The following is a 60,948-nucleotide window of genomic DNA, read 5'->3' as shown; positions in this document are numbered from 1 at the left end:
GGGGAACAGGAATGCAGACACTACCTGATGCTTCCTGTCAGCTCGTGGCTACTCTGTTGTTACTCACCGTCACTGAACTCCACTTTCAACCCAAAACTCTATCTTTCTCTTTGTTCTTCGTGGTCAGTTTCCCAAGCTAAACTATAGCACTTCTTTCCTCCTTGGCTTTGGCAATTCATTTTGAGTTTATTTTGTGTGATTTCCAGGCACAGCTAGGAAAGGAAATTGCTAATTAGGACATGCATCTCTCTATATTTTGAGTCTCCATTCTCTTTCTCATGAAAGAAAATTTAGTATCACTTGAATTCAGCATGCATATCTTTCTACTGTAATACTTTTTCTCCATTTGACAGTCAGGATTGTCTTACAAGGAACAGCTGAGCACCTGACAGCTGATTATGTTGTATGCAACGTAGTGTTTTGCTCCTCAAAGAGCACTGGATGACAGGGATGGTGACCTATGAAAAGCAATTAAGGCTTCAGGCTCATTTCTGCTTGTTAGCTGAGAATAAGATGGCAGAGGGCACCAAGGGACTGTTTATAAAGGATAACAGGCTCTTTGTATGAGGCACAGGGTAAGACAGGAAGTATCTTAGGTTCGGTAGCAATGTGTTATTTTTTTCCTGCCAAAATAGGTAGACAAATGTAATAGAAATCTCTAATGCTGGTAGATCAACTTAGTCTCCACTTTTGTCAAACATTCCACAGAGAATGTAGCTATTTGCCTTTTTCAGGAATAGCTGAAAAAGATATATCATTGAGATATAGAGCTTTCAGAAAAGTACTTAATGTCTTGGAAGCATTGCAGTCCTGTGGACATTTCCATGGGAAACAAAAGCAGCTACTCCTTTTGAAGACAGGCTGGAGAACAACTTCACATCTAAGAATGGGATTGTAATGTTTAAAGATACCCCACAGGCAGTTTTGCCATCTGTGAGGCAGGTTGTTTTGGTCATGGAGCATGAGATTTCATATTGGAAGCATCTGAATGGTTAAGCAATGAAGTCTTGTTCTTTGAATTCCTGGAGGAAGTGGTGGGATGTTAGAATGCTGGGGAAACACTGGAACAATGTAAATATGGCTACCCCAGATGAAAGGGCGAGACAAAAACAACATGCAAAACAGCCCAGCCCGATGGCCTTCCTGCCCATGTCCAGCACCTCCCCCATCCTCTTCTCCAGTCATGCTGCCTAATGCCCACGCTTTCCGACCTCCCCCTTTCCTGCCACACGATGATGCTTAAAACCCCAGCCTGTGAGAAAAACGTGCTCTCCTCCCTCTCAGAGTGCTACTCTGATGGCCGAGGGTCCCTCTCAGGTCTTTCTTCCCAAATAAAGTCCTGCTGCTTGTAAGGGTCGCAGATTCTTCCTCCGAGGGTCTCTCCTTTTCTTTCCTTAAGTGTCCCAGTTTTCCTCTCAGGAAGGACCGTAACAGGTTATTTTTCCAACTATGTGAGTAGTAGAGAAAAGCTGTGTTAACGGAGCTGGTGCAGTCTGTGATCAGAAGATACTGGTTTGGGGGCTCTGAATGGAAAAATCCAAGCAGAGCATATGGATGGGGTGAGGTTGGATGGGGTGAGGTAGGATAGCTATATTGAGAAATGGGGAGTCACCCATTCTGCCATGTGAGGAAAGGGAAGAAGGAGGAGGAGGAGTCATGTTGGGTGCAGGTGGAGTCGGCCAGCAGAGAGAGAGTGCTTTTCTTTTTTAGGTGCCTTTAAAACCTACACCCCCATGGGAGGGCAGACCCAGGCCAATGAGTGATTGGGGAGGAACATGGATAGCTCCCAGCCAGGTGAGGGTGGTCTGGTCCATCCCCAGCAAACTACATGAGCCCCAAACTTTTCCTTCTTCTACCCTGGCTCGGCTTCAGTAAGAAATCGCTACATACTGCGATTCCAGAAAATTTTGGTCTACACTGTCTTCCTGAGCTGGTTGTTTTTGCTGAAAGCATTGATGTTTTGTTAGGGGTGTGGGCAGTAGGACTGGCATGTGTCAAGAGTAACAACATTGAGATCGGGCACTTATGGCGAAAACCTGTTTCACCCACTCCAAACTGGACAATTGCCAGCCATGCACAAATACTTAGCAGAGAAATGATGAATTTCTATAGCACCAAAGCAATATCTGCTTGAACCACATGTCTTCCAATCTAAATGCAGGGTTTTTTGGGGGGATCCTAAATGTTTCCTATCTGTCTTTATATCATTCTTGTTGATAAGAGACTTGAGGAAACAGCAGAACGTATTTAGAGCAGAGTCATTCTCAGAAATTAAGCAAGTCCTTTTGAAAAGGACATTCCAGAAGGAAAAACAAACTTCATAAACTCGTGGAACTTTTGACATTGAGAAGGTGTAATAGAAAGCATCCTGGACTGAAATAATCTCTGACTGACACTCTGCAGGCTCAAGGCGAGAAAGGGAGGAATGGTGGACGAGTGGAATGCTGTCCAGAGCCTTCCTTGTGGCTTACTGTACTATCTGCAGCAGTCTGAGATGCAGTACCCATGTGTTGATGGGCACAGTAATACTTGTGGCTGGCTGCATAACAGCTTTTGAAAATACTATCGTATGTATTGATTGTTTTCCTCATTTCAAGTCATTTTGTGTGAAAGTATGACACATAAACTGTATCAGAATTACTTGCTACTTAAAGTACAAACACATCACCTAGGCGTCCCCATTAGTCCCACCCCGCTAAGAAATAGATGAGAAAGGGATGTGTATACAAAAACATCAATATTCTGGCAAGTGTTATGGTGGAGGACTCTGGGTCTTCTGGGGTCCCAGGACCGGTGAGCCTGACACCCCATTCAGGTCTGAGCAGCATTAAGCAGTGTGAAGTGGCAATGTGGTGTTTCACTTTGTTCCGGTGTGTTTTATTCCTAGCTGCTTAGCATTTTAAGTGTACATCTCTGGCTCTTCTTGAGGTTCAGAAAACGTTCCTAAAATACTAATAAATTATATTTTGCTCAAAATGAAGGATTATTGTGCAATTTGCTCTGAGTCCTGACCAGAATAATGGAAATGAAAAGAGTAAGAGAGAGGTAGTTTAACCTTAGCTGTCATGGGCAGGAAAGGCTTAGAAATGGAAGGCTCTGGGAGGTTTTCAAATACTGAAGTTCTTTCACTTCAGTACAGAAAATTTCTCCTCATCTTTCCTCATAGATGTATAAGGGAAGACACTGAAGGCAAAAATCTTGAGAAGTTTAGCACAAAGAAAATAAACATATTCTGAATGATGATTTGAAGAATTATTTGCCTTTTGATGTTTTTTTCTCCTTTCCTCTCCTCTCCTCCCCTCCCCTCCCTTCCTCCCTACTCCTCTCCTCTTTTGTGATCCTCCTGTCTCCTCTTTTGTGATTTGTGTGTGTGTGTGTGTGTGTGTGTGAAAAACCCATCACAAAAAAGGACTAGTGGAGTGGTTCAAGGTGTAGGCCCTGAGTTCAAGTCCCAGTACTGCAAAAAAAAAAAAAAAGCTAGCCAGATTTAATTTCCCCCATGTAGGTTTCTTTGCCATTTGTTTGTTGTTTTCTTTTTTTAAACATGAGGGTGAGTTTGGGAAAAAACACTTAATGAACTCACTCTCTTCAGAGAAGATATCTTTCAAAGTCCCACTTTTGTATTAACTTACATGGCAGCATGAGAGAAATATTTAGAGCAGTAAAATGGAGTTGACAAGCTATATAAACTTTTGCCATTAAATTTCAATGAATTACCTGCAGCCTTGCTGTCAGAGATAGTTTCACTGTTACTGTCAGGCTGGAATCCTCAGCAGGAAGGATCACCCAGGAAGGCAGATCTGTAGACAAAGCTGAATTATCACTAAAAAACTGGAAAAGATTTTTAGGGATAAAAGAGCCACTACCACAGACACTATCCTAGAATCAGTTCCTTCCTATAAAGGGAATGGAAGTAACAGAGGAACCACAGTGAGGTAGAGTAAGTACCCTTGGTCAAATAGTAAAGTTGATCCTTTAAAACTGACCTTTTGTTTTAGATTGGGCAAAATGGGAAGTTCATATAAAAGCACTTTTTCGTGTGCCAAATTGTCATGGTTGTCTTGAGGACAAACATTTGTGCAATTATTTGAGTTGCAAACTGAGCTGGCTGCTTTTTTCATGACACACCAATTTTGCTTAAAAAAATCTAGTTACAGACAGAATGTGGTTATTCTGACCTGGGTATTTGCCAGGAATTTTCTTGAAAATGAATAAAATGAGCTTTTCATTTCAAGGAAAATAACTGAAAGTATTTTTTGCCAATGATTTAATTTGAGCTTTGAAGTAAAATAAAATTTTAGATAATTTGTTTCTATTATCATGAGCTTGAAAATCTTAATACTTAAAAAATTTTATCTTGAAATTGGTGACAATATTAACTAATAAAGTTTTTAAAAATATTGTATATTATTAAATTGTAAACATTTAGAATATCTGTATAACTCAATAAATCAATCTTATCCAAATTATAATGCACGATGTTATGAAATTGCACATGGTAAATACTCTATTCAAAGTTCAAGATAGTGCAATGGGTTTCAATTTAAGAGAGTAGAAAAAGATTATATGGGTTCAGAATTTATACTGTATTTTTTCAGAAACTACTTGAGTCCAATACCATTTTCCTTCCTTTTTCAGCCTTGTATATGCAATAGACTATATTTTCTTCATACAAGTCACCCAAAATATCATATGTGGCAGACTGTTAATTTAGATACCAAAATGAAGCCTTCTTCTATAAGACAGACTATAAGGAGATCTGAAAAATCAAGACAATATCATTCATCTCACTAACATTTTGTTTGGGAAATATAGTTATCTTTCATAAAAATATGTTATTTATGTTATGAAATGGACTTACAGTTTTAGAATCAGTTAATAGATACTCAACTTTTCAATTTTAATTTTAAATATAGAGTTTTAATAGATGTAACCCATATAAGCAAAAACTTTTTGAGATCCTTAATGATGTCGAGTATAAAGGAAATCTGATTCCAAAAATTTTAAGAACTACTACCCTAATAAGTAATTCTTGGGGGCAGGGTTAATGGCTGGAGGTATGGCTCCATAAGTATAGCCCCTGGCTAGCAAGCATAAGGCCCTGAGTTCAAACATGAGTACCACTAATGTTAGTAATAATAATAATAATCCTGGAAATTTTTGCTTGTGAATAATACGAGGGTATACCAAGTGAGTTAATGTATTTAGTAATGGGTTAGGATGATTGCCTGATTTGAAGATATAGTTGGGTATTATAATAAAAAGCAGTCACACAAATAATTGATTAAGAGAAGTCAAAAAGAAAAAAAAAAAAGCTTTAAAAAGCCTGTTGAATTCTTTACCCATCGACACTTGGATCTGGATTTGGTTGATGACGTGTAATGGGGAGTGTAGCCCTTGGTTTCCTAGGGAAGCTGTTTACTTTGCCATGTCACAAATGCTTTTTGATCTCAGATTTTAGTCTTCTATCTGACTTCCTTGTGTTTGATATGCATGACATATGGCTTGTTTCTTTACCTACCTTTTATTATGTTACTGCATCAGGCTACTTTGAAATTCATCTGAGGAAAAGTCACCAACAACAATTCAGTTTTAAGTACATTTGTTCATGAAAATACTGTGGCATTCTTATGATTCAGTGCTTCAACAGATGACATAATGTAGAGGTGAATAAAACTATAGAACCTGAAACAATTAAGCCTATACTACTTGACATAGAACATAAAAGTAGAAATGGGGAAAAGGTTGATGAGGTCTTCACAGATAACCAAGCAGCTGGCTGAAAAGTGCTAGAGAAACAAAGGTACTTCCCTGCTGCTTTTCTGATGCTGGTATTTCCCCTTCTGAGCTTTGAATTTCTCTTCTCATTTCCTCACTCCATGGAACTGTGGACTCTCAGCTAGAATTTGACAGAATTTAATGGTGCTGTCAGTATAGTGAAATTATCAGTAGACATTCATCTTTGCCACTTATTGGCTATGTGACTTTGACCAAGTCACTTCAGCTGTTTGTGTTACAGCTTCCCTGTCTGAAAAATGAGGGTAATATCAAGAGGATCTACATCATGAATGAAACTAAGTGAAACAATCCACATACTGGACTCAGAATTTTCCCACCATATTCAGAATCTTCTATGAATATCAGCTATTCTCCTTCTTTACTTTTATTCTTTGGTACGTTCATGTCCTCTGTATATTAAATCAGTAGTAAAATAAAGATCTAGATTCAACAAATATATATTTAACAAACATTATATATTCTGGGCATTTTGCTAGTGCTGGAGATACAAAGATGAATAGAAACTGTGCTAATGAGAAGTGAGGCCATGACCATGTAATACAATACTCTATTTCTGGCCTCTATCAGAGTGCTTGATACATAGCAGGTGTTTATTCTATGTAGTAAATAAGTAAATAATCAATATTATGAGGTAGGTATAATTATTCTTCCCATTTTACTGATGAAGAAGCTGAGATTTACAAAGGAAAAGTAATTCATTCAATATTACCTAGATACTAAGACATAGCATGAAAAACCACCTTAGTGTATCTCTGGAGTCTGTGCTCTACCTAGTAGCTATCCTCCAGAAGAGATGCTAACACTGATACTGCTTGAGGAGGATGGATTTAGCTTTCTATTTTGTATGTATAACTTTGCAGATGAACCAAGTGCTCAACAAAATACTCTGTAGTGGACAAAATACTGTTCTCATCTTTTGGAATATAGCAGTTGACATGAGAGATGATAGTGGAGCTTATATTCCTTCTATAGAGATGAGCATTAAACAGTTAATTGTGTTTGAGGTTGCCCTTGTGATAAATGCCAGATGGGAAGAACATATATCAGAGTTTCTGTCTTAATCTGGTACAGTGATATCAAAGGTTTCTCTGAGGAAGGGATTAGTAAACTAAACTCTGAAAGGAAGAACATTTCTGGAAGAGTAGTATTTCCCCAAGAATAACTTGGGTCATTAGAATAGCTAAACCCAAAGAGGGAGTGGGGCAGTGAGATGACATGAAGCTCTCTAGAGGCAAGTTAGAGCCAAATCCCCCAGAGGTTCAAACCCAAGTTAAGTATTTTAATTTTATCCCAAGTACAGTAGGTTTTCAAGAAAACCTACTCTTATTTCAAAGAAGAGTAATGTGATAAAATACACAATTTAGAAACATCACAGAATGGAAGGAGACCAGGGAGAACTCTGTTGCTGTGGCAATGTGGAAGAAGATGGCAGTGTGGATGCAGGATGGTGGCACTGCACTGAAAGATATTCAGGAGAAAGAGTTCATGGACTTCATGACTGAAATTAGGGAGGTAATCAGGAGGCAGATTCAGGTTTCATAGGACCTAAAGTTTATGGAATTGGGAAGTTCTTTCAGAAATGGATGTTGTATGCAAAAAGATCCCAGGCTGTCAAAGTCCCAGGTATTCCATACAGACACAATGAATTCTGGACAAAGAATAGGAAGTGACTTCTTTTAATGAAAGAGCAGAACTTTTCTTAGATCATCCCAGCATGGAAGTTAATGGTAGAAAAATAGATAATCCCTCCAAATTCTGAAAGTCAATGATTGTAGCATGCATAAAACATTTTAGGAAATATATTATCAGTAGTAAAACAAGCAGGCAATCCAAGCCCGTAGTCTGGAAGCAGGATATAATTATTGCTCAACAAGATACTCATGAAATGCTAATTATGCTAGGACAACAATGATAAACTGAGGCAGTCCTCAACAAATTTGTTCAATGGCCAATCTATTATGAACATAAGTGACTGGATAGGTTCATATTGCTCTGTCTGCTCTTGAAACACCACTATACTTAGGATAAAAACAAAATGCTTAACCTGGGTTGGGATCGCTGGAGATTTTGGCCCCAACCTGCCTCTAGACAGCATCATGTCATCTCACTGCCCCACATCCAAGTCCTTTTTCCTCAGAAAGATGAGCTCCAGCTCTCCTCTTGTACTGCCTCTGGTGGACTCTGACTCATGCTTCTTCCAGAACACAGTTGGCTCCTGTTCTCTGTCAGCTGACATATGCTGCAACATTTCTTACTGAGGCAAGGAGAAGGCATGACCTGTAAGATTCCAGAAATAATCAGACATGGTGATTGTAATCTTTACTCACCCTTCAAAACCTAGAATCAAGCTGGGAAATTATTAACTGGAGATAGCTGGCTGGAAGATAATGCCTCCCTAAATGAGTAGAGAGGACCCTGGTCCTGAAAGTTGCTCCAAAAAAACCCCAGATTCTGTCTGGAATGCTGAAAAATGCACCCTCATCCTAAGGAGTCATGCTGTACACCAGTATAGGACATTGACTTCTAAGACATCCTCAGTGAAGAAATGAGAAAAAAACAGACAATAACAAAAAACCTGTCATGTTTTTCTATCAATGCATGAGACCAGGGATTTCCTTTTAAACTTATAGATACTTCACACACTCATCACTGATCAATATGCTGAAGAATGTACTTTGAAATTAAAAAAAAACCATGATAGCCTCAAGACAGGAAGGCCAAGAAATGGGGTGAGAAATAAATTGTCCTCACATGGTAGAATACTCTAAGATTCAAAGCCCTAGTTGTCAACATATTTTGGTAGCCCTGGATCTGTACTATACATGAATTCATATGTGATTAAGTCTTCACCAAAGGGATGCTTGGACTTCTGGGTTGGTCCTTTATTCTCCTAAGAGCTTTGGTTCATTTCATGATAGGTCAAGGAGTAATGATTGACAAAGACATCTGCATCTCTCATTTTAAAATTTATTAACATTTATAAAAATTGAAATAAAGAAGCAATATAAAGTTTATTTGGGTGTTCCTCGAATCATGAGATTGCTTATAAAACAAAATTTGGAAGTAATTTAAAAAAGTGAATCAAAGTAAAATAGTGAAAGATGAAGTCTTATAGATCAGTGTTAAAATAGTGTGTGACCTTGGCATGACTTCATCTCTCTTAATTTCCACATTTGTAAAAACACTGTACTTGCAAGATAATGCAAGCAATACAAGCAATAGATCATATTTTCATGACTTATTATAACATCATTGTGAAAATATAAAATGTGTGCTCTCTCCAGCAGCACATATACGAAAATTGGAATGATACAGAGAAGATTAATGTGGCCCCTGTGCAAGAATGACTAGCAAACTTCTAAAGTGTTTTATATTTTTGCAGGGAAAAGGAACTCTTTTACAGTGTTGGTAGGGAGTATAAATTAGTACAGCCACTGTACTAATCAGTACAGAAATCAGTATAGAAGGTCCTAAAAAAATTAAAACTATAATTACCATGTGATCCAGAAATCCCACTTCTGAGTTTATATCCAAACGAATTAATGTGAGCTTACCATAGAGATACCTGCATACCCATATTTATCACTGCACTATTTACAATAACCAAGTAATGGGATCAGCATAGGTACCCCTCAACAGATGAATGGGTAAAAAAAAATGTGTTATATATAAACAATGGAGTTTTATTCAGCCATAAAGAAGAACAAAATTATATCCTTTGTAGGAATACAGATGGAACTAGAAATCATCATCTGGTGAAATAAGTCAGACTCAGAAAGAATCACATCTTTTCCCTGACATGTGGAGTTGAGAGGAAGGGGGAAGGATGTGAAAGTAAAAGGGAGACTACTTAAGGATATGGAAGAAGATAAGGAAATAAATGAGGGTAATAGGGTAACTATGTTCAAAGTATGGTACATGGATGTATGAAAATGTCACAATAAAACCTATTACTTTGTACAATTAATATATGCTAAAAAGTATATACAAAATATAAATGTGCTTAAATTAGTAAATATTCAATTAATAAAATCTATTATTATTTCAAATAGCAGAAAATAATTAATGGTATAAGACATGCCATTGCCATTTTATTCCTGTACTATAAATGTCTTCTAAAATGTTATATGATCTTTGTGTCTTGCTCAGGTTATGCTGGAATTACTGTCAGGTTAAAATCTGAACTACTTACTATCTGTGTAACCTTGAATCAACCAAATTACTTCTCAGTGCCTCAATTTTCTAGTCTACAAAATAGGGACAATAATGCTATTCATCTCATGATGATTTTTTTATAATTCTTGTGAGGATTCAGTTAAACAGTTCTCTGTGCTGTGAATGAGGTTAATGATACTGCTTTTCATTATTATTGCTGACATTTCTCAATGCTTTATAAAATTGTTATATTTGAAAATGGGTATTCCAATTCATTACACAAAAAATTAAACATAAGACAAAAATAAATTATTTCCTCCATTAAACCTCCCGTTTCTCCTCACTTGCTGTCTCTGACTGCCCTTAGTCTTGAGGAACTGAATTTTCAGTCTCAGCTGTCACGTGTGAGCACTTCTCGTTATTGCAGTCTAATTCACATTGTCTATAATTAAATAGTTTCAATTGTGGCCTTAGGTTCACATTAGAATGACAATTTCAAACATAAAATCTTAGTCAGAGATGTCTTACAGTATTTTCATCTTCATTAATTCTGGTATTTTCTCCTTCATTTAATATATATAGGTAAGAGCTACAAATTCAAATTTGACATTCTGAAGTCTATTTTCTTTTCACAACATTACACTAATAATAAAAAGCATTATTGAATGTTGACTACATACATGAATGATGTTGAATTGTTTCTCTGCATTAGTTTATTTAATCCTAACTGCAAACCTGAAAGAGGTTGTGATATAAGGTCCAGGAAGGTGAAGTAACCTGCCAAAGGGCTCACAGATGGGAAGTGATGGAGCCAGGACTCAGATTCACTTAGGGCTGACTCAAGACTCTATACCACTAGCCACTCTGTATTGCTGTTTCATTTGTAGACTGTTTTTGCCCTTTCATAATTAAAACAGTATAATTTCTACTATTTGATAAAATGTAAGGCTTGTGACTTTTTTATTTCTATAAGGAAAAATAGCATCCTAATAATATGGTGAAAGGTTCAGGGCCATTCTTTCATGTCATGGGAGATTAGCAAGTGCCAGTAAAGAACGAGCAGTGTCACTATCTAGAAGTTGAGACCAAATAATGACCATCCGTCTGGAGTGAATGTTTGGATAAGAAGGTGGGTTTGAAAGGCCAGATAGGATGGGTAGAATCTCATGAGTGAGCTTCCTTTATTCTCTGGAAAGAGAATTTGAAACAACTTATATATTTTCCTTATTATAAATCTCTCAACATTTTTGTTCAGAATCTGAACTACATAAGAAGAATTTCCTCATCCAAATGCACTGGCATCATGCATACTACAGTGTAACAGAGTAACACTCACTTGTGTAAAAGTGACTATAAACTGAAAACTATGCATGAGGTAGGGAAATCACGGACCTTCCCCCAAAATGAGTTTGGGGATGAGATTTTTGTGGGCCTGGATGATTTGAGAAGTAACTTTAATGTAACTTAGCGGGAACCAGCCAGGAGGCTACTTCACTCATATTAAAACATCTATGTTTATAAGTCACCTTTCACTGGCGCTACTAGAGACAGGATAAAGGAACTGAAGGAAACAATTGAAACAATTGTGACAGTCCCACAGGGACAAATCTGAGAATGTTTTCCCCATCCTCTTCTGAGAACAGGAATTCCTAGCTGTGGTCCTTTCTCCAGGTAAATATTCATGAAGATAACTACAGATGGGAGTGTGGAGGAGAATAAATGCTTTGTGGCATTCCAGGAAAATTGGCTGGAAGTTGCACAAATGGAAGAGAAAACAGGAAACTGGTCTCTGCCTCCTCAGCAAATGGCACAAGAATGATGGATGCTAATGATTATAGTCATCTCCTTGACTGAAATTATGTAGAATCATACAAGAGGTATGTACAAATTGCAAGCCAAAACCCCACGTGAGCAAAAATTACTTGATATTTTTATGTCAGAATCTTCTCCCTGTTAAGATGTGCCTTTCTAATAAATGATTGGTACTTAATCTCTGTCAATCATATTTTTTCACCTCTCCCTAAGATTGTATCAAAGTTCTGACAAAGCTAATGGAAAAGTCATGGCATTGGAAAGGGGTAGGGACAGGGAATAACGTGAATATGTCTTCTGATTGTCTTCTACCAATACCAGTGTCAGCTGACATACGCATTCCAGCCCTCTTGATGTTCTATGTGTCTACTGACACATGATCACTATTTCCACCTTATTCTGGCATTATGGTTGAGTCTTCTGCTCCTTGCTATTACCTCTTAAATAAACTAGCTGGGCACAGTCATTATCTGCAGCTCTGGTTTCAGGATTAACTTACCTAAGATAAGTCTTTAAAAATGAGAATTTCAAAGCTGGGGAAGAGCCTCTGTTTAGTTACAGGATGTGTGTATGGTTTAATACTGCTCTGTTTTCATATGCTGGTGAGTGGGTTCAGCTCGACGTGACTATAGCCATTTTGAGTTGTAACTGCCATGATTGCCCCTGAGTAACCATAGCCAGTTTTTCCTGCAGAGTTTCCTAAAAAACTATAAATAGACAAAACCACTAGAATCATCTGTATTACTTTATAACTGGACCCTGGCTCTAGGGATGCACCTTTCATATTAGCATAAGATAAACCAGGTACATTCCAGCTAGGAGAAAGTCACTTTTTTCTTAACCTTATATCCATCCCTCTTTCTGACCCAAATTGTGGGGATCCACAGCTGATCTTCTTGTTACCTAGAATCACACTTGTATCAGTAAATCCCTTAATAAATTGTACTCTGTACAATCCTGGATCTATCTGCCTCTCTTTCTTTGGTCTCACAGTACCTTGGGGCTGGTCCTCATACACCAGGAATGGGTTATTTCAAAATATCTGGACTCAAGAAGACACAATTTGGAAGGGGTAGAATGAACAAATTGAGTTTATATTATATTAGTCAGTTTTGTTACCACAAAAAGACTGTGTAACGAACTATTCCAAGACTCAATGGCTTACAGCAAGCATTTATTCTTATACTCCCAAATTAGCCAGGTGATGAGTTCAGATTATTTAGGTTGCACTAACCAGGATAGTTCTGCATCATGCAATTTGTTGACTGGGCTAGGATTGGTTCTAGGAATGAGGATTTGATTTAGATCTGTTCCATAAATGTTGCTTCTGAAAACCAGACTGAAGGGGCTCATTTCTCTGGGACATGTACTTCTCAGCATGGGGTCACCAAAAAGCCAGAGCCAAGCCATACTGTGCAAGTACATCCAAGGCCCTTGCTTGCATCACATCCACTAATAGTCTATAGGTTAAAGCAAGTCACAGGGGAGTTCAACATCAGTAGTCCCAGAAAGTATACTCTGTCCACAGGGCAGAGCGAGCAGAGCAAATGACTGTCATGTATTTTAATGCTTCAGCCTTGCAAATTATGAGGCAATTAGGGAAAGAGTTATCTCTAAGGATTAATGTTTGCCCTTAGGATTTGTGTTTATACTCAGCCTTCACATGATTAATCCAATAGTTACTAAAGTGCACATTTAAAAGAAAACAGAGCGTACCAATGAATGAAAGGATAAAAAAAATGAGACACTGTGGTATATATGTGTGTATGTATATGTATATATATAATCTTGTGGTACTTCTATATATTTTTGTGTATATATAGGTATATATAGTGAAATATTAATCAGCCTTAAAAATGAAGGAGAAGGAGATCCTGCCATTTGTAACAACATAGATGAAACTGAAGGACATGATGATAAGTGAAATAAGTCTGACGCAGAAAGAAAAGTACTGCATGACCTCACTTATATGCTGGATTTTTAAAAGGCCAACTAGATAGTAGAACAGTGGTTACAAGAGAAGGAATGAGCAAGGAAATGGGGAAATGTAGGTCAAAGTGTACACAGTTGTAGTTATATAGGATGAACAAGTCTAGAGATCTAATGTATAGCATGAGAACTATAGCCAATAACATTTGTTTATTATCTACTGCCCTTATCACAAAGAATGAGAAGGAGGAGATAAATAAGCAGCAGATAAGTTAACTTTCTTTACTTTAGTACTCATTTCTCTATATGTATGTCAAGACATCATGGTGTGCATAATAGAACAGCTAGCTAGCTAGATGATAGAAAGGTAGAAAACAGATGTATCTCCAACCCAGACTGAGGGGAAATCTTTGGAGATAACTATATATCTCCAAAAGCCCAGTTAGAATAGTATTTCTGAAAATCCTGAAAGATTATTCTAGTTCAACCAAATGACTATAATTTAGGAGAAGGCATAGGATTTGAAAACCAGTCCTCCCTGGTAGAAAGGTCAGATTCTGAAATGGTGGATGGAAATTTCAGGACTGGAGGTTTGAAGCAGGCAGGAAATCAAAGCTGGGAATTTGGGGTTCTGAAGAAGGGACCTCTGGGAAGGATTAATGCTTGGCTGCTTTACTTGGACTTATAAACCAAGTCATGTTTACTGAACTGTTGCCAACGGTTTCTCTTTAGGCAGTGAGTCCCTTTTATTTTGTGTTTTCTTTCCCTCAACACTTCAGTTCAAGTTCAGTTACACAACTTTTTTGTGTTGTCAAAAGGTCATGCCTTATTCATATAGTTTCCTAATTTTCCTCTTATAAATCTTATTATTCTAAATGGGAACTAAATAACTTTTTAATGTAAACCTTCAATCTTTTTTTTATAATCCATTTGGGAAGCACAGTAAGAAAGGGAGATCCTGTTTTTATTGGAATCATGAGCTTTTTCCTTTTTGATTTAGTGAGAAACCATTTATTCTTCTGATTTAAAGCATATTTTACATGTTCTGGTTAATACATCAAGTGTATAATGTGGGAATCCCTTAAGAATGCTAAGACTGCACATGGGAAGTTCAGTTATACATTGAATTAGGATATTAGACAAACATCACTTTTAGTGTCACAATGCATACATTATATGTACTTTTTTCATTGACAGAGGACATGCCTTTCAAAAAATATTTTATTGGGTGAAACTTTCTTATTCTCACGAAAACTTGTGGTTTTTTTTAAATATAATTTATTATGCCTTTTAAAATTGTTTGATAAAAGCATTGGTACATTATAAATACCTGTAAAGAAAATATAGCTTAAAAGTCTAAGGGAAATATTATATAAGCTTCCTCTTAAACATTTTCACAAAAACCCACACAGGCACTAAGAAAGACTGACAAAAATATTTATGTCTGAACAATATATATTTTCCAACATGATTTTATCTAAATCAGACATGATTTTATCTAAATATTAAAGCTTTTCTAGAATGAACCTTTGGCTAGAACCCAGTGAGTTGGTTGGGGTTTTAACCAGGAAAAGATATTATTAGGAAGGATTCAAAGAAGCTGCATATACTTTGCACTATGTTAGGAATTGAAAGAATGTGTTTTAACTCCAACTTTTTCATCTATTACCACTCATTGCCTTCTCTGGATCTAAGTTTTTGTTAGTTGAAATTTAGTCTAGTAACTCTCAGGTCCTTTTCAGTTTTAATACTTTTTGGTATATTGAAATATTCAAAACTCCTTCTAAAATCTTGTATCAAACAACACGTGGACTCTTCAAGGACAGAGTGATATGGCAATTCTTGTAGAATATCCTCAAGGCTTCATGGGCATGGCTCTGGAGGTAGCCTCATTCTACACAAATTCACATGATGGAGCAGGAGCTGAAAGATTACTGTATTGACTATACTTGAAGCCAAAACAAATCAACTGTCTTCCTGAATTAGTTCAAGGTTAGGAGTGGCCTTATGATGGTCAAAGTTCACAGAAGAATTGCAAATAGCAACTCAATGGGACCCTATGGCATTGCAGGTGACTGGAGCATTTGTTAGTATGCTGAAAGAGAGAAACTACGAGGTTGGTAATTAAGGAAGAGTAGAAATGAAGAGCCAAGTGAGATGAGATTAAATGAACAATTCAAAGTAGATTACGGAGATATTTTCAGCATCTGAAATACACTTTTTGCCTATAAGTGTAACTTAAATGAATCATAGCAGACCCATAATTATTAATGACAGTCTGTCTGAAGGAAGATTATGGTAGCCTTTTTCCTAATGTATTTACACTTTGCTCACATTCATTGAGTGCAGGAGGGGGGAAAATCAAATGTCTGTTGAATACTGACCAGTAATGACTGAGGTGGCCCTCATAAGTAGATAAGGAGAAGTGGACTCAAATCTCTCTGGGCAGCTGCTACTCAGTTCTAGACAACTACTGACATCAGGGAAGGTGGGCCTGAAAATCAGGATGTATGTGAAATCTCATACTTTCAATAATCTCTCACGTTTTTAAAACATTCTGCAAACCAAACAAAACCTATCAGAGGGAGAATGGGGTCTATAGCTGTCAGTCCATGCCTTCCAATTGGAAACATGGAAGCAATTTTGTGAGAGTTTGGAGGAGCTCTTTCAGTGTCCAGGGATGAACACTCAATTATAAAAATTTAAAACAACTTGTTCTAATGAACATAATTTAAATGAAACAAACAAAACCTGTCATTGTTTCTTGCTGTTATGAATATTTTCCTGTTATTACATTGGTTCTCCATGTTATGAGTGGTTTGGTTGCCTGTTGTTACTTTTAAACACATATGACTAGGAACTTGCCAAGCCCTGAGTGATGGTTCTGAAAAAAATGGTACAAATTATTTCTCTTAATATTGAGTTTGTGGCTAAGAAAAGAGTCAAACAAGGAAAAAGGGGATGTTATAGAAGAAGACCAGCGCACATAAGATGAGTCACAGCTATTTTTAGATCACAGAGGCCTCTAAGTGGTACACCAGGCAAAGAGGAATGTTCTAGAACCATGCTAACCAGATAACATAGATTTCAAGTTCTGTTTCAGGATCTGAATAATCCAAGTTTTTCTTAAAATGACCAGATTTTCACTCCCAGAATGAGCAGTACTTTGGAGCAGAAATACCTAGAGGCTAGCTGTGAACTTTTTCATAGATACTTTCCAAATGCTTCCTTGGCATCAAAATGCAAAGAGTTACATGGCAAAGACAGGGAACCAGTCATAGAAAGTTTTCTTCCTCTCTCCTCTTTGCAGGAAGGCTTTTGCCTTTCTTGTGAGAAATGAAAGATGCGGGCTCACGGAGGCTATTCTACTCTGACATGGGGGGCCATGGTATCAACAGTGACTCGAGAGAGAACAAACCACTTTCTTGCACAGGCAGGGAAGATGTGTTTCTAAAGAGCTACGATCAATTCTAGATTTCCTATTGAAGCCCATCCCCTTCAAATGTACAGCTTGGGGAGAAAAAAAAAAGTACCACAAAGGATAGTTATAAGCATAGGAATCAACAACAAAACAACCACTCTAGACACAGCCAAAATCTAAGGAAAGGGAGATGGGTGATCTTTTCCAACTCAAGACCACACACGTATTTTAATTTTCCTCATTCAGAATGTCCACTAGAGCCTGCAGCAGCCGGTCATCTCTGTGCTTATAAGGTTTTGTGTTATAGAAAACATCAACATAGTCACTATATAGACTGTCCTCAGAGTCTTTAAGCTGGGAAGGTTTGTTCAGCTTTTCCAGGGCTTCATAGAAATTTTCATAAGGGATGTTGAGCTTTGTGCTTGGAGACTTCTTTGGTGATTGCTTTGGAGATGAGTTTTTGCTAAAAGCACTTTGTAGGAGTCGTAGCATGGCCTCAGATGGGGCCGCCTCTGCCAGCTCATCCTTTCTGCCCCCCACACTGCTGCTGCTGGGACTTTTGGACACCAGCGGGTTCTCATTTGGGCCCTTTTGTAGGGGCTGCTCCTAAAACACAAAATGCCACCAACAAAGGAAAAAAAGATCATTATTTATAGCCAGGCAAGCTAGTTGTGGCTCTAGTGCAAACAATCCTTTGTACTACTGCACATCCCTTAAGAGGTAATTTGGAGAGCAGAAAGCAAAGCCTGGCATCATCCAGGCTTGGATTTCAACCCTTATTTTTCTACTTACTGATGTAACTTTGGCAACCTTTTTAATTTCCTTAGACTTCACCTATGAAATAGGAATAAGAATACCTCCATTTCTGGTGGTTTTGAAGACCGAATCAGACTATGGAGGTAAATGTTCAGTGTGCGTTGGTTTCCTTCACTTGCTAGCCTGCTATAGTGGAATGCATTTGGAGAAAATGTTATTAAATATTTAACAACTCATTTGTAATGCACCAACCATTTCTGTGTGTAGGAGCAGCTTCTTGGAGGGTGCTTGCTTTGTCAGAAGCTACTGAATTAGAAGAAGGGCCTAGGGGGGAGATTCAGGTGTGGGCCAGGTGGGAGGGAATGATAAGATCAGAGAAGTGACTCTTTGTCAACTATTATGGAAGTATAGTCATTTCCCAGAACTTCCACGGTTACCAAAATCTGTCAATGTCCTTTATATTGGTATTTAAGTACATCCTCCTGTATACATTAAGTCATCCTATAATTGTCAATATAATGTAAATGCTATATAAATAATTGTTATACTGTATTGTTTAGGGAATAATGATGGAATGAAAAAGTCTGAACATGTTCAGTACAGACATATTTTTTTCAAATATTTTTGATTTGCATTTGGTTGAATCCAAGATGCAGAACCCTTGGATTTGGAGGGCTGAATGTATTTCAGTACTTTAACAATGCAAGGGTCCTGTTCATTCCTTTTAGCAAATCTCACAGGGAGAAACATTCAAATGGTTAACCGATTTCAGGCACTGCAAAGCAGGTTTTGGAGGGAAGCTGCATAGCAGAATGTAAGTGGGGCCAGACTCCAGGCTGAAGCCTTCACACAGCTGGCTTACAAGTTTCTTAAGTAACCTTCCAAAACATCCAGTATAGAGCCCAATCTATCACGAGAGGTCATTCTAGAAATTCTGAAAACTGCTACTCCATATGAACACTGTGCTAGATGCTGGGGATTCAGAGAGAAAGATGTGGTTTCTGCCCACCAGATGACAAAGGAGAAGCCAGCAGCTCCTAAGCACAGGAACATGAATGGCTTGCTTTAAATATCCTCTGAGATTTTCTGAGTGAAACTGACTTCATCGCTTTTATTAGTGTTGCCAAGATGTCTCTGTTAAGCGGTAGTTACTAAACAGAAATTAGTGAAGGTGAAGCCTACATGATTTGGTTGCCTGAGCCTTGGTTTTCTTTCTGTAAAATGGGAATGCTAATGTTTATCCTTTCTAGGTTACAAGGATTATAGGTCAAAATGAGACAATGTGGAAAATGCTTGAAATCTAAATGCAATGCCAATGTTAGGTATATGTAATCATGCATAGACAGCTTTCTTTACAATTTTCTGTCATAAGTAGCTAATATTCATGTTAGGGGATTAATAATTTTTAATTTATCAACTTTAATAAATTCTAGATTAAAGAACAATAGAAAAAATAAGGTTTCATCCAGCAGGAAATAAATAATTTACCATCACTAATCCCTTTCTCCCTATGTGTGTTTGACTTCTTCTCTGCTTCTCTTGCTGCATTGCCCACTACAGTTCAAAGGAGAACATGCCAAGAACTGAGCCGCACAGACCTCTGCTACATCCACCATCTTCTCCACCCCTCTCCTGTCATTCTGAACGGTGTTGTAGGATGTGTATACACGAGGTTGCTTCATATGCTCCGGCTGAGAAGAGGTCCCATGCAAAATCAGCTTCCAGTTCACAATTCTCCCTTCATTTTGCATTCTTCCAGACTAGTGGATAAGCATAAATATTTCTTACTGTGTATTTTGAATATGAAACAAATTCATTCAAAATATTAAAAAATCTCACAGTTAAAACTAATTTTAAGATTTTGTACATTCTATGTTCAGAGCTATTTTTCAAAAGAAACAATTGGATTTACTCTTCCTATAAAAATTGACACTTTATAAGTTAAACAGTTTAAGGATATTAATGGCTTCATAATCAACCATTTGTTAAAAACACAGCTCTCTATATAAACCTTCTTTTCCTTATTAGTTGGGTTCTTAAAAAGTTGACTGTCTCTGAAATCTAAAATATCTAAAAATGAAAAATCTAAAGGTGCAGGGTCAGATTGTACAGACTTGTTGTAAAGTAGACCCACCTTGTAAACCGATTCTCTTGGTTTCCTGATGGTGAATAGAGGACAAGTTTAAGAACAGGACCACCAATTGGGAACAACAACTTTCATTTCTAAACCGTGACTTTAGCAATCCTAAAGATTGCTATTCTTACAGAAAAAAGGTGATTATGTAAATTACTATACATATCTCCTGATTTTAAGTGACATCTTTAGGAATTTAAAGTACATCCTTTTAAATAGTTATCTAGGCACTGAATCTACAGTTCTGATACTTATTATTCATCTCTCAGAAGAACTCAGTCATCCTTCACTTATATTCTCATCTGTGAAGAATATAAATGTTGGAGAAATGATGAAAAATAAATAATTCAGCTGTTTTAGGGAGTTTGTCTGACACTTTTGCCCTGCTCTTTTATTTTTGTGACAAAGTAATAAAATTTGTGAAGGCTGTCAAAGAACACTAGCCATAGGTTCACGTTCTGTTTTTGAAATGCTGGCATCAGAAGTGTTTCCGACTTCTAAGTTTTTCCAGTTTTGGAATATTTGTACAAGCTTTGCCAGTTGAGCATTCTTAATCAAAAAATCTAAAATCTAGAATACTCCAAAATCCAAAACTTTTGAGTATCATTCCAACTCAAAAAAAATGAAATGAAAAAACAAATAGGGTTTTTTTATGACTAAAACTAGAAAAAAGTCATATTAAGTAAGGAACCTTGTATAAATTAAGCTACATCTAAATAAGCAGTGCAGAATAATTGTAAGGGTACCTTCATTCTACTCAAATTGAGTATCATAGCAAAGCTGGCTGAGCATTTGGCTATAGTCATGAATATGGTTGATTCTAATGGCCATAGGTCATGTGGCTGGCTGTACTCAGACATGGGACCACCTGGACTTGTCCCATAGCCTGTCACATTGTTTAGCAGTATACTTTTTCTTCTTCCTTATATTGGGAATGGTGCTTAATCTTTTAAAACTGGTATATATATAACTTTTCTTTTTCTACTAAAGAGTGGTCAAATTCTTTAAGGACTTAATGATTGTATCAATCTTAAAAGTGCTTCAAAGTGTTTAGAAATGACCTTGTGTTTTTTCATCTTATTTATACTTACCATGTCTGTAATTCTTAAAGTCCAGGTGCCTACTGGATTCTCTCCCCATGTGTGAACAGACATGAAGTCCCAATTCTTAAAGCCATTAGGGGATGTGTCCCGCTCCCTTTCAGCCAACAGGACAGTGCTGGTTCCTATTTTTACACAACGAACTCAAGTTAATGAATGTCCTAACGGCTCTGATGGTAAGACTCTAGCATCTGCTAGCTGGAAATGGAAGCTGGGAGAGATTAGTCTTCCCATAATTTTTCCTTTTTTGTATTAATACCAAGACAAAAAAATTCACAAGAGAAATAATGATGTTTTTATCCACAGTATGTAGCACATTGTCTTGCATATGATAATTTTTTAAAGAAATATTATAGATAAATAAATAGTAAGTGAATATGCTGATGAAGGTTTATTTGAATAAAAACTGAGAACTATATTTATGAATTAGATTGAATAAGAGAGTCAAAGATATGAAATATATTTTAGTGGAATTATCATTTTGAAATGTAAAAGAAAATCTTGAAAATTAATCAGTGCTTGAGTATTGTAATGTAGATATAAAAACTAACTTACCACTTAATTATTAATTACCATTAATAATTTAATTTATTAAAAGATCTGTTAATTTCATAATCTCTTATAAAAACTAATAGTGAGAGTAACTTTAAATGTGCAAATCCAAGCTCTGTATAGATCAATAAATAATGTTACTTTCTAAGTAAAAGAATCAAATAAGCTATAGATCCATCAGTGCAAAAAAACCATCCTACCAGTATTTCAGGCCAATTTCAAGACATCTAGAGAGCAAAATTCTAAAATCAACAAAGCCCACTCCAAACCTCCAGGAATTTATATGCTAGAAAGGGATCACAGAGGTAGCTCATTTTTTCTCATCTATTACCTATAAAAATTGAATTTAGTCAGTTGAGTCCTATCAAAATATGAAACAGTACTGGGACAATGCCTCATTGGATTGTGGTTCAGCTCATCTTAATTAAAACACCCTTAGGGCAAATGTCCGTATGTCCTATCATATGACCTTATCAATATCATTGTGGGGATGTTATTAGTCTTTTCAATCTTTTAAGAATCAAGATTTTCAGTTTTTCAGTTGATTCCTTTGATATGTCAGATATATGTGCAAGTATTGTTAATTGATTAACTCTCACTAACATTTTCCCTAAGAGAAATAAATGGGAGATCAGTAACCTTGGAAACTGAGCATAGTTTGGAAATGGATGACTTCAGAAAGTATTATTAATTGGCATTTTTTGAACAGGCTACATTTTTAGGTTGTTTAAGAACCAGTGAATGAAAAAGAAAAAGAAAAAAAAAAAAAAACCAGTGAGAATGAGCAGGGCAGAGGAAACCTAACACCAAGGAAAATAAGCATGTTTTTAATACTTTAGAATGCATATTAGGAGACTTAGTTCTATGAATAAATAAAAACAATCATTGGTCTGAAATCATTTAATTTATACTTAAAATTTGAATGGTTAAGAAGAATTTTTAAAAAAAAATTTACCAGCAGCAGAAGTGAGTGTGACATGAAGGTCTCCTCTACGGGAATATTCAATTGTTGCTTCAAATTGCACATGTTCCAGGGACTTGATGGCATTTTCTTGTCCTTCACAAGCTCTGGTTGGGATGTCAATGATGACTTCTCCATTGGCTTTCAGGGCTCTAAGTACATTAAGGAATCAGCATTCAATAAAGTATATCTCTTCTTTCATCACATGTACACATCATTCTTGGTTAGTACTCAGCTAGACTGAGTAGAACTCAGTTTAGGATTAGTTATAAATGAATTTAATGCATAAGAAAAATAGGAAGGAACACAAATACTTAAATATGGTGTTACTTGTTGTAAAATCAAATTCAGGCAGGGTTGTCTTGGATCCATTAAAAAAAAAGATAGTAAAAAGACCCTCTTAGGAAAAAATGATTTCATCTGTAAGACCTTGCTAGGTTAAAGCATGCTCCCAAATCCTCCAAGGCTTGAATGACCTTTCAGAATCATTATGAATGCCTTGACAGAAACAAAACATTTATGGAAGATTCTGCTTCTATGGCCAGATATAATGGGCCAGACGTGATCTACGTAAAAGGAATATGGTAAAGGATCGTACAAGGAAGAAAAGCCATGAATCACATAGCCCTATAGCATGAAGTAAGGCTATTTTGGAAGTAGGTGTTAGGTAATCTTGGGTGGCAAGTACTAATTTTATCTGTCTTAAGATGCATTTTAAGAAATTAACATCTTTGAGTTGAGAATGAACTGACGGTTGGTTGGTCATAGTTTGACAATGTTTGTCTACATGGCACATAAAATGACAGTGCATCTTAGACTTAATGCTATGTGGTAGGTAGTCTGCAAGAAGAAAATGCAGATATGCTAACATGATTTATTGGTCTGCTGTGGAGAGCCACAAAGAACACTGACAAACTGCATCTCTACCTACTTCAGAAAGGTAGATATGCAAGAAAGAAAAAGAGTGACAGACACCTTAATCAAATTGTGACATAGGAACATGTTTTTTTAAAATTCTTGGAGATACTTACCTGGGCTCAAAGTCATTGTCTTTTACAACACATTCTTTCTTCTCAGGCACAGTGTTCCAGGTCTTGGGATCAGCTAAATCTACAAGAGCTTTGGCATTTAGCAAGCCAAATCCAAATCGACTATTCACCATCAAGCCTGCTCCATTCTTTTTCCAGCCAGGGTTATTGGCCAAAGGGTCATACTCAGAGGTCCAGACGACCAAGTGCTGCATATCTCGCCAGGTGAGACTTGGGCTGCAGGGGAAGTGACCCAAAATGTCTTTCAGGGACAAAATGAAGTTCCCTTCTAAAAGCAAGTGCTAAAAACAAACATCTCCATTCAGGGATTATTAAGTGCCTTTTGTAATTATACTTATTCTAGTGCCCGCTGGTGTGCTTTGTTATTTAGAACTCAAAATACAGTATATCCTATTGTAAACTGCCACCTATAACATGTCAGTAAGCTCTTACTATGAGTAAAATTCAATCCTTAGCATTGTTGAAGTATAAAACTGTCCCTGATTTCTAATTTACATTTTACTGGAGCAAAAAAGTTAAACGACACCACTCCTTTCTGTCTTCTAGTTTTATGCTGGCCAAGAAGACACTTAGCATGTTCAGTATTATGAACACATGGATGATGCCTTGACTTTTCTTAGAAAGAGTTAGATTTGAAAGGCAGGGGCTAGCAACCTACTCTTAACCACATTTTGCCTTTTTTGTTTTTATTGTCAACCCTCCACATCCATGGGTTCCACATCCTCAGAGCTAACCAACTATAGATAAAAAAATGTTTAGAAACACTGCATCTGTACTGAACACATAGAACTATTTTTCATATCATTATTTCCTAAACAATACAGTGTAACACAATATTCACATTGCATTGGGTATTATAAGGCATCTAGAGATGATTTAAAGCATAAGAGAATATGCACATAGATTTTTTAAAATAAATACTATACCATTTCATTTAAGAGACTTCAGTATCCACAGATTTTGGGATCTCCAGGAAGTCCTGGAACTGATCCTTGGCAGATACTGAAGGCTGAACTATTTAAAAACTGACAAGAAACTCTTAGCTATATAAGATCATCCTTGCAAGACCCTGTGTTAAATATTGTGAAGATATTCAAGGAGGTGGCTTAAGATGCTTACAATCCAGTAAAAAAAAAAAAATGAAGTCTTTTTATAACTATCTGTTGAATGCTGTATTCATAACTTAATGTATTATGACAGGATAGGGAAGGAATTTTCATGGAATGGGAAGACCTAGGAAGGCTTTTCTGGGAAGAAATTTTTTGAGCTGAACTTGAAAGGGTTGGTAGAATGTCAAGAAGAGAGTACCAGCAACCATAGTAAAGCACCAAGGTAAGGGTATAGAGGGTGAGGCCAGATTACACTCAGGAGTGCTGGAGCAGGGAAGAGGAGATGAGGAGTACTGACCCAGAACAATGAGGATCCTGAATGTCACAAAAGGGAGCTCATATTTTATCCTTTGGGCAGTAGGAATCATTGAGGATTTTTGACAAGGAAGAGGTAAGGTCAGAAGTTGTGGTGAGATTATTTTGGCAGCAATATGGGTAAATTGGCATGTAATTGTTTGATCTATTTCAATGAGGATCTCTTTGATTTCTCTAGGATTTCAATCCTCTCACAGGTTCTTACCTGTGAGAGTAACTCAGAACTCTTACCCTTCTATACGTTTTCTCTTTCTAAGGCACTTACCACCTTCTAACATACTGGACAACTCATTTATTTTGTGTATTATTAGTGTCTGTCTTCTTCGCAAGAATTTTCTTCCGTGATATGTACCAAACACCTAGAATAATACTTGGCACAAGACGATATGCTGAGTAAATACTTGTTGGTTGAATGAATGAATATACATACCTATGTTAAACAGCATGCTATAATTTGAAAACTTATTGCTATTACTGATTAGATTGTTTTAAGACCTTAAGCTTTTCCTTGCCCTCCAAACACCATGCATTGTTTCCCTCAAGCCAATCAAGCATTAGTTAATAAATAATGTGCAAATACTTACTCCTCAAGGTTCTTATCTACCACAAGGCTTTAGAACAATCACCAAGGGAATCTGGCTTAATTTGCTACATTCTCCCCGGAGCCAATAAAGTACTCGTTAAACAATGCACTGATAGTAAGAAAGAGTCTAAATGCTGAGGAGTTGGGTGGCCTGGTTAAAAATCTGTGTGTTTTCAGGCCTGACTGTAGGTAATTACAAAGACTTCTGTTGGCAGGCTGTTGGCCAGCTTGGTGCACAATCAATGTATTACTGTCTGTGAAGAGAGTCAAAGTCAGGGTTTTGGTCCTTCTGGCCTATCATGCTCTTTGCTTACATGCACTTCCTAGCCCCAGTGGGTGAGTGCCTTCATTCCTAGGTCACTTTTTCTTCAGGGACCTCTGTGAAGGCTTCCTTAGGGAGGATGGAGGATAAACCATAAAGACACTTTCCCCCACTCTGACTTAGTAGCCTGTACTTTTCCACTCCTGCCCTCCCTCAAGCCCCTTCTGCATACACGCCACAGGGTCCATAAAACTGCTGGATTATGACTCTCTCAACAGTGAGCTGGGTCCCAAGTCCATGCTGGTCCACCTGGCTCATGTGCTGTTCCACGGAAGGAAAGAGAACTGGACTAGTCTGCGTTTTCTCTCGTTTTACACTCTGGCTTATACCAGAGCAGTAGGTAATTAAAGGCTTAATTCTTTCATTTTCGCTTGTTGCTTTAATGGGTGTCTCCAACACCTGAGATCTCAGCATGCTCTCCCTCCACTGAGCTGAGTTCCTGTTAGACATATACACCACTGAGCCTCAGGGAGGGACTGCCGGAGAAGTAAGGACTTCAGCTCAGTGATTCTCAGAGGGTCTCAGACCACTTGCGTCACAATCACCAGTAAATAATGAAAACAAGGAATGAAAATTCCACCCCAAATTTTACTGGTGAAAATGTTTGAGGGGAGAGCATGATTTTATATTTATATTTGAAAAAACTCCCACTTTCTAACTAGTTCTGTGTTACAGCAAAAATAATAGAAGTTGGTAAAAAGATTACAAGCATATGACCAATGAAGATAATTATGTCATTTCAAATCACAGGACCAGAACAGGTGGCAATAGGATACAAATTAAACTGTATTCTACTGCCAAAGAAGTTTATGACTGTAAGTCTGACTACTTTATCTCTCTGAGCCTGAGTTTACTCATCTAAAATATGAGAGGGTTGGTTATAATGATCTCCAGAACTCCTGACTATCCAGATCTTCTATCTGCCTAACGTTATAAATGCCTCTTTGTAGCTCTTGTTTCTTTGTTGGCTATCCCACATTCAGGAATCATTAGTTAGTTGAGCAGAAATTGCAAGTTTCTGAAGGTAGAAACTAATACTGTCCATAAAGCATTTTATTGAAATGCTTGTTTCTTTTCAGTCTTTTAAAAGGAGTTTTAAACAAAAACCCCTTTATCAAGGTAATCAACAGCAACCAACCAGTTTCTCACTCGGGTCACCTGTGTGTAAAGGCATGTGTAAGAGGGATGGGGGGAGAAGGATACTAATCATATACAAATGGTAGACTTTCTGTATTTCCACTGTAAAACATTTCTACTTAGTTGCAATTCTTATTGTGTTTCTAGTTTTTTTTATCTAGTCTTAGAAAAATATTTAAGGAACTTCCTTGTCATGCAATTAGGAAAATTAAACATTCTTAATAGTTATTCCTCATTTGTGTGCCTACATTTTGCAAATGAAAAGGAGCAGCTAACAATAGTGCAACTCATTATTGACAGTCTTCCCTTATTAATTAGTGTTCAAAAGCCTCCAAAATAATTAAAAATTTGAAAATGCACTGCATTGCTAACCAAAGATATGTTAATAGAAAATAAGGGTTATAGAATTAAACATTGAAATTAAACATTGCTTCTCATTAGAAGAAATGTAGGTAAAGTCATCTGGAGATGAAATTCCAGAGCAAAAATTCTCAGGAGCTACCTGGTTTGGCCTCTAGTCTTATCTAAGTGAATCCAGATGTTGAAGATTTTGTAATGTTAACTTTCCAACATTTCACAATCCACCAGGATTTTTGTTGTTGGGATTTTTCCCAAAGGCTTTATGTAATATTGAAAGTTCATTTCGCTTTCTCCAGACATTAATAACAGTTTAAGATTGGCTCACCTGTTTGCTTAATAGCTCCAGTGGTATGAAGGGATTCAATGGTTCACTTCAAGTTTTTTCTTCCTTATTAAAAATCATTCTGATTCTTTTCATCTTGCTTCAGAAGACTGAAGAAAGCTTTCTTTGCCTGCCAGCTTTCTTAGATTTATTCGCTACATACTAATGATGGTGCCATAGGCATTTGTGCAAAGAATTTCTTTCTCTTAAGTTATTTTTCTCTTTGGGATTTACCTATTAAGTGCCCTAATGGGCATCTTCTCAATCAAAGCTGGATGACATTGTAGGAAACATAGTTCTTTATGGCAGTTGTCTTTCAAAATTTGGTTAAAGTACTACTGGCATTAAAACTGCCAGGGAGGCAGGTGCTGGTGGCTCACACCTGTAATCCTAACTTGGAAGTCTGAGACAGGGAGGATAGCAGTTAAAGGTGAGCCCAAGAAAAGAAGTTTGTGAGACCTCATCTCAACATGGAAAAAGCTGGGCATGGTGTTGTGAGCTGTCATCCTAGCTATAGCTGGATGCATAAAACAAGAAGATCGAGGTCCAGGCTGGCTTAAGGCAAAAAGAGAGACCATATCTCCAAAATAATCAGATAAAAAAGGGCTAGAGGCATGGTTCAAGTGGTAGAGCACCTACCTAAAAAATGAGAAGCGCTGAGTTTAAACCCAGTACTGTCAACAACAATAACAACAAACCTGGGATGCTTCCTGGACTGCATATCAGAAACTTCTGAATCTGAGTTTCTGGCAATATGATCTGGAAATCGAAGTGTCAAATAGACTCGTACAGTGAGTATTACATGCACTGGTGTTAAAGGTTCACTGTTCTAAGGAAGGAAATTATTCTTCTGTATATATTTCCGCTAGAAACTTTCTTTCCCATTCCCTGTCTGCATACATTTAATGCAGCAGAGTAAGTAAGTAGTCTGTAACTGGAAACTTATATGATCTTAGAGATCATGTCCACTCATATCAGCCTCAGTCTTCTTAGCCCTCTTTTATTTGTTGGGATGACAGGCTTCCACTCAACATTCCTCTCCCTATCAGGGCCATGAGAGGCAGTACTGTGTAGTTTCTGGTAACACAGCTTCAGGGTCAGACAATGAGAGTTTGAATCTTTTTGTGAGATTTTGGTTAAGATTTTGATTATATTCCTCAACCCCTCTAAGTCTCAATTTTGTCATTTATAAAATACAACTAATAATTTATTATAAGAATGTTGCAACGATTAGAATTAATATTGTATGTACAAGATTAGTATAGTATCTGGCCTATGGTAAGACCTGATAAATATTGAATTTTTCTTGACAATTTTAGTCAAGAGCTCTTCAGCCTCCATAGTTGTGCACAGTTGGATGATTCTTTCAATCTTGACTGTCTAGAGATAAAGCTTAATCTTTCTTCTATATAATCTGGCATTTGGGTTTTCTGATAAAATAGCCTTGGGATAGGCAATTGAATAGAGTTTAGAAAACCATCTAATTGTGAACAGATATCCCAATAATCTCTATGTACTTTGGAAGGAAGGATATAAATTTTAAGATAGATCATGTCCTTCTTACTGATGAATGGAATCAAAATGAAGGAAATTAAATTCTTATGCACCTGGGAGATCACAGACTCTTCTTAATGCCCCTTAAATCATGAATACTATGAGAATCTACTGTAACCTACAAACCATTTCCCAGAAAGATTCCATACATAAACCCATAAGTAATTCTGCATTTAGTACCAAGGAGATTCGTGGGCCCTTTGAAAACACCAAAATATTTTGTAACAATGGAGTTACTGCTTTAGAAATAGCCTATCAGAGACTAATGAGACAAATGAGGCTACATTATTCTTAGATCATTTTTCCCTTGTATAGAAAAAGGTTTCAAGTTTGTGAAAGTGGGGAGTATAATTTAAATTTTTCAGTTCTTATATGAAATTAATACTTTAACTGTTCAGCTAGGTGGGTATTTCTTCTATATTGGTCACTACACAAAAATGGGTTAGGCTTAACTAATTATATTAGTATCCATTTGACTGGTGTTGAGTAAAGAAGAAAAGCTCCGTACTTAAAATTTTAAGGATGATTTTCTTTGAAGCGCTTTCTGTGGCTAAGTCTGTCTTCTGCAGTCATAAATATCACAAACCTGTTCTATGTATTCTTCCACCCTAGATCTCTTACTACCAAACCCAGCAATTCCTGTTCAGATCTGACAATCATATAAAGGGAACACATTTGAAAAAATGGTCTGATTTGACTCTTTTACTTTACAGATGGAAAGATGGAGCCCTGACAGGAGAATTAATCTGCCTCGGGCCACACAGCTAGTGGTATAGTTAGAACTTGAAACCAGGTAATCCCTGCAAATTTCACTATTTGGATTATTTCCTCTCAACATTGGTTTGGATATGCTGATGCAAATCTTAGCTTGCATCTGTAGATTTTGTCCTCTTTCCATTTCCTTCTTATTATAAGTATATTAAGATTCTGAACATAGTTTTTCTTTCAGGCCCAGAATCTTTGATTGAACACCTGCATTTGCTTCTTCCCTTATCAAACAGCCCTTCTGAATAGATAGACCCTTGAGAAGAGCCTTGGTAGATGGTCTTGCTTAGCCACTGCGCCATCTCATCACTGAGATATGCAGGAACTCTGACCCATCTATACAGGGAGCCCCAGAGCTCCTATAACTACACTGGACTATCCTGGAAAAAGGCTTATCTGTTTCAGGGCTTTCCCACTTAGAGTAAAGATGTTTGCTCTTCTGCTTCTGTGAAACTTGTCTACCAAATACAACAGGAGAGGATTGCTTTGCCTTTTCTCTGGGGAAATGTACCTTCTACTTGGATAACCTCCTCATTGGAAAGGATGAAGCTAATGTATAAGAGTAGCCATCACCACGCAACATGAGAAAGCAGATGTGCAGTGGGAGATAAGTAGATTTTTTCCCCCTTGTTAAGTATTGGACTATGGAGTAACCATCATGAGAAAGAAATGCTTTTAATATCATGCACTAAAATAAATTCAAAGAGGATTTGGAATTTAAATATAGTAAAGAAGCTATAATAAAAGACAAATAAATGTTAATCTAATATTGGATAGTTAAGACTTTTCTGAGGATAAAAGCAAAGAAAGAATCCTTAGAGAAACAGAACGGCAAACATAACTATACACATATAAACTTCATTACCTTAAAATTGTCTATAAACCAAATTAAAAGGTAAATGTCAAACTGAGAAAGTATAATAGCTTTTCTGAACCAAGGCCATAAACCAAATCGGGGGAGGGAGGATAAAGGAGAGATGTGGAGGGGTGATTTCAAGTATGATACATTTGATACATTGTAAGAACTTTTGTAAATGCCACAATGTAACCTGAAATCAAGAAAAAAACAACAACAAAAAAATCAAGACCATAAAGAAGAAGTTATGGAAGACAAATGGCCAAAGGATATAAAATACTGAGTTTCATTAATAAAGCAGTAAAAGAGTATTAATTGAGATACCATTTTCACCTATCAAAATAGCACACACTTTAAAAGTCATTTTGGTAAGTGTTTCAGAAACTAACACTTTCACCCATACAGTCCTAGTGGGAATATAAATGGAATGGCTTTTCAGTATGTATCAAAATCATAAGAACATGCCTGATCTCTGACCCAGAAATTCATATTCTGAGTGTTTTTTCTGAGGAAATTATCATAGATCACAAAAATTTATATGGATAAGAGTGTTTAAGCATGATTAGATGACGTTACTAAAATTTGCACTCATATAATGGATTACTATAAAAATCTTATCTTTCATTCTCATGTCCCCTGATGTGGTATGTCAGCTTCAGAACTAGGTTTATATAGCATTTTTAAAAATATATTTTATAAACTTTCTGTTCCTAATATGATCCATGGGAAATTATATGGACAAAATTCAGCCTAAGATGAAGAAAGCCTTGGAGCTGAGTGGAAAGAGGACTACTGGGAGAACATTAATTTTTAAAGGTCAAGGAGCATGAAATTAGATATGAGAAAGTATTTTTAATATATTACACAGTAGATTTAAAGAAAATTACAAAATGATGTATATTAAGATTGCAGTTTTGTAAGATATGACTGTATTAAATCTACATTGAGATGTAAACAATGGTTAGCTCTAAGTGGCAGAAAAATTGCTTATCTTTGTTTTGTGCAGTTTTCCACAATTTCTCCTATACCCACATGTTCAGGAAACAATGTGCATTATTAGAAAGAAGAAATAGTCTCAGTAAAGGTAATTAGAAGCCTTTTGGGCCTTACTTTGCTTCCAAGGCCAGAGCGAAGATGCCAGCAGCCAGGGGCGCAGAGGCCGAGGTGCCCGTGTGGGTCTCTGTGCAATCGTTGTGCAGGTCAGCACTTGTCTGGACAGCATCAGGGAGGAGAGAAAGGTGGGGACATGTGAGGAAGGTGAGAGGGGTAACCATACCAAGATCTGCATCTGCTATGACCAGGAAACTCAGCTAATTCGATTCCCTACTTCCTCCTCTAAACCATGGGCGGATGTTTGCCATCTGCTGGTATTTTAGTTCACTCTCCTCTATGTGCAACTTGTCTGTAATTCTGGCAGCAAGATGCCTTTTCTGGGGATGAAGTACTCCCACTAAGAATATTTTCTCTTCCGAGGTTCCCAAACGAAGTGTCTATAAAAAAGGAACTGTTTCAGAATCACTGTGAATCATGCTGACCCATTAATCATCAGGTCCATTGTGTGGTCTGGCATATTTAGAAATTCTGCCTCATACAAAATTCCCTCTGGCCTCCAGACTGACATCTGGCTATCTCTGCAGCATATGGATGTGAAGCTATTTTCCTCTTAGCCACCTGAACTACTAGGACAAAAGTTGCTTAGTGTGGAGTTTGTACACTTTTGACTACATTGGACGACCATGACTTAGTGTCCACATTTGCACTCTTAAAGAAATGGCATGCTCTCAAAATAAAAAGTGTGCTGGACATAATTCTGGGCTCAAATTCTAGAACTGCTACTTATTAGATGTGTCCCATGGGCATATCACTTGCTTCTCCCATCTGTAAAATGAGGTTTACATTTCCTGACTCATCTTCTGAGGCTTGGGCTAGATCCTATTTTTTGCACAATATTATTGCATATAAAGAATTATGCAGACTAATTTTAGGTTAATGAAGAGGTTACTGAGATGAAGCAAAGAAACCAAAAAGACCTCCAATCACTTTGCTTTAAGAACTTCAGAGCTGCTGCCTGAGCAAGCAGTTGGGCCAAAGGATTACTAACGAGACACCCACCAGGACTCCAGTGCTAGAGTTTTTAGCTAGAGATTTCAACGTGTGGGAGGGAGGTGTAAAAAAATAATTTGTTCTATTATCACCTCCTTTGGCTTCCCACATGGAGTCACTGGCTTTCTCAAGTTATGGTGGCTGTGCTCCTCAGAGAGCTGCGGAAGCAAAGATGCCCTTTTTACCTGTTGACGCAAATAAGCCCCCAGATATGACTGTGCTGGGGAAGAGGTTTGCGTAAGAAAAAAAAAGCTACACTACTGCAACTCTCTCAAATAGAATCAGTCTACCAGCTGGCTCTCCCAGGGCTGGTTTATCTAAGGAGGGATCGTTACAAGGGTGGAAAATCTTCCCCTGCACTGGTGTAAGGTAGCCCAGAGAAGGGGCAGAGGCTTAGGAAATGTTAATTCTAAAGTGTGTAACAGGCCATTTTCTAAAGACAGCTCTGAATCCCCAGAGGAATGACAATAGCCAGGGGCTCTGAACACAAGTGGGGCAGATGGCTGATATGCCCCTTTCAAAGACTACAAAGTATGTCTTCCATAAAGAACCCTTGGGTAGAATGTCACTGTCTATTATTCTAGTAGCATGATAGGGGAAGGCCAGCACATCTAAGTGGAGACCACACAATTTTACTGCCTAAACTAGATGCAGAAATAGGCAGAGTTACAAAAATAGTAATCCTATAATGAAGATGACATTAGCGCTGATAATTTTGTTGAGAAGCCATTAATGGGAATTGTATACACATTCCAAGGTAATTATTATGGGTTTGCCCACAAGCTAATTGTATTGTGACCTGCTATTTCATTGAGATTAGGATCTACATATTTTAGCTAGTTGGTTTTTCCTGTGTCAGGACTTAAAATTTGAGGCTTTAATTTTTTTAAATTAAAACTGCCTCTCTTTGTTCTTAAAGCCTCCAAATGGTCCTTCATCATTGTACCCTTGAAAGGAAATCCAATAATTGCCCTGGGTGGTCTGACTCACAGAAATGAAGGTTCAGGCAAGCGCAGGCTGGAGGAGCTCTTAGAGCATTCACCATCCTGAGCCAAGTGCCCAGATGCTGAGGGGTTCACCTCTGGGGAAACTGAGACTGTTATTTTCCTGCAGGTCATCTGTACTTAGGAAACATCTGTGGTGTAGACATTGTATTTTTATCATTTGCTGAAGGGCAAGTCATACTATATCCCTGTCATTAAAGGATCAACAAGTACAAGGGTGCTAGGCCCCTACAGCCCTGGAATCTCCTTTCAGCCTATTTCCAGGGAAGCATCAGACAAGCACAAAAGGTATTTGGAGACTTGCTGTATGTAATGACAGGTTTGGTGGCTTCTCAGGGCTGAGTTAAGAAATGACAGAGAGGGAAGATCATCTTGGCAGAGGTGTCATTATCCCTGGAGATAAAATATCCCAGTGTGCACCAGCCTTTCAAGTGAGTAAGCATTAGTCTCCCCGACTAAGACATCAAACTTAAGCAAGACATCCCCACCAAAGTCAGGAGGGTCATTCTGAATGCAAGCCATGTTCTCCTACCTAGGCAGACACTTAGACAAAAGCAACATACGATTCGCTGGTCGGTGTAATCCCCACTGCTGTAAGAGGTGGCCAGTGTGGAGGAGCACTTCTCAGCATACCACGGAGATAGGCCTTGCTGGGAGGCGCTGCTAATGGAGATGGTGTAGATGCTGTCTGTGTAGCCATCACAGTCGCAGTTATCTCCCTGGCGTCCTCCATTCCCAGAAGCCCAGACAAAGATAGAGCCCTTTCCTTGTCTCCCCTAAAGAGAAAAGCCAGAATGTATAGCATCTATTATCATCTATTAGAGTCACTGTCAAACCTTAGTAAATAAATGCATGAAGGTCTCAAAGACCAGGGTCTATCTCTAACCTCAGGCCCTCAGCATCAATGTCAGAAATCTCCTTGCATGGAATATTGTAAACCAGGAGACTCTGGCCTGGTAGCCTCCTGTAATCTGGGCTCTCCCAGGTGGGGCTGTGCAAGTGCTTTTCTTTATTATGCAGATTCATAATCTAGCCTTTAGTATTTGCTGGTAATTTTTTTACACTTCCTTTGGCTTGTGTCACTACCCTTGAATGTTTGAACTTCCTCTTTTTCTTTCTGCCTGAGTCTTCTGCCTGACTGATAGAATGACAAAATCAGGCATTATTCAGATCTGCCTCACAGCTGCATTAACAGGGACTTTTGAATTGAATGGAACTCGTGAAGGCCACTCTTTCTATGACTTCAATTTGTACTCTCTGAAGTTTGTACTTTTGTCTCCTCTTGTATAGCAGTACAAGGCTTTAGAATCTGTGCAAGAACGCAGCAGAGCCAAGTGACAAAGCAACTGATGAGGCACAAGTATTACACAGGCATGTTTACAGCAGAAGACAACATGGTTTGGGAAACTTTTTTAACCCCAAACTTCTATCCTTCTGAAGAATGATTCAGCTTTCTAAGTGCATTTAAAATTGAGAAGGGCTTTGTCAAGAAGTTCACCACCTAGCTCAGGGTCAGAGTACTTGCTTAGTATGTGTGAGGGTCTGGGTTCAGTCTTCAGCACCAAAAATGACTATATGTATTAAAAATATGTATATAAATTATATATATGTACTTATAAATATATATATTCCAGTCATCACACAATTTGTAGACTTTTTTGTAAACTTATATTCATTCCTATTTTTTTGTTTGCAGTGTTGGGGGTCAAACCCAAGGCCTCAAGCAGATAAGGCAATGTGCTCTATCACTATATACCCAGCCCTCACCCACTTACTAAACACTGCTCACTGTGTACTGTGTACTATGAAAAAGAGAGGTACAGTCTCTTTCCTCTTGAGGTTTTTCATATTTATGTTACTTAACATTTTAAAAAAAGAAAAGAAATTCATCACCATTTCTTTTTATATAATCTAAGTGTTCTTCCATTCTCCTCATATACTAAGGATATTGTTTTACCTCATTTGAGTCTGTATTAAGCATCTCACCTGTTTGACACCATATTCAAAAGCTTTCTGGGCTAGTCTACCAGGTCCCTCCACAGTTTTCCCATCATCATTAGGGCCCCAGCTTGCACTATAAATATCCACATGTCCAGGGTTGAATCCAATTGAACTGGCCTCAATAGCATCAGTCACAATGCCATCCAGCATTCTTATGCCTGAGCAAAACAAAGAAACAAACACAAAGGTTGGTGCTAGTGTATACCTATAGAAAAGACCACTCTTACTCATATTTTTATAGAACTCTCAAAACAGTCAAAAACAAGGTAGCCTTTTGATGTCACCAATGCCTGTGACCCAGCTACCCAGCATAGATAGAAAGGATAAGTCAATACTCCTGCAAGTATTCTTATCTGCTATGTACAGATAATTCTGTGCTCTGTGGGGCAGCTGTGTGTGTGTGTGCATGTGTGTGTGTGTCCCACTCAAGGCTCCATTCCCAGTAATACCCCTCCAGGTTGAAAAGGAGTAGCATGAAGTGGCCATGGTTGCCATCAATTACAAATGCCTTCCTTCTCAACAAAATGACAAAATAGCTTTTAGAGAAAAAAAAATTCAATAGCCCTCCCTCAACACACCTGCTCACAACTGCTACAAATGGTCGTGGCCCAGTTGGTACTGTACAAAGGATCCTCACAGGACACTGTGCAGCTTGGAAATATCCATCCACAATAGGAAACTAACAAATAAGGAAAGAACTCTTGTTTCTAAACACTGATTAAAAATAACCCAGAGGCCTTTCTTTTATGCATTTGCTAAGAAACATTTTCAAGAAATATGCTTCCTTTTCTTCTAAATAATATCAAGGATGAAATCATTGCCATGGATTTCACTCCTGAGGGAGAATCATTTTTCATCAGGAGATGGAAGACATGATAGCTCTGTGTGCTTTTCAACAGGCTGTCACCCACCATCAGATTCATGAATTCAAGAGCCAGAAAGGGAAAAGCAATTTGGACAGAACAGGCAGATACCTGGTTATTCCTCACTTCAGTCTAATAATGTAATGGGGTGCAGTCTTATATTTTCATGCTATTATTTACTATGGAGTAAAAATAAAAGCAGATGTAATTGACATGATCAGTGAAAGTCATATTTTTTCCTAAAAATGATTTATTCAAAAAATGCATTTGAATGAAGATATCTGAGCTCTGCATTTTAATAGTTTCATGATCTTGAGATACTTTACCTCTCTGTGCCTTAATTTTTTCAACTGTAAAATGTAGATGATGGTAACAGCTCACTTGCATTGAGGATATTTCACATGTAGCCGCCATTCCACAGGCATTACCCATGTGAACTCATGTATCCTTACAACTACCATTTGAGATGGCTGTTATAATTGTCTGCATTTTACAGGTGACTGAAGCCAGAGAGACACAGTGAATTGCCCAAGACCACACAGTTTGAAAGTAGGGAACCTGAACTTGACCCCCAAACTCTGACACCTACTCTATCCTATTAATGCAATCCTCTTTCTGTAATATATTATCAGGTAAGTGATTGACATATCATAGTTGCCTAATACATTAAAAATTATTGTTCAAATTAGGCCTAGAACATCAAAGGATGAAGTAATGGAAAAATTGGTAAGCTTAGAATCAGAAGCCTTGTTTCAGTTCTACACTGCTACTAACTAACTTTTGTTACCTTAAAAACCTTGTTTATTGTTCTTTGTCCAAAAAGAAAAAAAATTGAAGGATCAGGTAATTCCCACACAAATTATAGCTTTGTTTATCAGAACTTAAAAATGAATTATTTTTCTAGCTGATTACATAATTTGTATTTCTGCTTTTGCTTTCTTTAAATTAGCACAGCACTTTAAAGATGCAAGAATAGCAGAAATCAGGAATGATACTTAAAATCTCAGAGTCCTCTCTATCAGTGAGAAATCTCTCTATATAACCCTCTATCTAATCTATGTAATCATTCTATCTATCCTATTTACTTACTTATATGCCAGAATGTGCATTGATTTGGCTTCTATAAATGATCTTTTTTGTGGTTATAGCTTTCAAAAACGAAACGAAGCTTAAAGTTTATTGCATAACCATGAAAGCACAAGATAGAGAGAGTATAAGGACAGGAGACAATTTTCACCTTCTCCACTTATGCCTGCAGACAACTTTCCACCCCTCTTCACTGGAATATGGATTGCATCAATGGGCTCTCCTGCCTTCCCACTGGGTTCAGACAACTGGTGACACCAGCAGAAGGGTGAGGATGAGAGGAGAGGTCTTATTCCCCTGGATCCTCCCTGCCAGGAAGCACCTCAGTTGCTGTGTGTAAGGCCACAGCTATTGTTCAGTGACTTCTACAGCAACAGCTTTTCCTCTCTGCTTTTCACTAACCTACCCTTTCCCCTTGCTCCCTTGGCTTAAAGGTGAAAACATCTTCCTATATTCATTAGTCCCTTGTTGGTTTTCTATAACTCATGTAAATAGTTTTTTTTTAGTTAAAATATCCTCAATTACCTTGGTAATTGAGAGTCTACATCCTTGTCATCAAAGGTAACCTTTGGCTACTTAATGTAACAAAAATACACTTAAATTTTTTGAAGCTGTTCTTTGCTAAAAAATGAAGAACTTTTATAGAATTGGAGGCCGGGAAAGTCTGCTTAAATTTACCTCCTCCTTCTGGTCCCTTAGCAAATGTTCTCCTAAATAAGAACATGGAGAAATTTAGATTTCATTCAAATGCTATTCAACATTTCCATTATTTTTTCTGCAAAGATGTATAGGCTATATTCAGCTATCCATTTTCTAGGAAGTCAGATCCACTGATTAGCTTGCAAATCACGCTCAAGTCCTGCAGCAAATTTTACATGGAACTCAATTCTTCCTCTGGTTGTAGAAAAGCCCACTCTATTCCCCCTCCATTTAGGACAGGTCATACAAGTCTCCAGTTAATGTGCCAAACTACAGGAACAACAACCTGCTGCTTTACCTCCAACTTTGGAATTGTATGCAACTCCGACCCCACATTTGTGATTATTTGCTTGCATGGCAATTTCTCCTGCACATCTGGTCCCATGTCTGAGGATTAAAAAGTAAGAATTATAAATCATTAATAAGGACAAGTATTTGTTTTGCACATGACTCCAGGGTACATGGGTATATTAGCTTCTTTTTTGCCAGCCTTGTTCCTGGCTTTCTTATCATTAGTTATTAAAAAGATTTATGTTTAGATGAAGGACACAGGTACTGGGGCCAAAACATGTGAGTTCAAATTCTGGTTTCTGACCTTGGGTCGGTCACTTATCCTCAAGGGTCATTGGCAGATCACATGAAGTCCTTGTAGTAGTGCAGTAAAATATTTGCTAACATATATTAGGAATTCATTAAGTGTTGGCTATTGACACTATGATGAAACCCCTGACATGCAAGAATAATGTCACAGACATGGCTTCTGCTTCTTACTTTTGGTAGTGAGTGGCTCCTCACCTTCCTCCCTAGTGATTGCCTTGGATTAGATTGTCCTGGACCAGCCTAGAAGAATATGGTAGGACAGAGTTTCCTGTAAGTCCTCTTCCTCTACTTTAACCACATATCACACTAAAACATCTCAGGATTTTCTGGTCCAAAGAAGTCTGAGATTTCAGGACACTACAGCCTAATTGGGAAACAGGGTACTCTTGCAATTCTGACCGGGGCCAGAAGCCTAAAAAAGTGGGTTTTGCAGTCAGGCAAAGAGGGTAATTGGTGATTTCAGAATATTTATTGGGGAACTGACCTCTAAAACACACAAAATTCCTTCACTAAAGCATCAGTTCTGAAACTCTTGGGCTAATAATTGTCTTTTTCCACTCCCAGCCCTACTCAGGAGAGCCAATAAGTCAAGAGCATGTTAATGTGAATCCAGTTCATACATAATCCATGTGGAACCACCTGGGAGTGCTGTGAAGGCTGTTGGTTACTTGCAGGAGCCAACAGATATGCTGACAGAGAGGAAAAGAGGAGAGAGGTACCTCTGAGTGACAATGCCAGTCAGCTACAGTGTGAACAATCTATCAATTCAGCTTGGCACAGAATATAAAATTCTTAAATTGCCTGGATCATCCAAAATAATTCTGTTTAACTTATCCTTTGTGTGAGTGTGTATGTGTGTGTGTGTATAATCCCAAAGTCTCTGCCTTTATAAAAAGAGAAATTCTGTTGCCATCCTCTGAGAAATGTGCTTCCAGGAGTACCCACTGCCTATACTTCCATTTATATAGGATGGAAACAGGGCTCAATATAGCAAAAAAAAAAAAAAAAAAAAAAAATCCAGTGCAAGCCTCCAACTTAAGCCAACAGACCTAACTTGACAAATATCTCCAACATTGTGGGGGCTCTGTCCAAAAAAATGACGTAATGTTGTGCCACCTATATTTAATCTGTGTTGACTTTTCTAGTGAACATTGTAGTAGAACTGTGGTACAAATATGGCTCCTCCTCTTATCCTTACTTGCCACTTTCACACACTGAGAAAAAAGGAAGATCTTATCAAAGTGTGTCTATGTCATTCTTCATAGACCTGCAGTTCTTTTTCTTTCCTAAATTAGGTACTGAGATTAAAAAAAAAAAAAACTCTTGACTTGGAACAATGGAAGTAGCTGGCATTTAAACAAATTGACTGTTTAAAAAATTATTCTACAAAATAGTCTAAAGACTACTATTATTCTGGTTAAAATATCCTTGTCACAGTTATTTATGTAGAAAAATAATCTGTAATTGGTGTTGAAATATTGAATACAGAGTCATGCCAGCTTAATAGTAAGAGTTACCTGCACTTTTATGATTTTTCTAATTTAGTGATTCCTTTTTGATTTTCTGAGGAGCATTCAAATATGGTTTCTATTAGTCTCACTTACATAGTAATAAAGAACAGCTGTAGGACTGAGTGTGTGGTTCATGTGGTTAGAGCACTTGCCTAGCAAGTGCAAGGCCCTGAATTCAAACCCCATTACCACCAAAAAATTCAAACTAAACCAAAAAGGCAACAACAACAAAACAGCAGTAACAGAGATGGTTTGGAGAGATAGGGCACTTGGAATTGGGAGATAATAGGTCTCCAATTGCTAGAAGACTAATAAAATGGACCCACTGATTTTTCAGACATGGGATTTATGCCTGACAAAATGCTAGAAGAGTTTTGAGGACATGCTTATTTATTGCATCTTTTGATAAATGATAAGGACGCTATCTGTTTAGATGATAGTCAAGAGAATTCTGAGTTAGTTGCTCATTGGGTCATTTTCATATAGCAGCTTCTGAATTGGCTGAAAAATTGACTTCTGCTTTTCCTCTTATCAGATGATATTATTTTTGTCATGATGATTTCTCACTGAGACAAGGTCTACCTCCGTTGCTAAAGGAGAAATTTTGATACTCATTGTCGTCACTACTGATGTGATCATTACCATCATCAGCATCAACTCAGCCAGCACGTATTGAACTTCTTTATATATCATGCAGCACCCACAGCATTTATATAAACTCTTGTAATCACCGTAATAACCCAACTAAGTAGACCACCCTTTTAAAAATATGCTAAAACCTAATACAAAGGAGTTGAATAATTTATTCAAGGTCGCTCAACTATTTGCTTGATGTAAATCTGACTCCAAAGTCTGCTCTTAACTATTGGGCAGTGCAGTGCTAATTCCATGCATGTGTGAGGTCCACAGCACGCAATGCTCTGGAAGCTCAGAATTTTCAGGCAAAAAATAAATAACATTATGTGTGGCTTTTGCAACTCTCTGGGCTGGAGAAAATGTAACTATTATGAATGTGTGGATCTGGATGCCAGGACCCAGCTGCATTTCTCTTGTCTGTTGTTAGGCCATGTTCTTCTGGGGAAACTATAAGCGTGGTTATGACCACCATAGAAAGTTGGGGTGATTTGTTCACATGTATTTCTTTATATTTCTTTTCATGATCAACATCACGTATGTTGCTGATAGTAAAAACTTCATGGAAGAATTGGTGGGGTTGGGGGAGAAGGCAGAGGGCTCAACATTTAGACTTACTATGTCCCAAACATTCATTCCAAAGCTAAAAGTATTTAGTAACACTCAAGATAATAATTCAATAAGATAAGGAGAATTTTATAGTAAGAAATTTAATTAAAACATGGTTCTATAAATCAAAAGGAATATAAAAACAGAAGCTTTGGTTTCTGTTTAAAAGCAACAAAACACTGCAGTATGGATGTTATGCATTAACATTTTCTAAGAGCTGAAATTTGGGTGAAATTTATAGTGTAATTCTCTCGAACAAGATAAAAGCATTTTTAACTACTTTATTCCCCCAAAATGCACATTTACTCACTTGTTCTCATTTGTGGGATCATATCGGGGAAATGGATCATGATCATTATCATTGAAGTCATAGCTGGCCTCTGGATCCTAAGGAAACAACAAAAATAATACTGTAGCATTACAAAAAAGGAGCACTTCCTGGGCTTTCTACCACTGTTTCTTTCAGTCCGAGCAGACAACTCCAAAGTCTGCATTTCAGTTTCTAACCAAGTCACTGAACATTTGTTATACCCACAAATCAGGCAGCGACGATGAACACAGCAAAGTAAGCCAGCATTCAATTCTCAGTGAATGTTACCAAACTCGTAGCTCACTGATGTTCTGGAAAAAGTCAGAGTTTAACAGGTTCAACAGCTTCATTTTTCAGATGAGAAAATGGAGGCCCAGAAAAGCTGAATGACTTAACTAAAACCAGAGAGCTAATTAGTGATACTTTGACACTCATCCCTATGACCATAGGTGCAAAAAGCTGGGGTTTAGGTCCATGATGGTTTCCTTCAGTCTTCACAGGTACAGTAAAATAAAATCCATATAATTTAATTATGGAGAGTGTAACTGAAATTCAAGAGAAGCTCCCAGGTCCCACCACCTTTCCCAATCAAATTGCTAAACTTAAACACCTCCCACTTAGGTTTCCTATTACCACAAGTGCTACTTCTCAGTATTTTCCATATCTTTTAATAATTCTTTGTTTCTATCCTATGCTAATCCCTTTTTCATCTCTTCTTTTTCTTGCATTTTCTTTTGCTCTTTAGTTTTGAGTTATAGTTGGGGAATGTTAGATGGGTGAAAAGGATGAGAGAAACAAAGAACAATCTTACAGATGAAATACACACTATTCTGATATAAAGACCAAAGATATATTATGGAGTTCACATTATATTATTAGCTTCATGAACAATTAAAACATAGCTTTCAACTATTTATTTTCCCATCTTTAGCTAACTTTATCAGCGTGGCACTTTTTCACTGTGTGGTGTTCACTTTGAATTCACATAGAACGAATCACATTCACATAACTTCACAACGTCAAGGATACTGACCCATAAAGGATTTGAGAGGAAGACTATAAAAATGATCTCAGACATCAGGCTTGAATTCATTGCTTTTTTGCCCTAAATTCCGAATGACTCACAGTCTGAATGGCTTTTAATAATTTAATTGGTGTAGGTAACGACCCCCCCCACACACACTTTTTCCCAACACACATGGTTTTGTATAATCCCTGAGCTCACTGAATTCTTCCAATGTCCACTGGTACAAAACAAGTTCATATGGGCAATAAAAGGGCCAAGGAAGGGGCAAAGCCTTGGTCTACTTTCCCAAGAGCTGACATCAGAGCAGCGTCCCCCTAGAGGAAGGAAAGTCCTGCATGTCTGCATAGACAGCTCCCTAAATTATAGTCATGAGATAGCTCACACTCACATAGTTGGCATAAATGTCTGTGTGATTCCACTCCAAGCCATCGTCCAGTACAGTGATTACGACTCCTTTGCCTGTGATGCCTTTTTGCCACACAGGTATCACATGAAGATCCAGCTTTGGCAGGGCTGCAGTCATCCTGGTATCTTGCTAGTAATGAAAAACAAAGAAGCATTGATAAAATCATGATTTGCTTGCCACAAAATTGGAATTTAAGCTCTAACTTGAAGACCAATCTTTCTTTTTCCTTGGGTCACTCTACTATTCAGAAGAAGGTAATTAGGTGAAATGAAGAAACAAAGTTGAAGGGAGGGCCAAATGAATCATTCAGAGTGAAGCTCTGCTCCCAATTGTCCCAATGGAAAAATCACTTGAAAGGATGAATCACCTTAGGCCCTTCTCTTTGAACTACATGGATTCAAAGAAGTTTGTCTCTAAGTTTCTTTCATTTATAACAACATGCTCAAACATTTTGTCTACTGAAGCTTTATTTGATGGCCTGTGTTTCTATCTCCCACAATCCCTGAGCCATTTTGAGCTTTCATTATATTGCCTGATGCACAGTCTTTCATGGGTGTTGTAGAAATTTTCTTCTAAGAGAAAAATCAGAACCTGGATTGCTCAGGAGACTGTGTTCTCATTGAGAATTACAATTTATCTATTTCTGTGTATGAGTGATTTAGGGAGGGAGTATCTATAACCATGTTGTAAACATTTTTCCTTTTCTGATAGTCACCGTGTGGGGGACTATATGGGAGAAGGGCTGAACAACAAGGGAGCATAGGAATAAGAACATTTTCTAGCATTGAGAGATATAGTGGAGGAGTACCATGTACCTGGTGAAGAGGTCAATAAGAAACTTGTATGCAACAACAATCAAACATGTCAGTGAATGGACTTCCCCCTTATCCATCCCCCTCATAAGGAGGTGGGGGTGGGGCAAAATTTACCAGCCCAGTGTGATGCTGAATCACAAGAGGATGGAACCATGCAACATTTTGGCTGGCTCATACTAGACAGGAAGGCTTCTGTGATCATAGAGTGTGATTGTAAGGGTATGACCTCTGGGGCCATGAATTATGGCTACACCACTGGTAGCATATGATTTAAGCAAATTATTAAACTTACCAATGTTTCTGCTTATTCATCTGTTAAATAGGCATAATTGCAATATTTATAACAAGGTAATTTTGAGGACTAAATGAGTTCATATTGTACTTAAAATGGAATTTGGCACATAGTAAATGTACAATAGGTGTTAGTTGATAGGTGTCTTCTGCTGTGATGAGCAAATATTGCTTAGTTTAAGAGAATGGCAGATGAATTGATCCCCACTCCTACCCATTATTTAAAAAAAAGTGTCTAAGCCTTCATTTATGGTTGTCATGAAAAACATTTTTTAATACTTTCAGCAATAAATCCTTCTGTTTACATATATTACTACTATAGAAGCTTAACATTAAAAGTCATCAAGCAAGCAGTAACATAATTTCTCAACTCAGTTCCACACACCAATAAAGATATGATAAATATCTTAAAGGTAGAATAGTTTGCAAGCCCAGACATTTGTAAATAAACTTTACTAGTGTTCCTTCCTTTAGCCTCACTCAGAGATTCTCACCTGAAACATATAAGAATTATTTGGGACTATACATGCCTAATCACATTAACTGTAATCTAAGAGTGATTTAGAAGGTACTCAAGAATACATTCAAACAATGCTGCTTTTGAAACCTCTGACCTGGCAAGACATGATTTTTCTGCACTTGTCCCAGATAAGTTTAAGAAGAAAAAAGACAACATGCACAACAGATAAAGCTCTGGTTCAAACACCTCACCCAGCAAAGCAGAAGATCCAGATCAAGAAGGTCCCACCAACCCTAATCTGTGGATAGCATAGTCCTCTGCTGAATTCAGACAGATGATATAGATTGATAGTGCAGAGAACGCAGATCCTACAGTCTTTCTGTAGGTACTTACCAAGTACCACTGCTGATTCCACATAGGATCATTGAAGAGATTTAGTGCAGAGTCTCCTAAAGCTGAACGTTTGCTTCTCTTTTTTTCATACTGTTGTTCAGCCCATATCACCTATAAGGATTTTTATATTAAGAAAATCAAAAGCCATGCAACCACATCTGTGAAATCATCTTTCCTCCATCTCTAGGATCCTGCCCACCAGGACTCAGGAAACTCCACAGTGTTTTTGTCTGACCACAGATCAAACTGGCAGCCCAGTGAGAAGAAGTGCCCGTGGGGGAGACAAACATTTCCTCTGTTACAGTAAAGTGTACCTTTAGGGGAAGAGAAGCAGTCAGTGAAGTGATGATTCCCTCAAATTATTTACCCTGTGATTACAGTGGAGTAAAAGTTTAGCCTGCTTTCATCAGAAAATGGGCCATAATACTCATTTTTATAGTAAGTTCCAGGACTCTGTACTTGAAAATTTGTTCATTTTCATGAACTGAATCACCAAGCTAAGAGACTGTGGAGACTGCTGTTACAGTGCTCTTGAACCTTAATTTTTCTTTCTTTTCACACAAAAGGTGGAAATTGCAAATGTTACACAAGACAAGAATGGTGCTGTGTCTTTGCAAATTTGAAACTCTGGCTGCTCTGCACTTCAACCCCTTACTTAACAGTATTTAATAGGAGAAACAGACCCAGAGTGATGAATGAGCATTACTGACCAGGCACACTTGCCATTAATTCAGTCTCATGCATTATGTAAAGAGATCTGACAATCCAAAAATTACCTGGCCCTCATTTAGGGCATAATCCTATTATGTTTGAGGTCCTGGGAGAGTAAGGGACTGCTTTGTATTTATAAACATTACAAGATTTATGCTATGTTATATGTTTGCTGAGCAATATGACTGTTCCCTGTTGCAAACACCAGCTTTTCTTTTGCATACGTGGTGACAGTCCACTGTGAGGTGGGATATTGTTCATGTGAGAGTCCTAATGAGTCAGATCCAAAAATAAAAACTAAAAAATAATTTGCAGCTGACAAATAAAACCATCCACTAAGACTGTCCTGAATTTTCAATTAGAAAAATATACTGCAAGCATATTCTAAACAGTGGGAAGGACTTGAGAGCTAGAAATTCGTCAATATAATTTATTTTTAAAGTGATTTATTTTCAAGCATAATTATTTTGGCTTAAAATACCACAGTACTTGGAATACACTGCTCACAATCTAAGTTGGTCTTTGGAAGTTGGGTGCTAGGAAACAAGTAGTGATCCTTGTGGAAGAGGTGACTTGGAGTTGGAGATTTCATTAGTCTGTAAAGATAGACTATTGCTGCATTTCACAGGGCTGATTTGAAAGAGTATTATTCCCCATCAAAGAAGAGCAATAAAATGAGAATCAAGAGCAATTTTTAAAACTGGAACATAAGAAGAGGCACTCTGCCATCTGATCAGATAAACATTCAATTGTAGGAAACAGTGTTATGATTAATGTCATTAACTCAGAATTGCATATTAATCTCCAAAGAGCAGACTAAATGGAACAGAGAAAATTGGCAGTGCCTTCTTATTATGCATATAATAGGTATCATGCACTTCATTGTAAATAATATTTTTGATCTGGAAGAGCATTGAAGATCATCTAGTCTAATCCTCCACTGCAAGCTTCTATGGCTCTAGGAATTTTCCTAAAATAAAATTATTCTAGGGCTAATTTTTCATAGGGTTATTAAAACTCATTTTTAATGAAGTTACATTGGGGAGCAAATTGTTAGCTTTTTTTAAAAAAAAAACTATGCCTTGGAATTCCTCTCAAAATTAATGAGATAACTGAAGAATGGGTCTGGGTCATCTGTTCATTTTCATGCTGCACTTTGAATAAGAATAGCAGGTACACTTCACTCTGTCCAGTTTCTCCTATGAAGATGAGTAGGGAGGTCAGTTTGACTTCCTTGTGTATTGATGCTGGGCATGCGTTTATGCAGAGAAAGAAGTCTCTCCTGCCTTGGCCACCAACTAAGCCTAGCCAGAGTGCTGGAAGGTGTCCTGCTTCTCAGAGACCACATGCAATAAGCCATCTACCTTTGAGTGGGTAAGAGATGACATAATTGGACAGCAAATCTGTTAAAGTAAGGTTCAGGGTCTCTGATTTGGTCTCCCACATCTAGCCAGAATTGACAAAAGAACTAGCAAGGGTGTACTTGGGCTGCAGGTTTGCAGTCTGTGGTTCTGATATAGCAGTAACAGAATGTGATTGGTTCTTTCACATTTGAACACTGGTGACCAAGGACCAATAATTTGTTACCCTTATAATTTGTCTTCTATTATTTAAAAAATCTGTCAGTTAAGGGACAAATAAAGCTGCAAATTATTTCACAGCTTTCATGAATTACATGTACTTTTTGTCTGTTCTATCACTTTTCTGTCACTTTTGCTTCTCCCCCTCCACCCCAGGAAGCAGAGAGAATATGTTGTTATCTTGCACTATAATTCTCTAGAGTGTCCTAGATATCAGGGCAACCAGGATAAATTTCTCCCAGTATGGCACAGTCTTGAGAAAAGGCAACACTGTGTATGCAAATTTCAGCAATCCTAATGTGGTCAACATTTTTCTGTTAACATATTTGCTGACCTTGAACATAGATTTAAAAAATCAATAGAGATATTACATATGCATTCATATTCTCCCCATCCCATTGACCTATATTGATTCTAAACATTTCCTGCCATTTACTAATCATGAATCAGTATACAAACAATGATAAAAAGAGATAATATGGTTTGGATCAAACAGTACAACACTTATGGAAACATTTATCTCATGAAAACGTAGATTTAGAGCTCTTTCACAAACACTAGTATATTTCTAGAGGTGGAAATGGTGGAATGTTTTTCAGTTACACTGAAATGTTATTGAAATAAGGGTAATATATTTCTTTCGCATCCTTACATTGGTATTAGAGTGCCTGGCACGTAAGAGATACATAATAAAAGATTGCTGGTTATGTTGCTAAAATTTTTCACTAGTGCTGCCACCTGATTTTCAATATTCAAAAATTAAAACTTTAGATATATATATATATATATATATATATATGCATATTACATATAAAGTATATATAATTACCTTTAGTTTAATTAACCAATCTAAACTTGTTATTATATGCAATAATAACCCTATGAAAAGAACCTAGAAACACTATAGATAAACACCAAAAAAGAATCATATTTGAAAAACATTTTTGCTCTTGTTAGAAATCATAAAGAAAGCAGGTAAGTCACGGTACTGGTTTGAGGACAAATGCACAACACTTACACGATCATCATCAGACAATCTCTTAGTGATATGAAGGGCACTCCTTCGAGACCTTTGGGGATGGTTTGTATGTTTGAATAAGTAGTGATTTTCAAGTGATCCAATCTATAAAATAAAACAAAACAAAATCAAAATCCACTTTCCCAAACAAGTATATGTGAACTGGTTCCAAAATCAACTAACTTAGAGACAGGAAACTTTTATTAAGCCTCTTCTTGGTTCCTCGACGTTAACTTTTTTATTCATGAAGGCACTGACAGAAGTTTTGATATGACCCTCAGAATATTGTTGCTTGGGCTTATAGTGTACTTGGGAACTGGTGATGCCTCTGTTTCATACATTTTAGAAGTAACTTGGATTTGTGTGTGTGTGCATATATATTTTTTTCTCAAAAAATGCTCATTTAATCAAATATATGTGTTAGAAAGCAATTATTTGTGGAAAGCAACCAAACTGCTTTTGTATTATCTGTAGTCAGTGCCACATTCAGCTAAAACAAGTCATTGATATACTATATAGCCATTGAGTCCATAGTGATAAATGTTATCAGCTATTACTGGTGATAACTTTTTTTTTGTGGGACTGGAATTTGAACTCAGGGCTTCATGCTTCCAAAGCAGGTACTCTACGCCTTGAGCTACACCTCATTTTGCTCTGGTTATTTTGGAGATGGGGTCTCATGAACTGGCTGGTCTCCTGGGCTGGCCTAGAATTGCAGTCCTCCAGATCTCAGCCTCCCAAGTAGCTAGGATCCAGTTCCTGGTTTACTATCTTTTGATTTTCTACTAGTTTAAGGTTTTCAAGAAAGAACATGCCATATTTAGCACAGGTGTGTATACTTCTTGCATGATTCTCAACACTATCTGGTCCATTTAGAACTATGTTCATTATTCTTTTAAGCTAGAGTCCCTTTACATGAACCAGTACCAAATGTGAAGCTACCAAACCCTCTAGAGGCCCTGCATGGCTTAAATTAAGAGACAAACTACTAACAACACTTTATCCCAGAAGAAGTATGTTGTTTAAATTAGCAGTTCTCATCCTCCAGAGAAAAATTTTAATACAGATATTTAGCTCCAAGACTGAACCTTAGGCAGAGTATCTGCTGTAAGCTGTAGATGGAGTTGGAGAGAGAGATCAGAAGCCACAGGAGAAGATAAAGGTTGCTTAGCTCTGTTTCTGCTGTCAATTGGTTTTGCTAGTCTCTACCTTAATCTTTAGGTAATCTTTTCATCTTTAGGCCATGATATTTTAGGACAGGAAGGACAAATTAGTATAATTTTAGTAATGGTAAACAAAAAGAGCAATAAATAGGGGCATGAACAGCACTATTAATCTCTTATAAATATTATACTCTTAAGGTATTTGTTTGTTAGTAATGCCACTTTACTAGAAAGGGTTAGAGGAAAAGGTATTGTAAATCATATGTAATTACAGATGGTGAATAATTTTTAAATTATTTGTGTGACTATGCCATCCCTATCTCAAAGATTCTACCAAGAAAACTGATTACTTTTTATTTTTTGGATTTATGTTTATTTATCTTGGAAAGTAATTCCCATATTGAATGGTCCAGGTCTGGATGTGTTTGGGGATGACAGGTGAGAAAAAGAAGAAAACTTTATTTTTCCTTTCTCTCCCAATCTCCTTTTACACAATTACCAGGCTGCCTAAGGGATCCAGGGTTAATTCTGCAGGATATCCCCCCATAAGGATTTGCCTTCTATTCCTGGAGTGAGTTCTCCAATCTCACTATGCTGTCCTGGCAACCTCTGACTCTTCTTCCTAAACCTTGTGCAGGTGTTTCCACCTGTGGGCAGCCTTCTTTCACTCCTCCCAATTTCCCTTCACCTTCTTTCCTTCAATCAAAAGATACTCTATTGAAACTCCAAGCACAGCTTCCATTACTACGCAAATTGCATTCACTTACAGTTTTTTGTTTCTAAGCCAGTCTCCTCTACTTTCTGAATTCCTTGAGAGCGTTTCTTTTCATTTATTCCTAACCGTCTAACACAAAGCCTGGAACACAGCAAGGGCTGAGCAAAAGCAAAAGGCTCAGTCTGTTCCTGGGGCACTGGAGAATCAATCTGGGTATTGACTTTCCTGCCGGGCATTTCAAAGACAGTTTGGCTCACAAAGTTAGAGAATGAAGCCTCTAGCAAGAGAACGCGTATTCCCCAGCGGATTCGATCTATGGAGTCGCCAACGCCCACACCGATTACTCATCCATGACTTCAGCTGCTTCAGCTGCGTCTCAATCACCACCTCCAGAAAAGAAAACGCGCCAAAATGTTTTACAACTCCCTTCCCCTCCCCCCCCCCCCCCGCTTCAATGCGGACCAATTTCCAAGGCTAGGGTCGAGGGCTTGATTCTGAGTCAAGAAAAAGGAAAGTTCTAGAGTAGAAGTCGCCCTATTTAGGGTCCCCTTGGAATCGTCCAGCCAAGCACGCTCCCTCGTAATGGCTTTGCGCTCCCCTTTCCGTCTATGAACCCAGCCCCGACTTGAACAGGCAACAGTTTCTCTCATTAGCTGAAACACCGGGGAGGATTACGCACATGATCGAGGAACAAGAAAGAAATACATCCTTTTCCCACAGTCAGTTCGGCAGCTCGACCCTGCAAGGGACATTGGTGAAGGAAAGTTACGAAGCTTCGACTTCCCAAGTTCCTTTTCCAGTAGCAACACTGGGCTCCTGGAGGAGGGAAACGGTGCTTCCTTGCCTTTCAGTTACCTCCTCTCCCGCAGACACTCCGCCGCCCCCTGCCCCACGCCGCCAACTTCCGAGCTGCTCGTCCCAGTAGCCGGCGCTCTCTCCACGCTCTGGGCGTGCCCCCAAACGCTGCAGGCGGATGTCCCCAAGCCTGCCTGGCCCCTTGCATCGGGACTTGGATCTGATGCTGCCATATTGAAAAGAAGGAAAGCGCCAGATCCTGACGCAGACCGCGCCTGAGTCCCGGGGGACAGAGCGCACTGCCTCTCCCAGAGTCGCTCGATGGGTGAGAGCCTGTGTGCACCTCAACTTCCTTGAACAAGTGTGGAGGGATTTTTTTTTTCTTCCAGGCTGCGCGGGAACGGCTTTCAGTTCTAGAGAGGATAATAGTAAGAACAAGCTCTACCCAGCTACAGCAGCTTCCTTCTGCCTGGCTGCGCCCGGCCCGAATGGTAAATAATGCAAACCCTCTTCCTCTAAAAGTGCGCCAGGGGCGAGCGCTGGAGGAACTCCCTGCTCTTGGCCACACTGGGCGCAGGAGCGTGCTACCTAGGCTCCCACTTGGGAGACCGCGCTTCAGTCTCACCATTCCCCTTGAGTCCCAGAAAGTTTCTTAAAAGTGCCAACTCTTACCTGACCCAAAAGGTCATAGCCCAGCTCCTCGGCGATGGCCGAGGCTGCCTCCGGGCCCCCGGGGATCTCCGCCGCCCATTCATTGACAAACTGCCTCTTCGCTTTTACACTGTTGAGTGCACACCAGGCGCAAAAGAGGGCGAAAGCAGTACACTGCAGACTCCAGGCTCTTGGCTCCATGGCTCACACACTCATTCGCATACAAGTGGAAAAGAGAGCGGGCAAAGAAGCAAGGTAGGAGAAAAGCCAGCCAGACTCGACCTTTCCACCCTCGGACTCGGAACCACTCCTGGCTCCCAGTTGTTCTGCGAAGAGCTAGGAGGCGCGCGAGGAGAGGCTGGGCGGCGGCGAGCGCTCACTGAAGCGCTGCGGTCTCCCGGCTGAGCGGAGCCCCAGCCTTCCCAGCCAGAATGGAAATGAGTGTTTACACGTCAATTCGACGAAAGCCATCTCTTGACGTCAGATCTACCTGGACTCAGATCTGGATGGTATTCCCAGCGGGGTGGAGAAGCAACTAAAATAAGCAGCGAGGGATTTAGAAAAGGAAGGAACCGTTTGCTGGGATCTGTTAATTCTCCTCCCTGTCTGCCCATAAATACTGTAGCTATAAGAAACATCACTTCTCAAAGAGAAGTGCCCACATTTGAACATGCAATTCAAATGGGAAGTGCAGCGCACTCCCCCCCACACACATCCATTTTCTTTTTATTATCTCTTGTGCATGTGGTGGGGGGCGGTGTGGGTAGGATTCTTATAATGGCCCTTTGGGTATCAGTGCCTGCTATGAAAACAGAGCTCTTAGAGGTTTCAAATCGAATAGTCTGGGAGGGGAAAGAGGAGGGGAGCTAACGCTGCCCAAATTCTGCTCTAAATCCCGGGAGAAAATGAGCACTTCACAGAGACAGTGTTAAAGCGATACCTTTTAAGACATATTTTTAATCAGTCAAGTTTTTTTTTCTTCTCTCTTGTTTCTCAACCTCACTAAAACAATACCTAAAATTCTATCCCAGCGATTAATTAGAAAAAATAATCAATCACATGATTTTTTTCTAAATCGACAGCAAGGACTGTAGGGTCCGGAAGGGGAAACGACAGGTTTCATTAACCCTGAACTTAACCATTTGTCACCCATCAGAGCTGTTCATTTCGGTGCTGACTGAAGCTGTGCCACTATTTTCCAATGAAATGCATAATGTGTGGATTGTGGAAGACTATTTTCCCGTGAATAGAGAGCAAGCAAACGTCTAAATGAGCTCCCCCCCCCGCCCCCACACACACCAGAAAGAACTGCGTTCAGTCTACCATGGCAGCAACTACACGGATGCTGAGGGATTGAACCTGGCTGGAGATACCGGTGTCTAATACTCAGCACCGAGGTCTGGACAGCGACACTCGCACTACCGGGTTGGAGTTGCTCTTCTGAGCACCCAGGGTCTCCGCTCTTCCACAGCTGGCCAGCTCCAAGCCGTTTCCCTTTTGACTTGTGTCTTTCCCCTCCTTTGAACAGAAAAAATAGGAAATTGGCCGGAAGAGGGTGTGTGGTTAGATTCATGATCGTGACTATTTGTATCGTGCTCTCTGGAATGCATTGGACTCAGCCCAAAAGTAAAATTGTAGGGAGGAGAAAGTGAACGTGTGTTAAGATTTTTCTTCTCTTATTTTACCCCCAACCGCCGGAGGGCGCAATCTAGTCTCCAGAAAGAGGAAAAAGGAGAGGACTTGAAAAAAGGCCTAAGGACATGTAGAGAAAGAAAGCCAGAGGCTTTCTGTACAAGAAGCAAATGAGGCAAGACGTGGTGGAGGATAGGGCTGAGTAGTACTAAGTTTTCATTTGCCTCTGTTTGCTAAAACGAGGACTGGATTGATAATTTCTCTAAACATAAAACGTATTTACAAAAACAAATGCCAACGTTAATAAGACATCTGATGCAGCTAATTACAATAATGTAACTCTCACATGAGATGCTGTGGAATAGGCCCAGACCGATAGCTCTGTTTGCTGCTCTGTAAATCCACATGTGTGAATGTCCATGGCTGGGCGAGCTGTCTTCTTTTTTTGTCATGCCTCAGCCTGAGTTGTGGCCTCAAGCTCTCTAAGGTGCCTCATTCTGACAGCAGACAGATGCTAACAGTGCACTAGCAAGCCAAGGGAAACCTGTGGCAAACGTTTAATAATGGAAAGATATGGTCAGAGCAGCAACACTGTTTGTTCCTTTCTCATTGGTGTTCAAGTAAATCAGCTTGGCAGAGATTTGGCCTTAAGGTCTGTATCTCCTTAATAAGACATTTGTCTTAAATGGAACAACGCCATGCAAGCCTAAAATAAACTTTAGTTAATATACTTAATAAGATAAACAAAATTCCCACAGAATAAAGATAATATCCTTACAATTATAGCCATAACTTATTCTGAAATTGTTTGATATTTATTCAATGTGTCATATCTGCTACACCTTCTGAGACACAGAAGAAATGGATTTTTCTAAGGCTAGGGGCATAAATATATTTAGAATACTTCTTAACTTTGTCATATCAATGGCTAGTTCTAACCTGCTTGTGGATTCAAGCCCATCCAGCTCCTATTTTTACATCATGAATTGGAAAACCAATGATTACACCTGAGCTGGTTATAATGGCATTTCTTTGATCTTATCAATTTATAGAGAAAACAGGATAATTTAGAAACTGAGGAAGACTGTGTTTCCACTATGAATTACCAAGTGAGCATCCTGCCTTTGGTGACCACTCTTAACTACCCAGTGATGTAGTTAATCATTTACTAAGTTTTCTTGGAGAGTTATAAGAGCAAGGCTACTATGAGCAGAAAGACAGAATACCTTCTAACAGATCACCATATCTTTTTAGTCTTTGGAGGCAAATTTTGAGCCTTTTGTTACTATGAAATAAAATATGTGCCCTCATGTATATAAATAATCATTTGAGCTCAGGGATATGAGGCCAACCTGGGCAACATAGTGAGACCCCATTTCAAAATAAAAAGAAAGGCAGAGGAAATAACTTAGACTTAACATTTTCCAGTTTGTTATGGATAATAGCAACTATGCATTAAGTCAACTGTGTAATCAATTAGTCTATAATTAAATTAGAAGGTATTTTTCAGCAGAACATATTAGAGAAGCAAATTTACCTTTCAGTGTTTCTCCACATAGAAAATAGTATTTGTATGGCACACTTGGATAACCTGGAGAAAATACGGAAACTTGGTTATGAGACTTGGTGCTTACATTTTCTTTATATAATACATTTGTGGTAACAGGATAAAACATACTATTTTGGGTGATATATCAAAGTTGATATAGATAACTTTAAATTAAGAAGTATGAATATGAATCCATCAACTATAGCCTTTTGTGTTTGAAGGGGCTATATGCTATTTCTAATCAAAACATTTTAATAACCAATAATCTTTTCAAAGTTTTGACAGCTGCCTTCAAGGAATGATTTTTGCACAAGTAGTGAATAAAATTATTGCCTGTAACCTCAACTATGTGGGAAGTGGAGGTAGGAGGCTCTGGACAAAAAAGGCGAGCCTCAACCTGAAAAATAAAATTAAAGCAAAAAGGGCGAGAGTTATGGCTCAAAGTGGCAGAATGCTCACCTAAGTGCAAGGCCCTGAGTTCAGAACCTCAGTGGCACCAAAAATATGTAAGTACTCTGTAAGTCCTCAAAATTTTTCAATGTTTGACTGTTTATTTTTAAATAATATAACACCTCCTTTATTTTCTTGCCAAATTTACTATTACAGTTTCACAGAAGGATGCATAGAATCCACCTAAATTTAATGTCAAGTATTATAAAATATTAAAATTCTAAATTGGAAAATACACATTTCTTTTAGAGAAGTTAACTGTACATCAGCTTCACCACTAATGGATGGAAGCATTTAGTATGTGGGAAGACTGATATTGGGGATAGCATGTAAAGATATGCCTGCCAGGAGTGCCTGACTTGCTTTCTCGTTATATCTCCTCCAATGCCAGATTTTGTTGGGCGTGCCATACGAATTAGGCATTTAAAATATGAACTCCTCCACAGATCCACAGATGCTTTTCACATGATGGAAAGGGACATGCCTGCAGGAGGTTGCTGAAGTAGATATCATTGTGGTAGACATTCTGTTTGGTTGAGCTTCAGGAACTCATCATCAACCTGCTTGCCTGGGCTTCCCTAGGGATGAGAAGACCAAATATCTTGAGGGATGTCTTTAACTCTGCCATCTAGGAAGTTCTGATCTATAGAAATGGAGGTAAGAGAAAAACCAAGCAGTCTGTACACTGAAAGGCTCTGATGTAGATGAGTAATTATGAAGGATTTTTGTTGAATGAACTGGACTTAAAATCTTGAATTTAATATAGAATTGAATTATTAAAATTGAAATCATGAGCGCTATTAATTCCAAGTGTTGGAAATGATTTGTCCTTTCTAGTGAAAATAGATTGTTATATCTAATTGTATACATGTAGGTAGTGACAACTTTTCTGTCTTTAGAACATACGCTTTAGAATTTGCATTTACTGAGTGAACTTTGTAGTGTCCAGGCTGGTGCTTGCAGGCAATGCTCCTGCTTCCTCGATGCTCTCAAGCACTCCACTCTCACATGGAAACCACACATGCCTGTGTTCTTTACTCCAAAAGTATATTTCTCGGTGAGAATTATAGACTCTCAATATAGAAAAATGACCTTGGATGTTATCTAGTTTCTTGCTTCTCAAACTATGGCCTGCAGACCAGCATGACAGGCACCACTTGGGAATTTATTCGAAATGTAGGCCCTTAGCTCCCATCCTGGACCACTGTATCAGAAGCTGCATTTTTAATGAATTCTTGGTGATTCATATGCAATTAAAGTTTGAGAAGCATTGATCTAATTAACACCTTTTTATATACAAGACACTCCTGTGTGATATTCCTATTAGATTATAAGATAATTCATGGTGTCCCAAAACAACCCATTCTTTGGTTTGGATTGACACAAATGGTTACAAAGTCCTTCCTTGTAACGACATAATTACTCCCTCATTACCCACCTCCAATCAAGCATGTTAGTTTTGCCCTATGGTACTACACTGACAAATCTCAGTCTCTTTTATACATGACCGTTCTACCTCTTCATACTTTGAAGGCAGATTATTGTGTCTTGTTAACTTTTTTCTACTTCAGTTAAACATTCTTAATCTGTTTTGAAACTTTTGTGACCTGGTTACGAATTCCTAAATAAGATTTTTTTGACATAATTTAAAAAAGATAGCATCCAGAAGAAAATGTGGTAAGCATAACTGGTTAAACCTATGCAGGAATGTCGTCTCTTCTTGTAAACTACAGCCTAAAATAGAATTATCCTTATTTTTTCTTATAGAACAAATAGTCTACTAGAATCTATTTGTATTCATGTGTACTGCTATTAAATTATATTTCTACCCTGGCTTGTATAGTTTTTATCTGTGTGTATGGGGGGAGAGGCTAAGTGCAAAATTACATTTTTTTTTCCTGTTGAATTTCAGCCTCTCAAGATGTTTGGATTTCTTTTTATTTTCCAATGATTTGCTCCTGGCTTTGTGTGATGTATAAATGTCAGTTGTCCATTTGTGTCTTCATTCAGGTTATTAATAAAAAGATTTAGAAAGATATGACAGAAGATAGAGCCACTAGGAAATCTCCTACAAGTTACAATTGATCTAATAATTGATCTAATAATTTCTTTAGAAAGTTACTAACTTATCTGACCAGATTACAGAAACGTCTTGTCACATGTTATGAAGAGTTCAGACATATAATGGCCAGAGGACAGACACTGGCAGATTAACATGATTTGTTCTATATCATGCTAGGGACCAATTGTCAGCATTTCTTTTGTGAATAATTCAAACCAAATTTTTTTTAATTTTTATTGTTTTATTATTCATATGTGCATACAAGGCTTGGGTCATTTCTCCCTCCTGCCCCCACCCCCTCCCTTACCACCCACTCCAACCCCTCCCTCTTCCCCCCACCCCCTCAATACCCGGCAGAAACTATTTTGCCCTTATCTCTAATTTTGTTGAAGAGCGAGTATAAGCAATAATAGGAAGGAACAAGGGTTTTTGCTAGTTGAGATAAGGATAGCTATACAGGGAGTTGACTCACATTAATTTCCTGTGCATGTGTGTTACCTTCTAGGTTAATTCTTTTTGATCTAACCTTTTTTCTAGTTCCTGGTCCTCTTCTCTTATTGGCCTCAGTTGCTTTTAAGGTATCTGCTTTAGTTTCTCTGCGTTGAGGGCAACAAATGCTAGCTAATTTTTTAGGTGTCTTACCTATCCTCACCCCTCCCTTGTGTGCTCTCACTTTATCATATACTCAAAGTCCAATCCCATTGTCGTGTTTGCCCTTGATCTAATGTCCGCATATGAGGGAGAACATACGATTTTTGGTCTTTTGGACCAGGATAACCTCACTCACAATGATGTTCTCCAATTCCACCCATTTACCTGCGAATGATAACATTTCATTCTTCTTCATGGCTGCATAAAATTCCATTGTATATAGATACCACATTTTCTTAATCCATTCGTCAGTGGTGGGGCATCTTGGCTATTTCCATAACTTGGCTATTGTGAATAGTGCTGCAATAAACATGGGTGTGCAGGTGCCTCTGGAGTAACCTGTGTCACAGTCTTTTGGGTATATCCCCAAGAGTGGTATTGCTGGATCAAATGGTAGATCAATGTTTAGCTTTTTAAGTAGCCTCCAAATTTTTTTCCAGAGTGGTTGTACTAGTTTACATTCCCACCAACAGTGTAAGAGGGTTCCTTTTTCCCCGCATCCTCGCCAACACCTGTTGTTAGTGGTGTTGCTAATGATGGCTATTCTAGCAGAGGTGAGGTGGAATCTTAGTGTGGTTTTAATTTGCATTTCGTTTATGGCTAGAGATGGTGAGCATTTTTTCATGTGTTTTTTGGACATTTGAATTTCTTCTTTTAAGAAAGTTCTGTTTAGTTCACTTGCCCATTTCTTTATTGGTTCATTAGTTTTGGAAGAATTTAGTTTTTTGAGTTCCCTATATATTCTGGTTATCAGTCCTTTGTCTGATGTGTAGCTGGCAAATATTTTCTCCCACTCTGTGGGTATTCTCTTCAGTTTAGAGACCATTTCTTTTGATGAGCAGAAGCTTTTTAGTTTTATGAAGTTCCATTTATCTATGCTATCTTTTAGTTGCTGTGCTGCTGGGGTTCCATTGAGAAAATTCTTACCTATACCTACTAACTCCAGAGTATTTCCTACTCTTTCCTGTATCAACTTTAGAGTTTGTGGTCTGATATTAAGATCCTTGATTCATTTTGAGTTAATATATGTATAGGGTGATATACATGGATCTAGTTTCAGTTTTTTGCAGACTGCTAACCAGTTTTCCCAGCAGTTTTTGTTGAAGAGGCTGCTTTTTCTCCATTGTATATTTTTAGCGCCTTTGTCAAAGACAAGTTGGTTATAGTTGTGTGGCTTCATATCTGGGTCCTCTGTTCTATTCCACTGGTTTTCATGTCTGTCAAACCAAATTTTTAGTAATTTCTTCTGAAATTAGTGGTCATCCACTGATCTAGTTCCATGGAACTTAACCTTCTTTTCATTCTTGGAAGTGATAATCTTTACCATCTCAAAATCTGAGCACTGATTCATATTTTACCTTGTAATGTTCTTGGGTGGTCTGTGAAACTAGTTTAGATGTCTCTCTTTTAGAATAAATTTATTTTTGCATTAAAACTTACCTATATTACCTGCCCCCTTCTTCTGGAATCAGGCATAGGTGGTAGATACTGATATAAACAGTATCAACTAATATACAACATTTTTGTCAATCAAAACAAAGTCATCTTGGATGAATCTAAATCATTTTGATTGAAAAAGACAAAAACCTATATCCCAATTAAAACTATCTTAAACAAGAGAAGGGGAATTAATTGGCTCATTTAATTATACTGTGATGAAAGAAAGATGGAGCTGACCAAGGAGGAGACTCCACCCGCTGCTTAAGTAACATTACCGAGTTCTCTCTCTCTCTCTCCCCTCCATTTTTGTAGCTCTCATTGCAGGGTAAAGCATATGACTATTGGTATTTTTAAGATCACAGAATTTTAGTTCAAGATACAAGGAGAAAAAGAAAACCCCGTTTCCATGCTCAGTATTAGAGTCCCAGACAAGAATGCTGAGTGCTAGGCCCGAGTAGTATGTTTACCCTGGACTAGTCATTTTAACCAAGGCATTTCAGTATTATGAGTTTTCAGGTATAGGCCATGTGACTAAGTGGGCAGGAAGTGTTGGTATTTTGTTTTGTTTGTGTTTTTATTTTTTAAAAAATAATTAATAAAAGAAGGAAGACTGTTTATAAATATAGCAACAATCACTAGGTCCTTTATGGCAAAAGCAAGTTAAAAAGTAGATATTGGCAATTCATAGTTTCCCATTCTAAATACTATCCCTCCTGAGGGTCATGGATC

The 60,948-nt window shown here is 38.0% G+C and overlaps 1 protein-coding gene and 1 non-coding gene across 2 annotated transcripts; one reads left to right on the top strand and one right to left on the bottom strand.

Moving 5' to 3' along the window:
- Positions 1-9,070: 9,070 nt before the first annotated feature.
- LOC141424417 (U6 spliceosomal RNA) lies at positions 9,071-9,177 on the top strand. The gene has a single exon (XR_012449353.1). It is a non-coding gene; the product is annotated as a U6 spliceosomal RNA (small nuclear RNA).
- An 8,116-nt stretch (positions 9,178-17,293) lies between these two features.
- Pcsk1 (proprotein convertase subtilisin/kexin type 1) lies at positions 17,294-52,891 on the bottom strand. Its single transcript, XM_020161236.2, has 14 exons — positions 52,457-52,891; positions 49,112-49,216; positions 45,803-45,913; positions 43,826-43,972; positions 42,411-42,487; positions 39,046-39,134; positions 36,085-36,257; positions 34,662-34,874; positions 32,102-32,202; positions 23,651-23,884; positions 22,614-22,771; positions 21,098-21,231; positions 19,471-19,632; positions 17,294-17,722 (listed from the first exon to the last, which is right to left on the bottom strand). Exons 1-14 carry the CDS (start codon positions 52,634-52,636, stop codon positions 17,345-17,347), a joined length of 2,262 nt encoding a protein of 753 aa, XP_020016825.1. The 5' UTR covers positions 52,637-52,891; the 3' UTR covers positions 17,294-17,344.
- Positions 52,892-60,948: the final 8,057 nt, after the last annotated feature.

Source organism: Castor canadensis, chromosome 6 (genome assembly GCF_047511655.1).
Source record: "Castor canadensis chromosome 6, mCasCan1.hap1v2, whole genome shotgun sequence".
In the NCBI taxonomy this organism is placed as follows: domain Eukaryota; kingdom Metazoa; phylum Chordata; class Mammalia; order Rodentia; family Castoridae; genus Castor; species Castor canadensis.
Note: the sequence above shows the minus strand (reverse complement) of the source record. Positions and strands in the feature narration are given on the sequence as shown.

Excerpts from the sequence above, each read along its gene's own strand:
- Pcsk1 (XM_020161236.2), bottom strand. The coding sequence starts at position 52,636 with ATGGAGCCAAGAGCCTGGAGTCTGCAGTGTACTGCTTTCGCCCTCTTT. Across the intron at positions 42,488-43,825 it reads CAGACATTTATGCCAACTAT|GATCCAGAGGCCAGCTATGA; the intron begins GTGAGTGTGAGC and ends TTGTTTCCTTAG. Across the intron at positions 23,885-32,101 it reads GCTCTGGCCTTGGAAGCAAA|CCCAAGTCTCACCTGGCGAG; the intron begins GTAAGGCCCAAA and ends CTTCCCCTGCAG.